Source organism: Heterodontus francisci, chromosome 2, assembly GCF_036365525.1.
Source record: "Heterodontus francisci isolate sHetFra1 chromosome 2, sHetFra1.hap1, whole genome shotgun sequence".
In the NCBI taxonomy this organism is placed as follows: domain Eukaryota; kingdom Metazoa; phylum Chordata; class Chondrichthyes; order Heterodontiformes; family Heterodontidae; genus Heterodontus; species Heterodontus francisci.
In genome coordinates, this window is record NC_090372.1 from 65,708,407 (window position 1) to 65,780,495 (window position 72,089).

Below are 72,089 nucleotides of genomic sequence, written 5' to 3' on the forward strand. Positions count from 1 at the left end.
GCTCTCGTAATGCAGCATTTCTAGCAGAGGGAGGGCCAAGAGGCACCTACACCTGCCCGTGCAGCTCCATGATGAGAGCAGCAGCAGGTGGTCTTGCCAGGAAAGGCCCTGCATCAGCAGAGAGTGTACCGAACTTGAATCAGCAACTTCCAAATATCCAAGTAGCATTGTCAGCGAAGACGATGCCTCTCCAGGGAGGCTGTCACCGATTTATGTGCACTGCTGCAGGACGAGTTGCAGTCTATGGGATTTGGACCCTGTGCCAGTGGCCCTGAAGATCATCATGGCACTAAACCTTTACGCTTCCATGAACCTCCAAGTGTGGCCAGGTGGTTTTTACAATACACTTGTGAGTATTCCTACAAGGTATTGTCCCAGTGACAGCAGCTGGGCTGCAGGCAGGCTGCTGATCAGGATGCCCCTTGGGCAGTGATGTCTTTGGCAGCTGTCCTTTGGCTGCCTGAGGGCTGGAAGGCCCTGGCTGTTTGAAGGTTTCCTGCAGGTCTCCCCTCATGCATCATGGCTGCTGGGGCTGGGCTCACTGGCAGAGGGTTAAGGAGCTGCTCTCTACCCTCAGAGCGCCCTGAGGGGAGCCCCCAGACTGGCCCAAGCCTCTCCTCCTCCCATTTAAGGCTCACTTGACCCTCCCTGATCGTCAAAGAAGGATGAGGAGCTGGAGAAGATTCCAGGCACCTGGTCCATTTCTCACCTTGGTCCTGCTGTATCGAGCTCATGGCCAAGGCGATAGTGCACAGGTTTGTATGCATCTGTGGAATCTGGTTCTCCATGAGTGTCACCAACCTCTCGATGGAGGAAGCCATTCTCTCACATACCAGAGACAAGGCAGCAGTCATGGCATGGATGGACTCCTCTATCATCCGCTCATGTCTGTGCATGACCGCTGGGATCTCCGCCGGATGTTGCTTTACCTCTCTCTGTAACTCCCCCATAACCTGTGCTGATGGCACCAGAGGCTGATCATCAGCCTGGGGTTCAGCTTGGGCCTGGCCACTGAAGGTCCTCCAACTCTCAGAGGCCTCGGTTGTCTCAGCTTCAGCCAGCTGCTCTTACCAGCTTGTGACCCTGATTCTAAAGCCAAGTAGTAACCCAGCAAGGTGAAAGTATCTGCGCTGGTGGAAAGTGCAGGAGAGTAATGGGATGGTGCATCGTCTGAGTGCTCCTCCTCCTCAGAGATGGACATCTGTGCCCCTGTAGCTGCGTCTCCTGCGTCCACTGACCTGCTTGAAAGAACACAAACATGTGTGGGTTAGGCTTTACTGATCTCATCATGCCAAACATACATGATGTGGGTCTCCAGAAGTGATCTGTATGGCGATGGAAGCCAATCCTCACTCTCTTGCACAGAGACTCCGGTCTCTCCATCTGATGTTGCGCCACCACCTTGGGTCCTTGCTAATTTCAAGACCTCTTCCTCGGCTGGGGTGAGAGGCTGCAGATCTGGAATGCCTCTGCCTGTCCGGCTTGTCTCCCCCCTGTTGTGGGCCCTCTTGTCCTGCAAGAGGAAGAATGTAGGTGGTAAGAATTTGCAGTGAAATCAACGTAACAGTTCTGTTAGTATCAGCCCCTTGTTCCCTACTGGGGGATCTGATATCTCTCATGCTGCCACACGCTGTCAGGGGAGTTAAGGCAGGTAAGTTATGAAGGAAGGTGGCTTGTTGCTGAGATGCAGCCATGCATCTGTCAGGAAGAGATGAAACCCTCACCATGCCCCACTTCATCCTGCATAGCCACTTGCACTCAGTAATGAGTGTTACGGAGCACACCTTAACCGAACACAGGAGGTTGTTGACCCCCTTTTGACACTGGGCCCAGTTCCAGTGGGTGACCCCACAGCTGCTGACCTCCTCAGTGACCTCCACCCAGGCTTGCTTAGTCAGGTGGGAGGACCTCCTCTTGCTATGGCTGGGGAAGAGAACCTTTCCCTTGGAGCCTGGAGGAGAATCTGCAGTGAGGCATCACTGAACTGTGAGGCCATTCTGTCTTGGCTCAGCCATCCTGTGGGGTCCCCTCGGAAGATTGAAGGGGGGTCCAGGATTCAGTCACACGTTTTTAGCAGCACATTGAAAGTTACAAATGACTCTTAAGACAGGAGTGAATGCAGGAGACTCCAGCCTCTGAGGAGGAACCAGCAGTCGAAGGATGCACCAACCCATGTGTCTCCTGCACCTTCCACCATCTGCTGAAGTTGAGACAGTGGAGGCCTCTGACAGTCGGAGGACTGTGGGTGGCCAGGCCTATGCTGAGCCCCAGACTGATGATGAACCTCTGCTGTCAACAGCACAGAACATGTTGGAGTTGCAGAGAGAGGTAAGGCAACATCTGGCATGCGCAGACATGAGCGGTTGATGGAAGAGTCCATCATGCCATGAGTGCTGCTATGTCTCAGGCATGTGAATGCATGGCTTCCTGCATCGAGAGGTCGGTGCCCCTCATGGAGAGCCTGATTCCAGAGATGTGTGCAGACCTGCACATTGCCTTGGCCATGAGCTCGACACAGCAGTGGCAAGGTGAGAGAAGGATGAGGTGCTGGAGTCTTCTCCCGCTCCTCATCCTTCTCTGGTGAGCAGGGAGGTTGAAGTAAGCCTTGAAAGGGAGGTGGAGAGGCTGACCTCCACATCGGAGGGCTCCCCTCAGGGAGCTCAGAGTATGGAGAAGGCTCCTCAGCCCCTCTGCCAGTGAGCCCAGCTCCAGCAGCCGTGCGCCTGAGTAGAGTCCTGCACCAGTGCAGGAAACCTTCAGGTACCGGGGCCTTCCAGGCCTCAGGCAGCCAGAGGACAGCCACCAAAGTTATCACAGGCCAACGGGCAGCCTGATCAACAGCCTGCCTCCAGCCCAGCTGCTATCACAGGGATCACACTGCATAGGAGCACTCACAAATGTTTTAAGAAAACCACCTTGCCACACCTGCGAAGTCACGCTCGTCTGACATCTGACATTGCAGATGTGTTAGGGATGGCACAGTGGTGCAGTGGTTAGCACCGCAGCCTCACAGCTCCAGCGACCCGGGTTTGGTTCTGGGTACTGCCTGTGTGGGGTTTGCAAGTTCTCCCTGTGACCGCATGGGTTTCCGCCAGGTGTTCTGGTTTCCTCCCACAGCCAAAGACTTGCAGGTTGATAGGTAAATTGGCCATTGTAAATTGCCCCTAGTGTAGGTAGATGGTGGGGATGTGGTAGGGAATATGGGATTAATGTAGGATTAGTATAAATGGGTGGTTGTTGGTCAGCACAGACTCGGTGGGCCGAAGGGCCTGTTTTAGTGCTGTATGACTCTATGTTATGATTTAGATGAAGTTCTTTTCTTCATTTAACTGATGATCACTGTGTAACAGTCATTATTCCATTATGCCTGATATGGTCAAGTTGGAAAGGGTTAAAGGGCTTCCCTCTTCTCCCTCTCCTTGTTAGACCACAACATGTTTAATTCTTTCTTAAAGTGGATGTACTGATCAACTCAGCAGGTGTTGATTACTTACTTGCTATGATCATAACAAGAACCAATCAGACAAGTTTTCTTGAGTTAACAAAGAAAGAGGTTAACTTTATTGTACCTAAACCAAACTAATAAAATAATAAACAACGTGTCAATTTTCACTCTCACACACACACTAGAGGTTTACACAGACACAAATAAGCGACAGAGTGAGGAAAGGGAGATTGGTTGAGTTAGAGTCCATAGAAAAAAGATATACAGTCTGTGGAGACTGGCGATTTGGCTGGCTTTTAGCTGAATTCAGTGGTTTTTAGTTTGAAGAGGTAGATGACTAGTTTGATGAGTCTCTTGGAGATAACGATGTGGATGATTTCCTCCAACGGGGTTTCTGATTGTAGCCAGAGTATGCAAAGGTGGTCAGTTAACAAGCAGGATTTGAAAGCTTTCAAGCTGGAATGGAGAGAGAGAAAGGGGCCCCCACTTAGGGTCTATTCATGTTAGAGTCCAGTTGCTTCTCCTCTGCTGCAGAGAAATTCACCAGCTTAAAAACACAGATGGGGAGGGCTTGTCACGTGACAGTCACTCAGTGTTTCAAACATAGCAGTTAGCAGTATTTCTCTGCTTGCTGAGAGAACAGGTAGTTACTTTAAACTTCCTGGGTCTAGGTTCTTACTGCGAAATTATCAGTAATTTCATCTCCCTCCTCACAGTCCTTTGCAATGTAAGATAGAGTGTAGCAAACTTGGTGATCATCTTAAGCTGAAAGGAGGACTTTGCTGGCAGCTTGTCTTTTTAAAATATCTTTTTTTTTTAAATCCAGTCAGTGGATTAAAGAAAATTATCATTCAACAAAACACAATGGCATAAAAATGCCCAAATTGTGCGCTGCTGACTCCCCCCTTCCCCCTTCATAGAATGCCAATGTAAGCACAGCCGTAATTAACATATGTTCTCCCATGGGCACTTGCGTGTCTTGCAGCTGGGCGCAAGTCATGGAATACAAATGGAGAGGGGACAACAGACTATGTGCATTGAGGTGAGTCTTTATTGGATTCACAGAGTGTACACTGTGCTACTCTCCTCACAGAGTGTACACTGGGTCATCTCCACACAGAGCGTGCACTGGGTCATCTCCACACAGAGCGTGCACTGGGTTACTTGCCCCACTGAGTGTGCACTGGGTTACTTGCCCCACTGAGTGTGCACTGGGTTACTTTCCACAGAGTGTGCACTGGGTTACTTTCCCGCAGTGCAGCTGTTGGGGCTCCTGGCACCAGCCCGCAAAGGCAGGGGAACCCCGCCTCGGCTTTTTCGAGCCCCGGAAACCCCCTCCCCCCAGCACAATCCTCCATTGTTCCAGAAGCAAAGTTTCTGATGCTGGGATCTCCTTCTCTTTAAAGACAGGGATCCAGCCTCCGAGCTGTCGGCTAATCACAGAACCGGCAGCTCGGCAGTATTGCAAGTGCCACTGGGAGCAGTGGCTACTGCCGGTACTGCAGAAGCCTTGGACTCAGTCCCAGCGCTGGTGACCCAGACCTCAGGTGTGAGACGGGGTCACCGAGACCAGTCTGGAAGGGGGCCCATGGAGGTGGAGGGTCTGCCAGTGGGGGTCCTCTGTGTACGACAGATAGTCCATAGAGGAAGGACCCACCCTAAACCCACAGAGGGTGCCCCTTGTATTACTGGGGGACCTCCTCCATGGCGGAGGCACCCCTTCGCCACTGGTTAAGTCCCAGAGGCAGGGGGAAGAGGCCCTTAAGTGACCATTAATAGGCAATTAGCCTTTGGTCGGGAAGGCCGTCATTGGCCTATCCTGCCCCCAGCAAAATCACTTGATGATGGGGCAGTGAAGGGCCCTCTGCAACCACCCCCCCCCAACCTCCCATTGTTTTTCTAAGGGCCTCCCGCCTCTGACTCCATCTCAGGGATGTCCATAAAATCCAACCCAGAATGTGTATTCTGGTACTCTCCCCACAGAGTGTGCACTGTGGTACTCTGTCCACTTGCACCAAGTGGTGAGTGGCCTAAACAGCAGTCCTACAAGGGACCGCTGGAAGTTTTTCTCAAAATGACCCAGGAAGTGTAAATTTAGTTTTGGCAGGACAGGAGAAACAGGGGTCACAGATGTGAAAGACTTGGGAGGTAATTTTAACTGCAAAAAATAGGTGAGCTGGGGTCAGGTGGGATGTTAAAAACTTAAAACTTTCCAATCAGACCCCAACCTGCCCATTTCCAGTTTTAACGGTGACAGGATGGGGGTAAGCAACTAACCTAGTCTCAGGACTTGGGTTATAAAGAGGTTGTGTGCCTCATATTTAATCTATCTTCCAAGTTTAACACTGACTGGCCGTGTTTTCCAGGCCTCAGGAAGCCCAGCAGCTAAAGACAGGCGAAGACGGTTCATGGAAAAGGTGTTTGTCCAACACTGCTTGTGGAACAGCGGCAGCAGGTGTACTTCCTCCTAGCCCACCCAGCTTCCCTGCCCACATCCGAACCAACCTGCTCTGTGATTAGACCCCTCCGCAATTCAAGATCGGACACCCCGCTGTGTTTGGTCAAACCCGCCGTCCCCACCCACGCTCCCACTAACCCAGCGGTCAACTCCCTACCTCCTTCTGCAGCTGTGGCCTCTTCCAGAGTGTTCCACACCTGGCAGGAACCCAAGCCTGTCAAACAGCTGGCTTCTGGGTGGGGAAGCAGATTAAAAAAACACAGTGTTCAACACAACTCCTTCCCCCTCCTCACAAGTCCTGCCCCAGAAAATATCAGGGCCTTAGTTTTTTGTTGCCTTTTCCATTTTCTTAAGCATGTTTCTATATATTGATGGAAAAATATTAAAGAAACTAAATGCACTCATATTTTATATCCAGACAGTAGATTGCTGTTTAACAAATATCCTAAACATAAGTGATTATATGTGATAAATTCTGCACAAAACACAATTACTCTTTTTAAATTTAGTGCTCATGGTCAATTTTCTCTGGATAGAGCACTAGGCACTAAGGAGACTCCGACGTGGCCAAGATGGAGTTTTGAGCTGCAATGCCCATTTAATCTGTGTTTGGCGCAAGGCACTATCTTTGAAAAAGAGTTGAAGCGCACACTAGGAATGACCATCTGGAGGATCTTTAACAAGCTGATTGCCTGCTAGTATTCATTAAAGTGACTGCATGGCATTTTGGTGGCTAGGACTTGCACTAACTGGCTTTCAGCTGAATAGGAGCAAACAAGTCATTGATGAGAATTTTGAGCACTACTCAAAGACATACTTACTTTTCATTGTTCACTTGCTGCTGGAGTTTGAAGAGGACTTTGAAAATACATCACAAGACTTTCTGGGACAGTTTCTTAAGACTTCAGCAACATTCTACCAACATTAATTCTAGACATTCTCTGAAGACTTTGCCTTAAAAGATTAAGTGCTGTGGTACTCTACCTTTTTGGACCAGGAGTCACCAGGAGAAAGAGGGTACTTGGTCATGGGCACTTTGCTCGGGTCCCTTGGTCCACAGGAGGAATGAGAGGAGGACATAAGGCCAAGCGGAGCAGCACCAGCTGTTAGAGGAGAGAAGGACAGGAAGGCGAGATCAACTCCATCCTCACTGCAGGTACAGAACATCCCTCCTCCTCTGGACCTCCACCACCAGCACATCCAATGCCATGTCTGTGAACCTGTGTGCCCTCTCCCTCGGAGCTATCCTAGATGGAGCACCAGGGGTCAGCCAACACACTTCTCACACTCAGTGGAAGTAAATGCCTGGAGCCCACATATATTGCTCCACAACAATTGCTTCTACTCAGTGCTTAAGTGCTAAACCTGCAGGTGTCTAATTTAGCATCTCTTGGCATGTTAACTTTATGGTAATCAGCAATTAGACTCAAAATTGTGTGCAAAAACCATAATTTCCAAACAGGCATATCTAATTAGCACAGCACCCATTTAGAGCCTGCTTTCACCCTTTCACCAACATGAGGTGAGAGTGACTGCCATTTACATCAAGGCAGCATTTGACCCAGTGTGGCATCAAGGAACCCAAGAAAAATAGAAGTCTATGGGAACAGGGGAAAACTCTCACTGGTTGGAGTCATACCTAGCACAAAGGAAGCTGGTTGTGGTTGTTGGAGGCCAATCGTCTCAACGCTGCAGGAGGCAGTGTCCTGGGCATAACCATCTTCAGCTGCTTCATCAATGACTTTACCTCCATCATAAAGTCAGAAGTGGTAATGTTCGCTGATGATTCCACAGTGTTGAGTCCCATTCCTATCTCTTCAGATACTGAAGCAGTCCATATCTGCATGCAGCAAGACCTGGACAACATTTAGGCTTGGGTTGATAAGTGGCAAGTAACATTCGGGGCAGACATGTGCCAGGAAATGACCATTTTCCATGAGACAAAATCTCACCATCTCCCCTTGACATTCAACAGAATTATCATCGCTGACCCCCCCGCCCCCCACTATCACCATCTTAGGGGCTACCATTGACCAGAAACTGAGCTGGACCAGCCACATAAATACAGTGGCTGTAAGAGCAGGCTAGAAATTCTGCAGTAAGTAACTCACCTTCTGACTTCCCAAAGCCTGTCCACCATCAAAAGGCACAAGTCAAGAATGAGATGGAACACTTGACTGGGTAGGTGCAACTCTAACAACACTCAGGAAGCTCAACACCATCCAGGACAAAGCAGCCCACTTAAATGACACCCAATCCACCACCTTAAACATTCACTCCCTCCACCACCAGAACACAGTGGCAGCAGTGTACACAATCTACAAGATTCAGTGCAACAATTCACCAAGGCTCCTATGACAGCATCTTCCACACCTGCAACCTCTACCACCTGGAAGAACAAGGACAGCAGACGCAAGGGAACACCACCATCTGCAAGCTCCTCTCCAAGCCACACACCATCTTGACTTGGAAATATATCGACATTCCTTCACTGTTGCTGAGTCACAATCCTAAATCTCAAAATCCTAAACCTAACAGCACTGTGAATGTACCCACACCACATGGACTGCAGCAGTTCGAGAAGGAGATTAATGGGGAAAAGAGTTGTTGCATTCTAATTACACATAGCAAACAAGGCAAGGGAATGGTAGGATACTAGGAAATGTAGATGAACAGAGGGACTGTGGAGTGTTTGTGCACAAATCCTTGAACGTAGCAGGAGACGTAGATAACGTGGTTAAGAAGTCAGATGGAATACTATCCTTTATTAGCCAAGACATAGAACATAAGAACAGGGAGGATGTTCTAGAACTGTATAGAACACTAGTTAGACTGCAGATAGAGTATTACATATAGTTCTGGTCACGTCACTAAAAGAAGGATGTGATTGTGCTAGAGAGGATACAAGGGAGATTTATGAGGATGTGCCAGGAATGGAGAATTTTAGCTATGAAGAAAGATTGGATAGATTGGAGTTGTTTTCTTTAAATTAGAGGAGGCTGAGGAGAGATTTATTTGAGGTGTATAAAATTTCTGAGGGGTCTAGCTAGAGTGGCTAGGAAGGGCCTATTTCCATTAGCAGTGAGGTTGTTAACCAGGGGGCATAGATTTAAAGAAGGATTAGAGAGGAGTTGAGGACAATTCTTTTTACCCAGGAGGTGGTGGGAAACTCACTACCTGAAAGGCTGGTAGAGGCAGAAACCCTCATCGCATTTACAAACTACTTGGATATGCACTTGAAGTATGTAATTTACAGAGATTAGGTAGCTCTTGTTCAGCTGGCACCGACATGATGGGCCGAATAGGTTCCTTCTGATTTTTTTTTTGTTTCCATGTTTGCAAATAGCAGCATTCTTTGAATGATGGAATGAAAATGATTATTACAAAATCCCTGCATTTGAATTTTCACATTTATTGTGGCATGTGAGATATATAAATTGCTGTGCATGGTAGAGCCAACTAATAAAGATGAAATGCTGCTGACTGACTGCCGAATGATCTTACAGAGCCTGATCATTAACGCATGCTTCACAGAGCAACAACAGAAAGACTCTGCTCCAACTACAAAGACAAGAGATACCTATCCCCTCTGAGTTGCATTGCATTACTGGTCAAAGAGGATATCACAGCTGTGCTGAAGGAGGGCACTATGGAGGACTCGAGCAGTGAGGCAATATGGGCAGAACTCAGAAATAGGAAGGGTGCGGTAACAATGTTGGGGCTGTACTACAGGCCTCCCAACAGCGAGCGTAAGATAGAGGTACAAATATGTAAACAGATTATGGAAAGATGTAGGAGCAACAGGGCAGTGGTGATAGGAGAATACAGCAGAATATAGATAGATTGGAGAGTTGGGCAGAGAAATGGCAGATGGAGTTCAATCCGGGCAAATGCGAGGTGATGCATTTTGGAAGATCCAATTCAAGAGTGAACTATACAGTAAATGGAAAAGTCCTGGGGAAAATTGATGTACAGAGAGATTTGGGTGTTCAGGTCCATTGTTCCCTGAAAGTGGCAACGCAGGTCAATAGAGTGGTCAAGAAGGCATACGGCATGCTTTCCTTCATCGGACGGGGTATTGAGTACAAGAGTTGGCAGGTCATGTTACAGTTGTATAAGACTTTGGTTCGGCCACATTTGGAATACTGCGTGCAGTTCTGGTCGCCACATTACCAAAAGGATGTAGATGCTTTGGAGAGGGTGCAGAGGAGGTTCACCAGGATGTTGCCTGGTATGGAGGGCGCTAGCTATGAAGAGAGGTTGAGTAGATTAGGATTATTTTCATTAGAAAGATGGAGGTTGAGGGGGGACCTGATTGAGGTGTACAAAATCATGAGAGGTATAGGCAGGGTGGATAGCAAGAAGCTTTTTCCCAGAGTGGGGGATTCAATTACTAGGGGTCACGAGTTCAAAGTGAGAGGGGAAAAGTTTAAGGGAGATATGCGTGGAAAGTTCTTTACGCAGAGGGTGGTGGGTGCCTGGAACGCGTTGCCAGCGGAGGTGGTAGACGCGGGCACGATAGCGTCTTTTAAGATGTATCTAGACAGATACATGAATGGGCAGGAAGCAAAGAGATACAGACCCTTAGAAAATAGGTGACAGGTTTAGATAGAGGATCTGGCTTGGAGGGCTGAAGGGCCTGTTCCTGTGCTGTAATTTTCTTTGTTCGTTGTTCTTTGAGTATGAGGAACTGGTGTTTGGGAGTATTGAAGATATAATAAATAAAATCATTGTCATGTTTAACTTAGCCATGCCAAGTGCATGGTTTTTGCTGTTGTGGGACAGGACTCATCTTATTCACATAATGCAGGTGTGTGCGCCTTTCTTACTGTCCATCCAGCATATAGAAGTGGCTTCAATACTAGACCCAGCCGTCATGCATGAGGCTTTAACGGTGGCAGTGGATTGTCCCTGGTTCAGAGACGGGCTATATTGTCAATGGTTACTAAAGCAATGTGTATAATTGATGTTGAAATGTTAATTGTCAATCAAAAGTAAATATTATCATAGATTAATGGAGGATGGAGTTGTTACTTTCTAATTACAAGTGGAGAAATGTACAAATTTGCTCACAGCATTAGTAAGTTTAGAGAGATACAGCACTGAAACAGGCCCTTCGGCCCACCGAGTCTGTGCCGACCATCAACCACCCATTTATACTAATCCTACACTAATCCCATATTCCTACCACATCCCCACCTGTCCCTATATTTCCCTACCACCTACCTATACTAGGGGCAATTTATAATGGCCAATTTACCTACCAACCTGCAAGTCTTTTGGCTTGTGGGAGGAAACCGGAGCACCCGGAGGAAACCCACGCAGACACAGGGAGAACTTGCAAACTCCACACAGGCAGTGCCCAGAATTGAACCCGGGTCGCTGGAGCTGTGAGGCGGCGGTGCTAACCACTGCGCCACTGTGCCACCCTGTAAGCATAGAAGATTTCCGAATACTGAATGATACCTAACAATAAAATAGCCCTTCTCAAGCAGTTAGAGTCCACTCTGCAACCGCTTTCTGTCTCTCCATTATATTATTTACTGATGTCATAGTGCTCTGGCTAAGCTCTCCTTCTCCCTTCCCTAAACCTGACAACTGTCATTGCTCGGCCCCAACCTGCCAAGAATGAGGCACATTAATTTTGTCATGAACATTGATTTTAAACTGTTACTGGAGTGAAGAAAGGACTTGTTAAACTGATCAGCCGTGGCTGGAAAATACATTTGCATATTAACAGACAGTGTTTGGAAGGACAAAGCAGCCATTCCCTGACACATTCAACCCACAATGGACTTTTGATCACCAGACGTTGAAGGTGGGGGAGCTCGCATTCCAGGTTGATTGCTGAATACACAAACGAACATGGGCAAACTAGCTAGTCACATCACTAACCTGCTGGGTAACCTGAGTTTTTTGAATTTGTACAAACAGTTTGGGCAGAAAGCAGAATGCTCCTGAACTGAGAAGATCTCTTCTGGCTGGCTTGCCACAGCCTCTCCTGTCTGCCTGCTCCCATCTTGTTTTCAAGCTTCTAAATCCACTGAAGACACATGAACCCCAAAACAGAAAAGTCTCCTCCAGTGAACAGGGTTTAAGAAAATACTGGGCCCCAACGAAAAGCAAGATCTACCTACAGTCAAGGACTCTTCAGTGAGCTCGAAGAACTGTAACAAAAACTCTTCAGATATTGTCTCAAACTTTTCCACTTTATTTTGGTTCTGCTCTTTTCTATCTCTATTTGCGTGTGTGTATTGCATATGTATGCTAGCGTGGGCATGGCGTGTATCCATAGGCGACAACCGCATTAGAGTTTAAGTTTAATAACTTTCAACTTTTCTTCTTTAAACCTAAGAAAGCCAGTTTATGCTGGTTTCTTTGCCTTATAATTGGAAAGCGGTGAACAAGCATTCACCAAGGGGGAGATAAAAATATGGTGTGTTTAAAATTAAACCCTGTTACGGTAAGACCAGGTGAAGACTGAGAGGGAACCCTAGACCCCTTTCTTACCTGGTCATAAACAAAATTTGGGGGCTACTATCCGAGATTTTACACACAGACAACTGAGAGAGATTGGAAGTGGGAAGCCAAATAGTTCTCAATCAAAAAAGAGCAAGATTTCAATACAGGTTTTCTTGTGGTTGTGTGTGCTTGAATACTAACATGTCTGCAACTGAAGCTAGTAGCTCTTCAAGCCAGGGTGAAGTAACTGGGATATGTTAAAAGCACTGTCTAAGGAGGAGTTGAGGAAAATGGCTGAGTAGTGTGGGATCACTGTATGTGGCAAGGCTGGAAAGTCTGAACTCCTAAGGCTAGTGGCCAACCATTTTCCCTTGAATCTGAAGAAGCAGAAACAGGGTTAGAAGCAGACTCTGACAGGGTATTGCTAGCAAAGGTACAATTGGAACAGAGGAAACTTGAATTTGAGGAGAGGGAGAGAGAAAGAATATTCCGGAAGGAATGCGAAGAGAGAGAGTTGAAGCAGCTTGAGTTAACTAGGGGGTGACAAAGTAAACCCAGTGAAAGCGTGGCCAATATGGAGGAGAATAATTCATGGCTGGGTAAAAAATTATTAAAACAAGCTCAACTAATCCCAAAATTCAATGAGGAGGATGTCGAAGCGTTTTTTGTGTCTTTTGAGAAACTGGCAAGGCAGCTAAAATGGTGAGCTGAGACCTGGCCTCTTTTATCACAAAGCAAGCTAACTTGGAAAAGTCTATGAGGTTTATTCACTGTTGCCAGATGAGAGTTTATCATATTATGAACTGACAAAAAATACTGTCCTCGGGGCATATGAATTAGTACCGGAAGCTTTAGCCAAAAGTTTAGAACTCTGAAGAAGCAAGCCAATCAAACTTATCTGGAGTTTGAAAGAAGTAAGCAGCTGATTTTTGATCAGTAGCTGAGGGCTCTTAAAGTACAGCTCAGCTATGTGATTCTCAGAGAAGTAATTCTGTTAGCGGAACTTAAACACTCTCTCCCACTCTCCATAAAGACCCATGTAGAGGAGCAGCAGGTTCAGGGAGCCCGGCAAGCAACCGTCCTGGCCGATGAGTTTGCTTTAATTTATAAGTCAGTTTCCCAGGGGAGAACCTTTCCTAGTCACCCCCACAAAACCGAAAGTGTCAAGGTGATAGGAGCCCAAGCAGTCCTAACAGAGAAAGGAAAACGGGAGACACAGGGGGCCCTTCTCCAGCCAAAAAGGAAGATGCTGTGAGCAAGAGTGAGACCCGGAGACCTGTGTGTTTCCATTGTAATAAAGCAGGGCATTTAAGAGCTGACTGCTGGAAACTAAAGGGAAAACCTGAAGGGTTCATCAGGGCACAACTGCTCAGTGAAGACAGGACCCTGATGGAAAGCACAGCACAGCAAGCTGTGGCTTTAACTGCAGTAAAAGTGAGACCCAGGAAGTCTCCCGCTGCAAGTGCAGGAAAGTTTAATAGGGTTCCTGAGGGTTATCAAGGTTTTGTGTCTGAAGGGAGAGTAACCCCATTCCCCTCGAGTGGGGCAAGCAAGTCTATCGTAATTTACAGGGACACAGGGGCCACTAGATCCCTTTTACTGGGAAAAGGCCTGACCTTTCCTCCGGAGAGTGCAGTAAATACCAGAATGGTGGTGAATGGCATTAGAGGGCGGTGTACGCCTGTCCCTTTACACTGGGGTGCACTTGGAGTGCAACCTAGTTTCGGGACCAGTGACCGTAGCGATTGTCCCTAGTTTTCCTGTGGATAGGGTTGACCTGCTCTTAGGTAACGATCTGGTGGGGGCCAAGGTGGTAGCTTCCCCATAGTGAAAGAAAGACCGCAGGATGTCAGAGAGACAGGGCAGTGGCAGGAGACGGACTCCTGCAGTTCCCCTGAATGTGTAGTGAATCAGGCCATGATCTAACCAGCTCCCCCCGAGGAGAATAAACTGGCACTGCAGGCAGATGAGCATGAGGTCTGTCTGTCTGATACTTTCTTTGGAAAGTTAGAGGACCCGGGAATGGATTAAATGAATCTTCCCAAGCTGAGGGTCAGCGAGCTGACCCAGTATTGAGAGAGTTAGCACAGGCTGCCCAGCCTGAAATTGAAGCAGGGGGAGACCCTGATTGCTGTTTTTTAAAGAATGGGGTACTGATGAGGAAGTGGACTTCTCCTCACAGACCTGAGCACAAGGAGTGGACGGTGGTTCACCAGTTAGTGGTGCCGCAGAGGTACCAGGGAGAAATATTAATAATAGCCCATGCGATTACCATGGCTGTACATGTCGGGATACGAAAAAACAAAGCCGGCATAAGTCAACAGTTTGACTGGCCAAAAGTCCACAAAGATGTGGTGGAGTATAGCAGGAGTTGCCACATGTGCCAGCATGAGGAGAAACACTAACCCACAGTGAAATCTGCACCCCGAATTCCTGTATCGGCTTTTGAAAAATCCTCCAGCACAAGGCTGGTGAATTGTAAGGGACCACGGCTGAGAACAAAAGGGGACAGACAGGCACAGGGCTGGCAAAAAGTTAGAGAGGAAAGGGGAAAAAGGGACAAAGGGACAGGTTAAAGGATATCCGAGAGGATTCCCAAATGGAAATGCCTACTGTCCGGTCAGCTAACCCTGAAATGTTTGAAAAATTAGACCCCACAAACTCCTTCGTAAATGCAGACACCAGAAGCACACCACCAGAGTTGCTAACAGCATTTACAGAAACCTGCATAGACAAAGAGAGTCCTCAAGAGGGCAGAAAAACTGTGAGGGTGATGCCTTACCTAGTCGAAGTGCCACAGGGGATTGCAGTAGAATCTGGACAAATACCTGTAAGCAGGAGTGTCCCAGAGGACAAAGAGAAGATTAGCAAAGAATCCACCATCACATTCAGGAGAAAAGGGAACCAACCATACCCTAAAGTGAAAAACCCTTGAATGATTCATCAAAGCACTGAAAGAGAGATCAGAGTGGATCCACCCACTGCTGACTCTCATGAGCAGAACTCCAAACCAGGGCTAATTAAATCTAACTCTCCCTCTGCAAACCTCAACAGGACCAAAGGCTCCTGAAGCAGTCATGGCAATATGAAAACTGCAAACCTCCCCAAAAAATACATGTCTATTGGGAGATGTTAATGCAGCATCGTCAGCAAAGAGAAGTTCCCCGATGAGGACTTTCCGTATTTTGGTCTTCGCTCTTAGGCGGGCAAGGTTGAACAACCTGCCACCAGATCTTGTGTGGAGGAGAATTCCTTCTTCTGAAGACTTGAACGCATGTGAGAATTAGAATTAGAACATTACAGCGCAGTACAGGCCCTTCGGCCCTCGATGCTGCGCCGACCTGTGAAACCACCTGACCTACACTATTCCATTTTCATCCATATGTCTATCCAATGACCACTTAAATGCCCTTAAAGTTGGCGAGTCTACTACTGTTGCAGGCAGGGCGTTCCACGCCCCTACTACTCTCTGAGTAAAGAAACTACCTCTAACATCTGTCCTATATCTATCACCCCTCAACTTAAAGCTATGTCCCCTCGTGTTTGCCATCACCATCCGAGGAAAAAGACTCTCACTATCCACCCTATCTAACCCTCTGATTATCTTATATGTCTCTATTAAGTCACCTCTCCTCCTCCTTTTCTCCAACGAAAACAACCTCAAGTCCCCCAGCCTTTCCTCGTAAGACCTTCCCTCCATACCAGGCAACATCCTAGTAAATCTCCTCTGCACCCTTTCCATAGCTTCCACATCCTTCCTATAATGCGGTGACCAGAACTGCACGCAATACTCCAGGTGCGGTCTCACCAGAGTTTTGTACAGTGCAGCATGACCTCGTGGCTCCGAAACTCGATCCCCCTACTAATAAAAGCTAACACACCATATGCCTTCTTAACAGCCCTATTAACCTGGGTAGGAACCTTCAGGGATTTATGCACCTGGACACCAAGATCTCTCAGCCCAGCTCTGCAGCCTATCTATGTCCCTTTGTGCCCTACAACATCCTTTGGCACTATCCACAACTCCACCGACCTTAGTGTCATCCGCAAATTTACTAACCCACCCTTCTACACCCTCTTCCAGGTCATTTATAAAAATGACAAACAGCAGTGGCCCCAAAACAGATCCTTGCGGTACACCACTAGTAACTAAACTCCAGGATGAACATTTGCCATCAACCATCACCCTCTGTCTTCTTTCAGCTAGCCAATTTCTGATCCAAAGCTCTAAATCACCTTCAACCCCATACTTCCGTATTTTCTGCAATAGCCTACCGTGGGGAACCTTATCAAACGCCTTACTGAAATCCATATACACCACATCCACTGCTTTACCCTCATCCACCTGTTTGGTCACCTTCTCGAAAAACTTAATAAGGTTTGTGAGGCACGACCTACCCGTCACAAAACCGTGCTGACTATCACTGATGAACTTATTCTTTTCAAGATGATTATCAATCCTGTCTCTTATAAACTTTTCCAACATTTTACCCACAACCGAAGTAAGGCTCACAGGTCTATAATTACCAGGGCTGTCTCTACTCCCCTTCTTGAACAAGGGGACAACATTTGCTATCCTCCAGTCTTCCGGCACTATTCCTGTCGACAATGACGACATAAAGATCAAGGAAAAAGGCTCTGCAATCTCCTCCCTAGCTTCCCAGAGAATCCTAGGATAAATCCCATCTGTCCCAGGGGACTTATCTATTTTCACACTTTCCAAAATTGCTAACACCTCCTCCTTGTGAACAAGGTGAGAGCAGCAGGGAGAAGAAGATCCCAAACAGTGTGGGTGCCAGAACACAGCCCTGTTTCACACCACTCAGGATAGGAAAGGGGTCTGATGAGGTGCCGCTATGCTAAATTGCGCCTTTCATTTTGTCATGGAATGAGGTGATGATACTTAGTAGCTTTGGTGGACATCCGATTTTTTCTAGTAGTCTGAAGAGACCACGTCTGCTGACGAGGTCAAAGGCTTTGGTGAGATCAATGAAAGCAACGTAGAGGGGCATCTGTTGTTCATGGCATTTCTCCTGTAGCTGGCAAAGGGAGAACAGCATGTCAATGGTGGATATCTCTGCTCGAAAGCCACACTGTGCCTCAGGGTAGATGCGCTCAGCCAGCTTCTGGAGCCTGTTTAAAGCAACTTGAGCGAAGACTTTCCCCACTATGCTGAGCAGGGAGATTCCACGGTAGTTGTTGCAGTCACTGTGGTCACCTTTGTTCTTATAGAGGGTGATGATTTTGGCATCACGCATGTCCTGTGGTACTGCTCCCTCGTCCCAGACATTGAATGTGTAAGAGCCAGCATTTCATGCCCCACTGAGAGTGTCTACTGAGCCTTAGGAGGAAATCCACAAACCTCGCCAAAGAGGTTGTTCCAAATAAGGAGCTAGTCACATGACTAACCTGCTGGCCAACTTGGAGTTAATTGAATTGTTTTGGAAAGAGATTGTAATTTGAAGAGAACAGAGAAGGAAGGTCTCACCCTGTTTCCCTCTCTCTCTCAAGCAAAGCTCCAGGGACCCACAAAAATAACTCAAGCCTCAAGACAGAAGACCAGCAAAGTAAGTTTGAAAGTGTGCACTGGGCCCCAATGAGAACTGCACGACTTAACTTCAATCAAAGACTTTATTTTTATTTAGATATACAGCACTGAAACAGGCCCTTCAGCCCACCGAGTCTGTGCCAACCAACAACCACCCATTTATACTAATCCTACATTAATCCCATATTCCCTACCACATCTCCACCTACACTAGGGGCAACTTACAATGGCCAATTTACCTATCAACCTGCAAGTCTTTTGGCTGTGGGAGGAAACCAGAGCACCCAGTGGAAACCCACATGGTCACAGGGAGAACTTGCAAACTCCGCACAGGCAGTACCCAGAACTGAACCCAGGTCACTGGAGCTATGAGGTTGTGGTGCTAACCACTGCGCCACTCAACATCAAACCAAAAGCTAGCAACTGAATTCCAGCTATTACTTCAAACCTTTCCCCATTTTTTTCTCCTCCTCTGTTTCTATTTGTGTGTGTGTTTATCACGTATGAATGCTAGCATGGTCATGTCATGTATTTTTAGTAGTTTTAACCGAATTAGAATTTTAAGGTTAATAAACTTACACCTTTCTTGTTTAAATCTGAGAAAATCTGTCTGGTTGATTTCTTTGCCATGACAATTAGAGAGCAGTGAGCAAGGACTCACTGAGAGGAAAGCTAAAACACGGTGTTTTAAAAATTAAACTCTGTTATGGCCAAACCAGGAACAGGCTGAGAGGGAACCCTTAGACCCCTTTCTCATCTGGTTGTATCACTGGGCTTTATTAATAGGGGCAAAGGGTACAAGAGCAAGGAAGTTATGTTGAACTTGTATAAGACACTAGTTCGGCCTCAGCTGGAGTATTGCGCCCAATTCTGGGTGCTGCACTTGAGGAAAGACGTGAGGGCATTGGAGAGAGAACAGAAAAGATTCACTAGAATGGTTTCAGGGATGAGGGATTTCAGTTATGAAGATAGATTGGAGAAGTTAGGACCTTTTTCCTTTAAGAAGGGAAGGTTGAGAGGTGATTTAATAGAGGTATTCAAAATCATGAGGGGCCTGGACAGAGTAGATAGAGAGAAACTGTTCCCACTCATAAAAGGATCGAGAACGAGAGGGCACAGATTTAAAGTATTTGGTAAGAGAAGCAAAAGTGACATGAGGAAAAACTTTTTCACGCAACGCTGCCTGAGAACGTGGTGGAGGCATGTTCAACTGAAGCATTCCAAAGGGAATTAGACAGTTATATGAGAAGGAAGAATGTGCTGGGTTACGGGGAGAAAGCAGGGGAATGGAACTGATGGAATTGCACTTTCAGAGAGCCGGTGCGGACATGATGGGCCAAATAGACTCCTTCTGCACTGTAACAATTCTGTGATTCTGTGAACTCGGTTAAGAATTACTAAAATGTGCGGCGCAACCACGCTGGCATGCACACAAGAGAAACACACACACAAATAGATACAGAGGGGAAGAAAGAATTAGGGGGTAGTTGAAGTACGGTTGGCAATAAATAGAATTTGGTTACTGGATGGTCATGTCCTTGAAACAATGTCCTCAATTGAAGTTACGGTCTTTGAGCACTCGTTGGAGCCCGGTGCAAAATTTCCGACTTGCTTCTCTGATACCAAAAGACTAAAGAGGTGTTCCATCTGGAGGCTTAAGCTGCTACTGTGGGTTCCTGGGATGTTGCTTGAGAGAGAGAGAGACTAAGAGAAATAGAGAGAGCAGAGACCTTCCTCCTTGGTTCTCAACTTGCAATCTGTGAGGCATAATTCAAACAGTCCCCAGTCTGGCCAGCAGGTAAGTCATGTGACCATCCCTTCATTTGAAATAGCAACGTCTCGGAGGGTTGCTGGACTTTAGAGTCTTCCATACACTTGTGGGGGTGGGAGGAGGAGGGGAGGTTTGTCTCTTACAAAGTCAATGGCTCTCAATGTCTTTTGATCATCACTACTGACAAAATATATCTCACTAACTGAATAAGGGAGCACTCCCATCGCCTCTCTATACAACTGGCTCTCAGAATGCAAATATGCAGCCATGTTTTCAGCTGGTTAGCGCTGTTTTTTTTTAAACAAGTTATATGCTATGTCCAGTAAAAAACGGTTCAAGTGGTGTTTCATATGATGAAACGAATACGTTTCCATTTGGCAGGTGTGGTTTCCATCACAGCTGCACTTCGATTAGTAACCACCCTAGATTTGTTTGCTATCTACTCAAATCATTTGCCTTGCATTAAAAAATTAAATTCCCAAGTTAAAAGTTATGTCTAGAAAATTAATACAAACCAGGGGCCGAATGGTCTACTCCTGCTCCTATTTCCTATGTTCCGATGTCATTAGATGATTGTAACAGGAATCAGTAAAACCAAGTTTTATTTACAGTGAGTAAATAGTGAAAGATTGGCCCTGATATTAATGGGGATATGGCGATTGTGCAGGGGGAGTCCAATAGGTGATGATGAGGAATGTGGAGGCACTGCTGATCTGAATGGCTTTGCCTCATTTGAATTATTTTGGTCCAAATTTCAGCAAGAATCAAATTAACTGCCTGTCCAGCAGGCAGGAGCAATAAGTAGCAGCAAGTGGCCACAGCCATGGATGGTGGAATGGTCTTCAGCGGTCAGCAGCGAGGCTGCTAGCTTCGGGCTGTGATCAGGAGCTGTCATTTCAAGTCACTTTCATTTGTTCTCAGAGGCTGTCAGGCAACCAATATTAACATAAAAGCAAAATACTGCAGATGCTGGAAATCTGAAATAAAAACTAGAAATGTTGGAAATACTCAGCAGGTCTGGCAGCATCTGTGGAGAGAGAAGCAGAGTTAACATTTCGGGTCAGTGACCCTTCATCAGAACTTCTGAAGAAGGGTCGCTGACCTGAAACGTTAACTCTGCTTCTCTCTCCACAGATGCTGCCAGACCTGTTGCGTATTTGCAGCATTTCTTGTTTATAACCAATATAACAATATCTAAGGATCTGGGGATAACCAAGGTGACCCACATGAAAAATATTCTGCATGATATTTGTTAAAGATATCAATCAAAATATAGTCAACTTCAAACTGTAGCAACCAGAAAAACCAGAGGATGAAACCGCCTGGAATGTTCCAAATTCTCTGAAGGGATGTGTTTTGTGTTGGTTTGCATTCTTTGTGCATAACTTACTTTACTTTGCTGCCCAGAGATCACTAGTAAAACTCAAGTATCTTTAAATATAAAACAGAAAGAAAATAAACTCCTGCCCCTGCGTATTCCTCACCAATGTTTGGGCACTGCATGGACAGGTGCATCTAGCAACTTCTATGACCTGTTGATAATGGCTGAAGGTGTCTCCATGGTTATTGAAGTGATTCTGGATCCAGAAGGGATCCCCATGGAGGAAAGGAAGCTTCCCACCACACCCCCCCCCCCCCCCCACCCGCAGCATCAGGTCATCGAACAAACAGTTAGCTGACTGAGCTAGTCTTTCTACAACTGAACTCAAAAAGTTGGAGCATCTCCGGAAGAAACCAGCTCTCATTCAGTGTCTTTGCCCCTGATTGGATCTGACCAAAAGGATTGGCTTTGCCTCCTACGAGAGGACAGTTTCATCATGGGCCCATGCCAAGTGATCCAAACAGATGGTGAGCAAAGTGATGGCTCTGTGACACAATCACAGCACTCTTGTTTAGAATTGTTGGGAAAGCAAAGGTTGCAAGTCCCAGGCTGCAAACAAAGCTAGGGAAGGTGAAGGCTTCCTTGTGAGGCCTAAGAGGAGCAGTCCTGCTGCTCCTGGGCCACAGGAAGTGCTAAAAGGAGCATTAAACAATGCATAACTTTTTCAAGGGGTTTTACAGCAAGAATAATAGTGTAAAAGGTGAAAGTTCACATCAAATCAAGTGATTTGCAAAGATTTCCATCTGTGATGGCTTCAACAGTGCACCCTATGGAGGAGCAGGGAATCACTGACAGAAACTTCCAGATTTCTGTGTTTAACTGTGCATGTGCGTACACCAGAAGTTGCTGTCAGTTTGACAGTTATAACAAAGGAAACCGCTAACAGCAGCAAAATCCATGCCAATATGAACATACCCGTCTAAAAAACAGTGTTTAGCCTTTGACCTCTGCATTTCTTAGGCATTGTCAGACAACCAGCTGCTTTCGTAATAAACCTCAGACTTATATTTTAAACAACTATATTCTACTCAACAGCACTTTATAATTTTTGTGCCAGTTCATGTTCCATAGAAAGCGAGGATCCTTTGTTATCATATTAACATTTTTATTTAAGCATTTTCTTTTCAAGACTTCAAAAGTTAATTATCATGGGTCAGGAGTGGTTCATGAGGGGAGGTGAAAGAAGGAAAACAAAAGAGTAATATGTAATCAACAGCTTGTAGAACAGAACAGTTTCTGATGTACAAATGTGAATTAGCAGGAAAAAATCACACATGGTTCCTAATGTAGTCTATATGTGTATTCAAGATAAAAGCTGCCTACCCAGTGGTCACTGGAGCAAGATATTATGCAGACCTACTTTTAGACTCTTGGGTATAAAACAACCTTAAGATAAGTTACCGGTTCATACTCAATACTAATCCATCACATTTAAGATTATGGGTGAATTTTGCAAATGCATGCTCCTGGCACAAGGTTTTCCCCACTGGGAGCACATATCAGGAAATCGCAGATGAACTCCCCAGGATTTTCCACAGAAGGAGCATTCAGAAAATTAAAACATCCACTCTTCACTGGAGTATGATTCCATAGGTATGACACACTTTCCAACTCAAGTGACCATTTTAATTTGTAAGCCTAGAGTGTGAGTCAGCAGTTAATTTTGCCTACGGCATTACAGCCATTCAGATCCTGCTCACACCCAATCTACACATACATGCATTTTCCAACAAGATCACTAGATAGGAATGGGAAACCTAGCAAATGTCTTTTCCCCATCTTGCCAACTGGAGCATCCCAATTACTGTTTTGTATCAGACCAGCACATTCAGCACAGAATGGAAATCATACTCTAATTTTTTTTTTGGATTGTATATATACATGGCATACAAGCCTTTGGGGAACTGCAATTGTTAAAGTTAAGCAGCTAATCATTCAAGACATAAGTCTAAAGATAGCCAGAGAATGAGAACTTGTCTGACTGCTGATGAGAAATTGTAAATGATATGAAGCTGGACCTCAGTATGTTCACCCAAAACAAATAGGCCAGGGCTTATTCAAATTACAAATTATACATCCTACTCTGTACACAAACTCTACAATTTTCACTCCTTCTATAGAAGGGGTTATAGTCAGAAGGGATCCACCTGCACATATTCTCTTCACACTCTAGGGGCTGGACTTTGTTCTCTCCCAGACATCAGGTTCCGTGGCAGGGGGGATTGGGGGGGGCCTGAAGATGGCTCCAGATGAGGCCATCCAGGGACCTCGAGAATGGGAGGACCCGGCCTGATCCTCCCGGCAGTGGTGAGACTCTGTGGCAGCTCCCCCGCCGCTGGGTGAAGTGACCACAATTTAAATATTTAAATGAGCAAAATTAATAAATTTACATGGACTTACCTGCGATCTTGAGGGCCCGCCACGATCTTCAGCGCGGGGCCAGCACTCACACGCCTTCAGATCCCCATTCCGGAAAATGCAGCGCCACACTGGTGGGAGGAGGTAAGTTTTTCAGTGCAGGGAGGGGGAACGGGGTCAAACGTACGTAATGGGTGTAGGGAATGGTGGGAAGAGTTGAACCTTAAACTTTGTGCAATTTGTGTGGGAAAGGTCAGATGTAAAAGGTAAGTGTTTTTTTTGGGAGAATATTTTAAAAAAATTTTTTTTAGAGATACAGCACTGAAACAGGCCCTTCGGCCCACCGAGTCTGTGCCGACCATCAACCACCCATTTATACTAATCCTACACTAATCCCATATTCCTACCACATCCCCACCTGTCCCGAGATTCCCCTACCACCTACCTATACTAGGGGCAATTTATAATGGCCAATTTACCTATCAACCTGCAAGTCTTTTGGTGGTGGGAGGAAACCGGAGCACCCGGCGAAAACCCACGCAGACACAGGGAGAACTTGCAAACTCCACACAGGCAGTACCCAGAATTGAACCCGGGTCGCTGGAGCTGTGAGACTGCGGTGCTATAGGGCAAATAGTTATTGTAATTGTTATGGGGGGAGGTGGTAAAGAGTAATTAGAAATGTATTTATTTAATTCTGGGGGATAGGACTTAAAAAATTAAAAATGGGCAGCAAGGCAGGCTGCCGTTTAAAAATGGCGCCAGCGCCTGCACACAGGCAGCTAACGCCATTGCCGGAGATGGACAGCCTGCCCCCTCCACAAGATTTGGGTTTAGCTGCCCTAGCTATTTAAATGAGCCACCGTGCTTGAGATTGCCAGATCAGTGGCGGGTTCTTAAAATCCAGCCCCAGATTCAACTAGTGGTTCAGCAGACCCCAGGACTGTGGCTCTAATCACTCAAAAGGCCTAATCAATTACTTGCTAAGCCTACAGGAGAGCAAGAGTCCTTCCTTCATCTTCCTTCCCCATTCTACTACTGAGCATGCAAGTTTTTACAGTTCTTGCTGCAATATTTGATAGAGTGCAGCCCACCCTCTACCACCACAAACATGTGGCTGAGGCATCTATGCGACATATTTCAATTTACATCAGTAATGTTTGGCCTGCACATGGAACTGAAGAAAGACTAGACAGTCTGAAGCCTGTACCTTGAGTTTCACTCAGCACAATCTAGCCCATCTCTTCCCCAAATAAACAAACAACTCCCAGGAGAGACAGCAGACCAACACAGGAATGCAAGCATAGGCAAGGATCATCAACCCAACCCACAAGAACATTAGTAAGCAGAACATTTGTGTTCACCAACCTATTTTCATTCCAGCAATCAAGACCAAACATATACTTAAAAAAGGAAGGAATTGCAGGGCTATGGAGGAAGAGCCGGCAAGTGGGACTAACTTCAAAGAGCTGGCACAGGCGTGATGAGGCACACAGCCTCCTTCTGTGCTGCGTGATTCTAGACAGGGAAATATTGGGCTCTTCAAAGCCCCTTTGGGTTCCAAAATGGCATTGGCAGTATACACACAAACATGAAGCGCGCCAGACACCATAATGGTATTGGTAAAGAGGTTAGTGTGTGCACACTTAAAGGCCACCAGAAATATGCAGAGCAGGCAGATCAAGACAGCAATTAATATGCAATGCTGATTTGATAGCAGCACAGCTTTTTTGGAGCTCCATGGCACACCCAACATCTCTTAACCTCACACATCTGAATATGATGTTTAGCAGCATAAGGGATTCCTCTCCCCAGTGCAACTTAAAGGGATGCTCATAGTCACCTCCTTGACTGTGCATTGTCCCATGGCCTTACTACTCCTATAGTATCAATCACAGTTTAGGCCATCGTTGATCACTTCCTTATATCACTCTCCACCCACATCCCCCTTCCAAATCCCAAACCTACCCGCTTATGTGTCCATTCCTTAAAACTGCACTTTCAAGATCCCAACTGTGTATCCTTAGTCCTCCATTGTCCATGGCATTTCTGCAGCTATTGCTGTAAATTCATTACTAATTGACTAATGAAATAAATATGGATAAATAAATAAGGTTAGGCAGACATGGCAGGGATGGTGATGTGCCGTGACTGCAACGTGTAGGAAATCTGTGGAATGCATTGCAGTCCCGGACAACTATATCTGTGATAAGCATCTGCAACTTGAGCAACTTTGGTTCCGAGTTGCAGACATTGTGGAAGATCAGGGAGGGGAATGTTACCTGGACACTTTATTCTGGGAGGCAGTAACACCACTTAGGTTAAGTAGAATGTTCGAGTTGCTCAATGATCAGGGACAGGAGGGTGTGACTGCGAGTCAGGTAGGTATGGGGATTCAGTATGTAGTGATGGAGGAGTCTCAGCCTCACTTTGAACAACAGGTACAAGGTGCTTGCTACATGTCAAGATGAGAACAAGGACCATAGGGGGATGAACAAACTGACCATACAAACGAACATACATACATAGGAACATATAAATTAGGAGCAGGAGTAGGCTACTCGGCCCCTCGAGCCTGCTATGCCATTCGATAAGATCATGGCTGATCGATTTGTAACCTCGACTCCGCTTTCCTGCCTACCTCCGATAACCTTTCACCCCTTTGCTTATCAAAAATCTATCTACCTCTGCCTTAAAAATATTTAAAGGTCTGCTTCCACTGCCTTTTGACGAAGAGAGTTCCAAAGACTCAACCCCTGAGAGAAAAAAATTCCCCTCATCTCTGTCTTAAATGGGCACCCCAACTAATTTTTAAATAGTGACACAGAGTTCTAGATTCGCCCACAAGGGAAACATCCTTTCCACATCCACCCTGTCAACACCCCTCAGGATCTTATATGTTTCAATCAAGTCGCCTCTTGTTCTTCTAAACTCCAGCGGACACAAGCCTAGCCTGTTCAACCTTTCCTCATAAGATTATCTGCCCATTCCAGGTATTAGTCTAGTAAACCTTCTCTGAACTGCTTCCAACACATTTACATCCTTCCTTAAATAAGGAGACCAATACTGAACACGATACTCCAGATGTGGTCTCACCAATGCCTTGTATAACTGAAGCATAACCTCCCTACTTTACTATTCAATTCCCCTCACAATAAACAATAATATTCTATTAGCTTTCCTAATTACTTGCTGAACCTGCATACTAAACTTTTGTGATTCATGCACTAGGACACCCAGATCCCTCTGCACCTCAGAGCTCTGCAATCTCTCACCAATTAGAAAATATGCTTCTTTTTTATTCTTCCTGCCAAAATGGACACTTTCACATTTTCCCACATTATACTCCATTTACCAGATATTTGCCCACTTACTTAACTGAACCTCCTTATGTCCTCTTCACAACTTACTTTCCTCCCTATCTTTGTGTCATCAGCAAATTTAGCAACTATACCTTTGGTCCCTTCATCTAAGTCATTTATATAAATTGTAAAAAGTTGGGGCCCAAGCAGTGAACCCTGTGGCACACCACTCGTTACATCTTGCCAATCAGAAAGTGACTCATTTAGCCTACTCTCTGTTTCCTGTTAGCTAGCTAATCTTCTACCCTTGCCAATATGTTACTCCCGACACCATGAGCTTTTGTTTTCTGCAAAAGCCTTTGATGTGGTACTTTATCAGATGCCTTCTCGAAATCCAAGTGTAGTACATCCACTGGTTCCTCTTTATCCACAGCACATGTTACTTCGTCAAAGAACTCCAAGTAAATTGGTTTAACGTGATATTCTTTTCACAAAACCATGTTGACTCTTTCTGATTACCTTGAATTTTTCAAAGTGCCCTGCCATAACATCTTTCATAATAGCTTCTAACATTTTCCCTAAGACAGACGTTAAGCCAATTGGCCGGTAGTTTCCTGCTTTCTCTCTCTCTCCTTTTGAATAAAGGAGTTACATTCACTATTTTACAACCTAATGGAACCTTCCCCAAATCTAGGGAATTTTGGAAAATTATAACCAACACATCAATTATCTCACTAGCCACTTCTTTTAGGGTCTTGGATGAAGTCCATCATGACCCAGGGACATGTCAGCCCACAGCTCCAAGTTGCTCAGTACCAGTTCCCTGGTGATTGTAATTTCCATTTCCTGATTTACAGCTATTTTTGGGATGTTACTAGTATCCTCTATAGTGAAGACTGATGCAAAATATCTGTTCAATTCATTTGCCATCTTCATATTTTCCCTTATTAACTCCCCAGACTCACTTTCTATAGGACCAAAACTCACTTTGTTAACTCTTTTCTTTTTAAATATCTATAGAAACTCTTACTATCTGTTTTTATATTTCTAGCTAGCTTTTCTAATTTTTTCCTCCTTAACAATCTTTTAGTCATTCTTTGCTGTTCTTTATATTCTGCCCAATCTTCTGACCTGCTACCCATCTTTGCACAATTATATGCTTTTTCTTTAAGTTTAATACTAACTTTAACTTTTTTAGTTAACCACGGATGGTGAGTCCTCCCATTGCAATTTTGCTTTCTCATTGGAATGTATCGATTCTGTGTATTCTGAAATATCCCTTAAATGTCTGCCACTGAATCTCTATTGGCCTATTCTTTAACCTAATTTGCCTGTTCAATTGAGCTCGCTCTGCTTTCATGCCCTCATAATTGCCCTTATTTAAATTTAAAATTCTAGTCTTGGACTCATTCTTCTCTCCCTCAAACTGAGTGTAAAAGTCAATCATATTATGATCACTACTACCTAAGGATGCCTTAACTACGAGGACATTAATTAATCCTATCTGGTTGCACAATACCACGTCTCGTACAGCCTGCTCTCTGGTTGGCTCCAGAACGTATTGTTCCAAGAAATTAACCCGAAAACATTCTATGCACCCCCATCTAGGCTACCTCTGTTCATCTGATTTTTCCAATCTATATGTAGGTTAAAATCCCTCATCATTATCGCTGTACCTTTATGACAAGCTGCCGTTATTTCTTCCTTTATACCCTGTCCTACAGTGTGGTTAATGTTAGGTGGTCTGTACACCACTCCCACAAGTGACTTCTTGCCTTGATGATTTCTCATCTCTACCCAAACTGCTTCTACATCCTGGTTTCCTGAACTTAATTCATCCGACTCTATTGCGCTAATACCATCCTTAATTAACAGAGCTACCCCTCCACTTTTTCCTAGCTTCCTGCCCTTCCTAAATGCCATGTACACTTAAATATTCGGGTCCCACCTATGTCATCCTGCAGCCATGTAATGGCTATCAGATCGTACTTATTTATTTCTATTTCCGCTCAGTTCATCTGTTTTGTTTCGAATGTTATGTGCATTCAGATACAGAGCATTTAGTTTTGTCCTTTTATTATTTTTGTAACCTCTAGCCTTATCTGTTGATTTACTCTTAGATTTGTATGCTCTATCCCTTCCTGACACAGTCTGTTTATCATTTCTCATATTAATACCTTTCTCTCTTGCCTTGTCTCTACTCCTCGATTTTCCATATCTTCCCAAACTTGATCCCTTGCCCCCACTATTCAGTTTATAACCTCTCTACTTCCCTAGTTATGAAGCTCACGGGAACTCCCAACAGTACAGCCTCAACTTTCCCAGTACTGGTGCCAGTGCCCCAAGAAGCAGAACCCACTTCGATCACACCAGTCTTTGAGACACACATTAATTTCTCTAATCTTATTTGCTCTGTGCCAATTTGCACATGACTCAGGTAATAATCTAGGAGATTATTATCTTTGAGGTGCTGCTTCTTAATTAGTGCCTAGTTCCTCATACTGACAATGCAGAACCTGGGGTCATGGGTTTGAATCCCACCACAGCAAAAGGTGGAATTTGAATTCAATAAATCTGGAATTAAAAGCTAGTCTAATGACAGCAATGAAAACATTGTCGATTGTTGTAAAAACCAATCTGGTTCACTAATGCCCTTTAGGGAAGGAAATCTGCTGTCCTTACCTGGTCTGGCCAACATTTGACTCCAGACCCACAGCAATGTGGTTGACTCTTAAATGCCCTCTGAAATGGCTTAGCAAGCCACTCAGTTGTAGCTAAACCGCTACAAAGTCAATAAGGAATGAAACCGGACAGACCACCCGGCATCAACCGAGGCACCGGAAATGACAACAGCAAACCCAGCCCTGTCGACCCTGCAAAGTCCTCCTTACTGCCATCTGGGGGCTTGTGCCAAAGTTGGGAGAGCTGTTCTACAGACTAGTCAAGCAATAGTCTGACATAGTCATACTCACAGAATCATACATTAAGGACAATTTCCCAGACACCGCCATCACCATACCCGGGTATGTCCTGTCCCACCAGCAGGACAGACCCAGCAGAGATGGTGGCACAGTGGTATACAGAGGGGAGGGAGTTGCCCTGGGAATCCTCAACATTGACTCCAGACCCCATAAAGTCTCATGGCATCAAGTCAAACATGGGCAAGGAAATCTCCTGCTGATTACAACCTACTGTGCCCCCAGCACACCCCCAACTGATGAATCAGTACTCCTCCATGTTGAACAGCGCTTGGAGGAAGCAATGAGTGTGGCAAGGGCACAGAATGTACTCTGGGTGGGGTCTTCAAAGTCCATCACCAAGAGTGGCTCCGTAGCACCACCACTGACCGACCTGGCCGAATCCTAAAGGACATAGCTGCTAGACTGGGTCTGTGACAGGTGTTGAGGGAACCAACAAGAGGGAAAAACCTACTTGACCTTGTCCTCACCAATCTGCCTGCCGCAAATGCATCTGACCATGACAATGTTGGTAGAAGTGACCACAGCACAGACTTTGTGGAGAGAAAGTCTCGTCTTCACATTGAGGATACTGTTATGACCAGGTGAGAAAGAGGTCTAGGGTTCTCTTTCAGCCTTCACCTGATCTATCTGTAACAGGGTTTTATTTTAAACACAGTGTGTTTTTAGCTCCCCCTTGGTGAATCCTTGTTCACTGCTTTCCAATTATAAGGCAAAGAAACCAGTACAAACAGGCTTTCTTAGGTTTAAAGAAGAAAAGTTGAAATTTATTAAACTTAAATTTAAACTCGAATTCGGTTAATGCCTACAGATACATGACACACCCCACTCTAGCATGCATACGCGTTACACATATGCAAATAGAGACAGAAAAGAGCAGAAGATAAACAAAATGGAAAAGTGTGAGGTAATATTCGAAGAATTGTGTTACGGTTCTTCAAGCTCACTGTAGAGTCCTTGATTGTAGGTAGGTCTTGCTTTTCGTTGGGGCCCTGTATTCTTCTTATACCTTGTTCACTGCAGGAGACTTTTCTCTCTTGGGGTTCATGTGTCCTCAGTTGATTCAGAGGCTTGTGAGAAAGAAATGGAGCAGACAGACAGGAGAGATCTTCTCAGTCCAGGAACAAACAGCTTTCTGCCCAAACTGTTTGTAAAAATTTGTAAACTCAGGTTGTCCAGCAAGTTAGTCATGTGACTAGCTGGTTTGACCATGTCCATTTGTGTACTCAGCCATCTTAGCAGTCAAACTGGAATGCGAGCTCCCCCACCTTCAACATCCGGTGATCAAAAGTCCATTGCGGATTGATTGTCAGGGAATGGCTGCTTTGTCCTTCCAAACCCTTTCTGTTAATATGCAACTGTCATTTGCAGCCATGGCTTATCTGTTCAACAAGTCCCCCCCTCACTCCAGTAATAGTTTAAAATCAATGTTCATTACAAAATTAATGTGCCTCATTCTTGCCAGTTGGGGGCCTTGCATGACAATACCCTCCATCATGTTATGTGGCACGACCACTGTGCGAAATGGGATAGATTTTGAACAAATCTAGCAATGGAAAACTGGGCATCCATGAGGTGCTGTGACCATCAGCACAGTAGAATTGTACTCAACCACAATCTGTAACCTTATGGCCCATCATATCCCCCACTTTACCATTACCATCAAGCTGGGGGATCAACCCTGGTTCAATGAAGAGTGCAGGAGGGCATGCCAGGGGCAGCACCAGGCATACCTCAAAATCAGGTGTCAACCTGGTGAAGCTACAAGCCAGGACTACTTGCCTGCCAAACAGCGGAAGCAGCATGCAATAGAAAGAGCTAAGCGATCCCATAACCAACGGAACAGTTCTAAGCTCTGCAGTCCTGCCACATCCAGTCGTGAATGGTGGTGGACAATTGAACAACTAACTGGAGGAGGTAGCTCCACAAATATCCCCATCCTCAATGATGGGGGAACCCAGCACTTCAGTGCAAAAGATAAGGCTCAAGCATTTGCAACAATGTTGAGCCAGAAGTGCCGAGTTGATGATCCATCTCGGCCTCCTCCTGAAGCCCCTAGCATCACAGATACCAGTCTTCAGCCAATTCGATTCGCTCCACGTGAAATCAAGAAATGGCTGAAGACACTGGATACTGCAAAGGCTATGGGCCTTGACAATATTCCGGCAATAGTACTGAAGACCTGTGCTCCAGAACTTGCCACATCCCTAGCCAAGCTATTGTACAGCTACAACACTGGCATCTATCCGACAATGTGGAAAATTGCCCAGGTATGTCCTGTATACAAAAAGCAGGACAACTCTAATCCAGCCAATTACCTCCCCATCAGTCTACTCTCAATCATCAGTAAAGTGATGGAAGGTGTCATTGACAGTGCTATCAAGCAGCAGCTGCTTAACAATAACCTCCTCAGTGACGCTCAATTTGGATTCCGCCAGGGCCATTCAGCTCCTGACCTCATTGATTCAAACATGGACAAAAGAGCTGAACTCAAGAGGTGATGTGAGAGTGACTGCCCTTGACATCAAGGTAGCATTTGACCAAGTAGGGCATCAAGGAACCCGAGCAAAATCGGAGTCAATGGGAATCAGGGGAAAACTCTCTGCCGGTTGCAGTCATACCAGGTGCAAAGGAAGATGGTTGTGGTTGTTGGAGGTCAATCATCTCAGCTCCAGGACATCATTGTAGGAATTCCTCAGGTTAGTGTCCTAGGCCCAACCATCTTCAGCTGCTTCATCAATGACCTTCCTTCAATCATAAGGTCAGAAGTGGGGATGTTCACTGATGATTGCACAATGTTCAGCACCATTCGTGACTCCTCAGATACTGAAGCAGTCCATGTAGAAATGCAGCAAGACCTGGACAATATCCAGGCTTGGGCTGATAAGTGGCAAGTAACATTCGCGCCACACAAGTGCCAGGCAATGACCATTTCCAACAAGAGAAAATCTAACCATCTCCCCTTGACATTCAACAGCATTACCATCGCTGAATCCCCCACTATCAACATCCTAGGAATTACCATTGACCAGAACCTGAACTGGAGTAGCCATATAAATACCATGGCTATAAGAGCAGGTCAGAGGCGAGGAATCCTGCAGCGATTAACTCACCTCCTGACTCCCCAAAGTCTGTCTGCCATCTACAAGGCACAAGTCAGGAGTGTGATGGAATTCTGTTATCTTGCCTGGATGGATGCAACTCCAACAACATTCAGGAAGCTCGACGCCATCCAGGACAAAGCAGCCCGCTTGATTGGCTCCCCATCTACAAACATTCACTCCCTCCAGCACCGACGCACAGTGAAGCAGTGTGTACCATATACAAGATGCTCTGGAGCAATTCACCAAGACTCCTTCGACAACACCTTCCAAACCCCCGACCTCTACCACCTTGAAGGACAAGGGCAGCGGATGCATGTGAACACCACCACCTGCAAGTTCCCTTCCAAACCATACACCATCCTGACTTGGAACTATATCGGGGTTCCTTCACTATCACTGGGTCAAAATCCTGGAACTCCCTTCCTAACAGCACTGTGGGTGTACCTACCCCACATGGACTGCAGCGGTTCAAGAAGGCAGCTCACCATCAATTAGGGATGGGCAATAATTGCTGGCCTAGCCAGCGATGCCCACATCCCATGAAAGAATTTTTAAAAAAGCTGAGCCCCAGGTACAGAAAAAACACTTTAAACTAGTTTTGTTAATTCACTAACTACGACTGCTCCCCAGTAGATGGCTTGTATATCCCTGCTTAGACCCCAGGATGAAATATAGAATTCAAACAGTAAGTTTCAGTGAAATGTTAGATGTTACATCCAAACAAAATTAGATTTTTAGGAAGAGATTTCGATTCCCTCAACTCACCGAACTCCCAGCACTTTGTCCAAGTCACACAATGACACATGGTGCAGGAAGCTATTCAAGTGGGGGGAGAGAAAAGGAATGTGGCAGTGATAGGGAACATTATAGTCAAAGGGATAGATACTGTTCGCTGCAGCCATGACCGGGAGCTCCGAAGGTTGTCTTGCCTGTCTGGTGCCAGGGTTAAACACATCTCCTCGTGGCTTGCGTGGGAGGGGGTGGATCCAGTTGTTGTGGTACACATGGGAACCAACGACATAGGTAGAACTAGGAATGATGTTCTGCTGAGAGAGTTTGAGGAGTTAGGGTCTGAATTAAAACTTAGAACATCTCTGGATTGTTATTTGAACCACGCACCAATTGGAATAGGGTCAAGCAGATCAGAGAATTAAAGATGTGGCTCAAAGTGTTGTGGGAAGAAGAGGTTTTGATTCATGGGACACTGGTACCAATACTCAGGAGAGGGAGAGCTGTTCCATTGGGATGAGTTCCACTTATACCGGGCTAGGACGGCTGCCTGGTGAATCATATAACTAGGGCAAATGGATAGGGTCTTAAACTAACAGGCAGTGGCGGGCGGGGAGTGGGGGGTGGGGGCAGTGGTGGTGGTGAGGGGGTTTGCTTGAAGGGAGATTTAGAAATCCAAAGATAAATGTCAAGGCAATAAAACAGTCTAGCAATATGGGTAAAGAGAAGCAGAGTGAGACAGGAATGGACAGAGAGTTTAACAGTAATTGTGCACCAGCGAGAAAGGTCCATGCAGGGAATAGCAGTAAAAAACACAATAAAGATTCTTTATTTAATGCATGAAACATCCACAATAAAGTAAATGAACTAGTGGAACAAATAGAGATAAATGGTTTAGATCTGATCGCCATTATAGAAACATGGTTGCAAGGTGACCAAGGTTGGGAAATAAATATTTCAGGGTACACAACATCTCAAAAAGTCAGACAGAATGGCAAAGGAGGTGAGGTAGCCATGATAGTGAAGGATGACATAAGGGCATTCGTGAGAAAGGACCTTGTCTCAGAAGATCAGGAAGTAGAATCAATATGTGTGGAGACTAGGAATAGCAAGAGCCAGAAAACGCTGGTGCGAATAGCTTATAGGTCCCCTAACCAGAGATAAACCATTGAACACAGCATTAAACAAGAAATCATGGGAGTTTGTAACAAAGACAATGTACTAATTGTGAGGGACTTTAAACTCCATATAGACTGGACCAATCAAATTGGCAAGGGTGGTCTGGAAGATGAGTTTGTGGAATGTTTTCACGACAATTTCCTGGGGTAGTACATTATGGAACCAACTAGGGATAAAGCTACTTTAGATCTAGTACTGTGTAATGAGGCAGGGTCATTGTAAAAGATAGCTAGGAAATAATGATCTTTATACAATTGAATTCCATATTAAACTTGAAAACGATATACACCAATCACAAACAAAATCTTAAACTTAAACAAAACCAATTACATAGGTATGAGGAGAGAGCTGGCTGTGGTTGATTGAGTAAATAGACTAAAAGGTATGGCAGTAAATAAACGGTGGGAAAATTTAAAGTAACAATTCAAAATATTCAACAAAATACATTCCATTGCAAAATGAAAAGTCAGCAAGAAAGATCCATGTGTGGCTTTCTCAGGAAATTAAGGATAGTATTAGATTCCAAGAGACTAAAGAATAGTAGCAAGCCTGAGGATTGGGAATGTTTTAGAAACCAGAAAAGGGCTACCAACAAATTGATAAAAGGGGAAAAAATAGAATACAAGAGTAAACTAGCTAGGAATATTAAAACAGATTGTAAGAGACTTTACAAGTACATAAAAAGAAAAAGAATAGCTAAAGTAAATTTTGGTCCTTTAGAGGTAGAGACAGGAGGAATTATTATGGGAATGAGGAAATGGCAGAGACTTTGAACAAGTATTTTGTGTCCGTCTTCACAATAGGAGACACAAGTTGCAAACCAGAAATAGAGGGTAACCTAGGGACTAAAAAGAGTGAGGAAATTAAGATAATTAATATCAGCAGAGAAAAAATATTGGAGAAACTTCAGAGACTAAAATACAACAAATCGGCAGGACCTGTTGGCTTACATCATGTGGGTTTCAAACGAGATAGCTGCAGAGGTAATAGATGCACTGCATGTGATTTTCTGAAATTCCCTGGATGCTGGAATGGTCCCAACAGATTTGAAGTTAGAAAATGTAAGACCCTATTCAACCAAGAAGGGAAAAAAAAATAGGGGAACTACAAGCCAGTTAGCCTGATATCAGTCATCAAGAAAGTACTGGAAACTATTATAAAGGAAGTCTTAACAATGCACTTAGAAAATCATAGTATAATCAGGCAAAGTCAACATGGTTTTACAGAAGGAAAATGGTGTTTGACAAATTTATTGAGTTTTTAAGGATGTAATTAGTCCGGTACATAAAGGGGAACCAGCAGATGTAACATACCTGGATTTCCAAAAGGCATTTTATAAGGTGCCACACAAAAGGTTATTAGGCAAGAAAAGTGCTCATGGAGTTGGGGGTAATATATTAGCATGGATACAGGATGGGCTGAAGGACAGGAAGCAAAGAGTAGGCATAAATGGGGCATTTTCATGTTGGCAGGCTGTGACAAGTGGAGTGCTGCAAGGATCTGTGATCGGGCCTCAGCTATTTACAAACACATTAATGACTTAGATGAAGAGACAGAGAGCAATGTATCCAAGTTTGCTGATGATAAAAAAGGTAGGTGGAAATGCAAGCTGTGAAGAAGACAATGAGAGGCTGCAAAAAGATATAGACAGGTTAAATGAATGGGCAAAAAGGTGGCAAATCGAGTATAATGCGGGAAAGTGTGAGATTATTCACTTTGATTTTCAGAGTAAAGAACAGAATATTTTTTAAAAGGTGTGATACTTGTAAATATTGACAGAGAGACTTGGGTGTGATCTTACAACAAACACAAATTGAGCATGCAGGTACAGCAAACAATTCGGAAGGCAAATGGCATGCTGGCCTTTATTGCAAGGGGATTGGAGTACAGGAATAAAGATATCTTGCTACAATTGTACAGGGCTTTGGTGAGATCACACCTGGAATACTGGGCAGAATTTATTGCAGCCATTTAAGGCGGGACTGATGGCAAAGTGGGATGGAGAATCGCATCGGAACCGTCTGCCTGGAAATCTGGCATTGTGATGTTAGTTCCGGTTTTTGTCGGCAGCAGGAAAGCACCGTGGAGACATTGCCACCCCAACACGACAGGAAGCTGAAGAGCTTTTAAAATGCACTTAAATCTAATTATTCTTGATTTGATGACTGACTCTTGATTTAGTGGATGGCGGGTAGCACTCACGTGCCTTCAGTTTCACGACCGTTAAAACTCGGCAGCACCAAGGTAAAAGGCGTCAGTGCCATGACAGGGAGGCAGCCCTGAGCATTGTTGCATAGGAGAAGAGGGGGATTCGGAGGTCATTGTCGGACTGTGTTGCTATGTGCGCTGCAAGGGAGTTCAGGGGCTCTGCAAAGGTTTGTGTGGGTTTGGGGGGTGGTGGTTGTATTGGGTGACCAAACTGCTGTGTGATATGTTTGGTTGTTCATACTGCAGGTGTGTGCTTTCTTTCCGGGAAGCAGCCATGATGCCTACATACTTTAACAGTCCCCGGTGCCACAGCTTTTCAGACCCCCCAAGCTGGAAGAGAGGGTTGGCTATCTGCAATGTTGGGCTCTGAGAGCCATCAGGGACTTGGCTGAGAGAATTGTCAAAGGCTCAGTTGTCAAGGCAGGCTCATCTCTACATCAACAGCGATCCACAGGTCCACAGGCCACCTGGCATGGGCTTCATTCACCATGTAGTGATGGATCCCTATAGCGTGATGCGGCACCTCTGACAGAGGGAGGGTCAAGAGGCTAACGCGAAGCTCCACGATGAAAGCAACAGCAGCCTTCCAAGCCAAGAAAGGCGCACATATGCCAGAGAGTGTACCAGACTCATAACAGCTACCTCTGAATGTCCAAGCGCCATTGTCAGCAAAGACTACAGCTTTGCAGGGAGGCCATCACCAACTTATGCACCTTGCTGCAGGACAAGTTGTGACTTCTTGGATTTGGGAGTCACCCTACGCCACTGGCCCTGAAGATCACAGTGGCACTAAACTTTTACGCGTCTGGATCTTACCAGGGATATGTATAGCTTTTCCAGGTAGAAGCCCACCACTGCATCAAGGATGTACCAACCCCCTGTTCAAGAGGGCCGGCAACTATGTGCATTACCTGACCGGCAGAGACAGCCATCAGCTTGGGGGCCATCGCTGGATTTCCCCGGGTGCAAGGTGTGATAGACTGCAAGCATGTGACCATCAAGGCTCCAATGGACCAGACAGCCATCTTCAACAGGAAGGACTTCCATTCAATCAACGTCCAACTGGTCTGCAACCACCGAAAGTGTTTCCTGCAGGTGTGTGCCTGCTTTCCAGGAAGCATCCAATATGCCTACATACTTCAACAGTCCCGGTGCCACAGCTTTTCAGACCCCCCGCTCACCTTCAGGGATGGGTTTTTGGAGACAAGGGCTACTCATTGAAGATTTGGCTTCTTACACCTATGAGGAACTCTCGCAATGCAGCAGAGCAGAGGTATAACAACTGCCGCTGCTCCACTGGAGCGACCATTAAGCATGCCTGTGAACTACTGAGATTTCAGAGCCTCAATCGATCTGGTGGAGCCTGCAGTATGCCCCAGCGAGTGTCTGATGTATCACTGCAGAGGGGGGAAGGCTGTACATCATGATGAGATGCCTGAGCAACACTCCTCCACCAACGAGGAGGGAATGGGGCATGCAGCAATGAATGGTGAAGACCTTGCGCCGGAGGCAGGCAGATTGAGCAACATGCCAAGGAAGCAAGAGGCAATGTCATAATCAGCCACTTCCAGCCACCTTGATGTTCACTCACTGAGAATCCAATAAAGACTAACCTTGCTGCAAATAAGCTACTGCCTCCTTCCTATTTGTGTTCCCTGACTTAAATTCAGCCGACTATGCGGAGTTTTGGTCTCCATATTTAAGGAAGGAGATACTAGCATTGGAGGTGGTATGGTGAAGGTTCACTAGATTGCTTCCTGGGATGAGAGGGTTGTCCTATGATGAGAGGCTGAGTAAATTGGGCCTATATTCTCTGGAGTTTAGAAGAGTGAGAGATGATCTCATTGAAATTACAAGATTCTAAGGTGGCTTGACAGTGTAAGACACTGACAGGTTGGTTTCTGGTTGCTAGGAAATCTAAAATACAGGGACAGTCTCAGGATAAGTGGGAGAATGACCATTTAGGACTGAGATGAGGAGAAATTAATGAGAGGACTAGTTTATTGACTTACTTTCTCATCACTCTGTTGGACACTGATTTAGTGAGATACCTTGCTTTTTGTTTTGCTTGCACAAGTAGTCAATGTCTGCCCGCACACTTGTAGCGCTGCAGAGCATTCCGGATAGATGTCCATCTGTCAGGAGTGATCTTGATCGCACTCTCTTCCTCCTCTCTCTCTCTCTGTCTCTCTCCCTCCCACTCTGTGTTACCCGTCTCTGTGTTGCCCCCCTTTCTCTGTGTCATCCCTCACTCTTGTCATTCTTCCCCATTTTATTCTCCTCCTCTCTGTGTCATTTCCCCAATTTCATCCACCCTCTTTGTTGTCCCCCATTCTCTGTGTCATGTCCCCTCTGTGTCCCCCTCTCTCTCTCTGGTCCCCCTTTCTCTCTGAACCACCTTTCTCTCTCTCTGTCCCTTCTCTGTCTCTCTGTTCCCCTGTTCACTCTTTCTGTCCTCTCACTCTATCCGCTCTCTCTGTGTCTGTTCCCCATTTTCTCTCTCTCTGTCCTCCTCTCTCTCTGCCCCTCTCTCTATGTTCTCTCTCTCTCTCTCTGTCCGACTCCTCTCTCTGCCCTTCTCCCTGTCCGCCTCCTTCTCTCTATCTGTCCCCTTCACATTTTCTGTCCCCTCTCTCTCTTTTTCTGCCCCCTCTCTCTCTTCCCCCCCTCTTTCTCTGACCCACTCTCTCTCTGCCTCTCTGTCTCTCTGCCCCACCCCTCTCTCTCTCTCTCTGACCATTGCTGGGAGCGGGAACAGCCGTTTCCATACTTTGGACAGGTTTGGGGTTTTCGAGCAAGTTCCGGCTTTATTTAAGCCTGCCAGAAATCCCCAAATCTATCTGAAGTTCAGAAACCACCATTGCCGCTCTCAGCAGCTGTGAGCTGTGAATATGGAAAGGTATTTTAATGAGCATGAGACAAAGATCTGAGGTTAGAAATTCCAATTCAGCTGTGAAACTGACTGTGGGACTTTAAAAATTTTTTTTATTAAGTCTGGTCAGAAAGAAGTCAATGGGAAATTTCTCATCCCTGAAATTACCAGTCCCAGACCTCAGAATTTTTTTACCATGGATACTGGTGTCCATGTTCAGACATGTTGCCGACCCCTGCTGCGTGCACATTGCTTTGCATGCACCTCATGTTCGCACGATCATGTATCAGAACCAAAGGGGATTCCACTCCCTCAATGTGGAGCTCATGTGCAACCATCCGCAGCACATGATGCAGGTCAATGACTGGCATCCTGGAAGCATTCATGATGCATTCATTCTGTGGCAGTCCTTTGTGCTCGCTGCATTTCAGCCACTATGACAAACCAAAGTGTGGCAATTGGGTGACAAGGTTTATCCACTGACAACATGACTCACGACGTGGGTTCACAGCTCATGCACACTTGTGCAGAATATATACAGTGAAAGTCATTCTGCCTCAACAAATCTGATAAAGCAGACCATAGCCCTGCTGAAGCAATGATTCCGCTGCATGGATCACTCTGGACAAGCTCTGGACAGTACTCATCTGAGTGGGTATCAAGATTTCTGATGACATGCTGCAGGCTGCACAAGTTTGTCCTCATGATGGAACAGGGAGAAATTGAGGAGCATGAGGTGGTGGAGGAGAGTAAGGAAGCAGAGGAGGCAGAAAAGGAGGAAAAGGAAGGGAAGCTGCAACTTAGAGAGTGCTTGTCTGTCTGGGTGTACATGAAAAACTAATTTAAGTGATCTTGAGCTTCATAAGTAGAGGCATTTGAGTACAAAAACAACAAATTATGCTGAACCTTTATGCCAAAACATTGTATGTCTTCGAGAAGGAGTTAGATATAGCTCTTGGGTCTAAAGGGATCAATGGATATGGGGCAAAAGCAGGAACAGGTTACTGAGTTGGATGATCAGCCATGATCATAATGAATGGTGGAGCAGGCTTGAAGGGCCGAATGGCCTACTCCTGCTCCTATTTTCTATGTTTCTATGTTTAGAAATCACTGGCTAGGCACAACAAGGGTATTGTGTCTAGTTCTGGTCATCACACTTTAGGAAGGATGTGAGGGTCCTTGATAGGGTACAGAGGAGATTTACCAGAATGGTTCCAGGGATAAGGGATTTTTAGCTACAAAGTTAGGTTACAGAAGCTGCTGTTCTCCTTGGAGCAAGGGAGATTGAAGGAGATTTGACAGAAGTGTACAAGATTATGACAGGTTTAGATAAGGTTGACAAAGAAAAGCTGTTCCCATTAGCTGATGGTACAAGGACTAGGGGACATAGATTTAAGGTTTTGGGCAAGGAATACAGGGGGGGATGCGAAGTAGAACTGATAAGGACTGGAACTCACTGCCTACGAGGGTGGTGGAAGCAGAGACGATCAATGATTTCAAAAGGAAATTGGATGGACATTGGAAGGAAGTAACCTTGTGGGGCTATGGGGATAGAGGCAGGGAATGAGATTGATGGATTGTTCGACAGAGAGCTAGCATTGACTCGATAAGCTGAATGGCCTCCTCCTGTGCCGTAATGACTCTATGACTGAATTTTACCAAAGGCATCAAGAGCCTAATGTCACAGTGAAAAGCGAGTTCTGATCCCACATTTGCCAGCAACAGAACCGGCTCAGCAATTTCCCCACAGACAGCCTCCTAATTGGCTCCCTGCAGGCCCACCATCCAATTAAGGACGGCAGGCAGGCTCGATGCTGGTGGCCCAATTAGAGGGCCAGCAGCTCTCAAGCCTCAGCAGCGCCACTAGGAGAGGTGGTCATTGCTGAGACAGGCAGGAGACCTTGGGAGAACAGCCAGGTAAGTGAAAAAAAGAAAAATGCACAGGGCCAAGAGTCAGAGGGGAAACCTCTCTAGGGGAATCATTGGGGCCATGCGGGCTACCTTCCATGCATGTGGCCCCCTCCTTGTGCCTTTGAGCCTCTGGCTCCAATGGTCCCCCAGGCTGGCACAGGAAGACCTCCTCCATTAAGGTGATGGCCTCCAAACTCAGCAGGAGGGTTGCCCTGCTTTTGGCAAAATGCTGATGGCTCCATAAAATAACCCATAATTAGACATTTAAGAAAGTAAATCAGCTGTCTGCATCCTTGGAGCGGGCAGCTGATCTACATCACAGCCCACCACTGAGGAAATGCTCCAGCGGCGGGACTGCGATGGGGAACCATCTTGACATGGCTTCCTGCTGATTTACTGGCCCCCACCACGCCCCCCCCCACAACCCCCCCAACACCCCTCACCATCGCTAGCTCCAGGGGCTGGTAAAATTCTGCCCTATGGCTCTAAGTATGATACCAGTAATCAGAACACCAATTTCCCGTTCACCAATAGCACCACACTTCTTACCTTTGCTCTTTCACTGTCCATCATTTTGTCCACATGCAAAAATAAAAGCCAACACAAAATACACATTCCAAACCAAATTTATAAATTAAATCATGCCATTATTACACACAAAATTAAACTACTCACCCATATGTGCCTGTTTTCCATGTGACTTTGCCTGTCCTAGTGCTCATAAGCAGTGACTGCAACATCGCTGGTGTAAGTCTGCTGACTTACAGCAAGAGAAACTGTAGATGGTTTTGCAGGATGCCCTCAAGCAGCTTTGGGCCTAAAATGCTCAGCTTCGGACTGCACCACCTCAGCATGGACAGCAGCAGTCTGGACTGGCTGTCTGACAGGTAGCAACAAGGGGACTGGCAGAGTGGTAAGGGTGGGAGCATGTATGTTGTCATCCTGAGAGAGGACAGCAAGTTTGTGTTCATTGGAGCCACCGCCACTCCTGAGGGTGGTGCTTTAGCAATCCTAGTAATCTGATGGAGGAGCCCCCTTTCAGCCATGATGGTAGCATTCTGCAGCTTTCACTGCAGCACTCAGATGTCAGATGCTGCAATTGAAGCTGCAGCATCAGCCATCAGACACAGTATTATTGTTGGTTCCACAACTGTGTTGATGGAGTTGGCCACCATCCTGCTGAAAAGGATGGGATCCAAGCTCTGCATAAAGACCTGTGCCAAGTTGGTGCTGGACTCCTCCATGCTCCTTGACATTGCATGCATCCTTTCTATCAGGATTGCCAATGCACCAAGCATTTCAGTATGTGGACTGATCGGCTTGTTTCTGCAGCAGGGGCCATCAAAGTTCTTTGCAGCAGAACCCATGTGTGACCTCATCCTCCAGCAAGCTGGCATCTGCGTTATCCTTGCCACCTGCCCTGGCTGCAAAGTACTTGTGCCCAGTGTCTCACCACATGCAGATCCTGTCTCTATCCTATCCTTCAAGATATGAATAGCATCAGTAAGTGAGCTGGTGGCTGCAAAGATAAAATCAAGTGACTGTGTTTCGTTAGCATCAATGTCTCCTTGGTCTTCCAACACTGCCTGAGGAGGTTGCTGTTCTTGGGTATCTGAAAGGAAAAAGGGACAAGGGTTGCTTTGTAGTGAGGGGAAAGGAGAACGTTAAGAATTGCATGCTTATACCATCTGCAACTTGCAAGTCAGAAGAAATTGTAGGATATGGGGTGAGTGGGATAAGATAAAAAAGGACAAGGTATGAGGATACCATCATCTTTAATGGATTCAGCTCTTCCGGAGGCCATGGTCTCAGCAATGGCCCTACCCATAATGCTCAGCATTATTGTCTCCTCCATGAAGGTCAGAACATGCAAATGCACCTCTTCCCCTCCACTTAGTTCCTGCAGCCTCCGCTTCTGTGCCATTTTCTTCTGCAAGAGAGCTAAATGTGTCAGTGAGTGTCGTGCAATTTGTTTGTTTGATGCAGCTGTTATGGGTGAATAAATGGCAGTGTGTGTAAGCTGTGAAATGTGGGTCTGAGGCTTGCAACAGTGCTATGTGTGTGAGGGTGAGGTGAAGCATGTACATGTTAGGTATGAGCCCTGATTGATAGAGATTGTTGGTAGGTGAGTGATGAGGGTGTGGTGAACTGAGCAGTGTCTTCGGCTATTGGTGCAGTTAGTAGGATGCATTCACTGACCTTGACCACTGTGTGAGATCATTAAACTTCTTGCGGCACTGTATCCAGGTCCTCAGGACTAATTTCCTGGCATTGACCTCCGGAACTATCTATTCCCACTGCCTTCGCATCACATCTCTGGAGGGCCTCCTGCCGCACTGAGCATACAGGACATCTCTCCTCCTTTCCACATCCTCCATTAAGACCTCCAGTGCAGTATCTGAAAACCTTGGTACACACTCTCTCCCATGGCCAGCCGTTGTGGTTGCGCAGCCCACCGTTCCCAATGTACCCCCTGCAAATGCAATAACAGAAACAGTCGCATTGTGGTAATGTTACTGGATTAGGAATCCAAAGCCCTGGACTAATGCTCCAGAGACATGAATTCAAACCTCATACTGGCAGCTGAGGAAATTTAAATTCAATTAATTAAATAAATCTGGTTCACTATGTCCTTGAGGGAAGGAAATTCAATTTCCTTACCCAGTTTTGTCTACTTGTGACTGCAGACCCACAGCAACTTGGTTAACTCTTAACTGCCCTCTGAAATGCCCTAGCAAGCCATTCAGTTATACCAAACTGCCACAGAAAAGTTGAATAAGAATAAAATCAACTTGGCACTGGACATAACAATGGCACAACCTGAAAAGTTCTCCTCATTAACATCTGGGGGCTTATGCCAAAATTGGGAGAGCTGCCCCACAGACTAGTATAACAACAGCCTGACATAGTCATAATAACTGAATCATACCTTACAGCCAATGTTCTAGACCCCTCCATCTCCACCCTGGCTATATTCTGTCCCATGGGCAGGATAGACCTACCAGAAATGGCAGCACAGTGGTGTACAGTCAGGAAGGAGTTGCATGAGTCCTCAACATTGACTCTGGACCCCATGAAGATTCATGGCATCAAGTCAAACATGGGCAAGAAAACCTCCTGCTGATTACCACCTACTGCACTTTCTCAGCTGATGAATCAGTACTCCTCCATGTTGAACATTCCTTGGAAAAGACACAGAGGGCAGTAAGGGCACAGAATATACTGTGGGTGCGGGACTACAATGCCCATCACGAGGAGTGACTCAGTAGCACCACTACGGACGAGCTGGCCAAGTCTTGAAGGACATATTTGCCAGACTGGGACTGTGACAGATGGTGAGAGAACCAACAAGAGGGAAACATCTACTTGACCTTTTCCTCTACCTATCACAGATGCACCTGTCCATGACAGCAGTGATAGGAATGATCCTTGAAGAAACAAAGACCTTCATACTGAAGACACATTCCATCGTGTTGTGTGGCACTACCACCATGCTAAATGATATAGATTCAGAACAGATCTAGCAACTTAAAACTGGGCATCCATGTGGGCCATCAGCAGCAGAATAGTATTCCACCACAATCTGTAATATTATGGTCCAGCATATACCTCACTTTACCATTACCATTAAGACCAATCATCACAGTTCAATGACATTGCTGCAGGAGTTCCTGAGAGTGGTGTCCGAGGCCCAACCATCTTCAGCAGGCTCATCAATGAACTTCCCTCCATCATAAGGTCAAAAGTGGGGATGTTCACTGATGATTACACAGTGTTCGGTATCATTCGCAACTCCTCTGACACTGAAGCAGTCAGTGTCTGCATGTAGAAAGACCTGGACAACATGCAGACTTGAGCTGATAAGTGGCAAGTAACATTCACAACACATAGCGTTATACAGCACAGAAACAGGCCCTTCAGCCCATTGTGTCTGTTCCGGACAGCAAGCACCTAACTATTCTTATCCCATTTTCCAGCACTTGGCCCATAGCCTTGTATGCTATGGCGTTTCAAGTGCTCATCTAAATACTTCTTAAATGTTGTGAGGGTTCCTGCATCTACCACCTCTTCAGGCAGTGCGTTCCAGATTCCAACCACCCTCTGAGTGAAAAATGTTTTCCTCAAATCCCCTTTAAACCTCCTGCCCCTTAGCTTAAATTTATGCCCCCTGGTTATTGACCCCTCCGCCAAGGGAAAATGATTCTTCCTATCTAACCTGTCAATGCCCCTCATAATTTTGTATACCTCTATCATGTCGCCCCTCAGCCTTCTCTACTCGAAGGAAAACAACCCTAGCCTTTTCAGTCTCACTTCATAGCTGAAATGCTCCAGCCCAGGCAACATCCTGGTGAATCTCCTCTGCACCCTCTCCAGTGCAATCACATCCTTCCTATAATGTGCTGCCCAGAACTGTACACAGTACTCCAGCTGTGGCCTAACTAGCATTTTATACAGCTCCATCCTCCCTGCTCTTATATTCTATGCCTCGGCTAATAAAGGCAAGTATCCCATATGCCTTCCTAACCAACTTATCTACCTGTGCTGCTGCCTTCAGTGATCTATGGACAAGTGCACCAAGGTTACTCTGACCCTCTGAACTTCCTCGGGTCCTACCATCCATTGTATATTCCCTTGCCTTGTTAGTCCTCCCAAAATGCATCACCTCTCACTTCTCAGGATTAAATTCCATTTGCCACTGCTCCGCCCATCTTACCAGCCCATCTATATCATCCTGTAATCTAAGGCTTTCCTCCTCACTATTTAAGACACCACCAATTTTCATTTCATCTGCGAACTTACTTATCATACCTCCTATATTCACATCTAATTCATTAATGTACACAACAAACAGCAAGGGTCCCAGCACCGATCCCTGTGGGACACCACTGGTCACAGGCTTCCACTCACAAAAACAACCCTCTGCCTATCACCCTCTGCCTCCTACCATTAAGCCAATTTTGGATCCAATTTGCCAAATTGTCCTGGATCCCATGGGCTCTTACCTTCTTAACCAATCTCCCATGCGGGACCTTATCAAAAGCTTTACTGAAGTCCATGTAGACTACAGCAACTGCTTTACCCTCATCTACATATCTAGTCACTGCCTTGAAAAATTCAATCAAGTTACTTAGACATGAGCTCCCCTGACAACGCCTTGCTGACTATCTCTGATTAATCCCTACCTCTCCAAGTGGAGATTAATCCTGTCCCTCAGAATTTTTTCCAATAGTTTCCCTACCACTGATGCTAGACTCACCGGCCTGTAATTACTTGGTTTATCCCTGCTACCCTTCTTGAATAATGGTACCACGTCCGCTGTCCTCCAGTCCTCTGGCACCTCTCCTGTCACCAGAAAGGAGTTGAAAATTTGTGTCAGAGCCCCTGCTATCTCCTCCCTTGCCTCACATAACAGCCTGGGATACATCTCATCTGGGCCTGGGGATTTATCCACTTTTAAGCCCGCTAAAACATCGAATACTTCCTCCCTTTCAATGGTAATATGTTCAAGTATATCACATTCCCCCTCCCTGATCTCTACACCTACATCGTCCTTCTCCATAGTGAACACAGATGAAAAGTAATCATTTAAAACCTCACCTATGTCCTCCGGCTCCATACACAGATTGCCACTTTGGTCCCTAATGGGCCCTACTCTTTTCCTGGTTATCGTCTTGCCCTTAATATACTTATAAAATGCCATGGGATTTTCCTTTATCTTGCCCGCCAATGTATATTCATGTCCCCTCTTCGCTCTCCTAATTACTTTTTTAGGTACCCCCCCTCCCCCCCCCACTACACTTGCTATACTCCTCTAGTGCCTCCGTTGTTTTCAGCGCTCTGAATCTGCCATAAGCCTCCTTTTCCCTGATCCAATCCTCTATGTCCCTTGACATTCACAGTTCCGTGGACTTGTTGATCCTACCCTTCACCTTACATGTTGGCTCTGAACTCTCACTATTTCCTCTTTGAATGACTTCTACTGGTCTGATGTAGACTTTCCCACAAGTAGCTGTTCCCAGTCCACTTTGGCCAGATCCTGTTTTCTCATATTGATATCGGCCTTCCCCCAATTCAGTACCTTTATTTCCAGTCCATCTTTGTCCTTTTCCATAACAACCTTAAATCTTACAGAGTTATGGTCACTATCCCCAAAATACTATCCCCAAAATGCTCCCCCACTGATATTTCTACCACTTGTCCTGCTTCATTCCCTAGGATTAGTTCCAGTCTGCCCCTTCTCTTGGAGGACTTTCTACGTACTGATTCAAAAAGCTCACCTGTATGCATTTTCAGAATTCCGCCCCCTTTAACCCTTTTGCACTAAGACTATCCCAGTTGATATTGAGGAAGTTGAAAACCCCAATTATTACCCAATTATTTTACACCTCTCTGAGATTTGCATACATATCTGCTCCTCTATCTCTCTCTGACTGTTTGGAGGCCTGTAGTACACTCCCAGCCAAGTGATTGCTCCCTTTTTGTTTTTACGTTCTACCCATATGGCCTCATTTGAGGAACCTTCTAAGATATCATCCCTCCTTACTGCAGTAATTGACTCCTTGATCAACAGTGCAATGCAACCTCCTCTTTTACCCCCTCTCCTGTCTCGCCTGAAGATTCTATATCCTGGAATATTGAGCTGCCAGTCCTGCCTCTCCCTCAACCATGTCTCTGTGATAGCAATAATATCATAATCCTATGTGCTAATCAATGCCCTCAATTCATCTGCCTTACTAGTAAGACTCCTTGCATTAAAATAGATGCAATCCAGCCTTGCATTTTTCACTTGTGCCTTAACAGGTCTATATGTGCTCTGCCTTCCAGACTGACTCAGTTCCTCTTCTATATTTGACTGTGAATCACCCCCTACTGTACCTCCACTCTGTATCCCATCCCCCTGCCAAATTAGTTTAAAACCCCCCTAACAGCACTGGCAAACCTCCCAGCAAGGATGCTGGTCCCGTTCTGATTCATGTGCAACCCATCCAACATAAGTGCCAGGCAATAACAGCCTCCAACAAGAGAGAGTCTAGAAATCTCCCCTTGACATTAAATGGCATTACCATCACTGAATTGCTCTACATGCAGATCACCATTGACCAGAAACTTAACTGGAGCAGCCACATAAATACTGTGACTACAAGAGCAGGTTAGAGGCTGGGAATGATGTGATGAGTAACATGATTCCCCAAAGCCATTCCACCATCTACAATGCACACGTTAGGAGTGTGATGGAATACTCCTCATTTGCCTGGATGAGTGCAGCTCCAACAACACTTAAGAAGCTTGGCACCATCCAGGACAAAAGCAGCCCACTTGGTTGGCAGCCCATCCACCACCTTCAACATTCACTCCCTCCACCACTGACACATATTGGCAGCAGTGTATACCATTTACAAGATGCACTGCAGCAACTTGCCAAGCCTTCCTCAACAGGATCTTCCAAACCCGCGACCTCTACCACCTAGAAGGACAAGGGTTGCAGGCACATAGGAACACCACCACTTGCAAGTTCCTCTCCAAGCCACACACTATCCTGGCTTGGAAATATATCGCTGTTCCTTCACTGTCACTAGTTCAAAATCCTAGAACTCCTTCCCAGCAGCACTGTGGATGTACCTACACAAAATGGACTGCAGTGGTTCAAGAAGGCAGCTTACCACCACTTTCTCAAGGGGAATTAGGGATGGACAATAAATACTGGCCTTGCTGATGACAGTCACATCCCATGAATGAATAATAAAAAAAAAATACACCTTTTCTTTAAGAGATGGAGGCTAGGTTTAAGTAGTGCTAGGAAATAACCATATTGATTCCCTTGCTAATGCATGCAGCCAATGAACAGCACGGTTAGCGCTGGCTGCATGCAGAAATCATTATAATGTGCAGGCAGCACAAAGTTGGTGTGCATTACACTTATAAAGAGTGGAGTAATTGCACATTATGATCCCAACACTAATTTTCGGGGCTATCCAATTTAATCCCCTATGATTCTGTGATAAGCAAAATGCCATATCGGTCTTCATGGCATGACTCAATCACTGTAACTGGTTAGAAGAAACATCTTTATTATCTTTAAATCAAAAGGTCACACGTTCAATTTCCAATCCAAACCTTCAATGTATTGTATAGGTTGACACTTCAATGTAGTACAGTTGGAGTTGCCATCTTTCTTTCAGTTGTTGATCTGATGTCCTGTCCACACTATTCAAGAAAGAGCAAAGGAGCAAAAGAATCTCTGGTCACCATGGTTGATAACATTATGTAGAATGGCTGGCCAGGAAATCAGTTATATCCACAGTGCCAAAGTTTTACTACTGCTATCAAAAGGGTCCTGGTAAATAATTTTTTCTGTTTTTGAACAGATTTGTACAATTTAGGAATTTTATTACATTTATAATTGGTGATAGTTAAACTTTGCAGATCAGGGAGTACCCTTATAGTCCCCATTGGTTTTAGATTTAGCAACCACTACCAGACTCTCTTCATTTGACATCTTTTACATTCACTACTTTACATAAAATAATCCGAACTCCGAGCCAGAGGGCTGAGATACTGAATAAGGAAAATCATGTTCGAGTCCAGTAACATCTTTAGGTCTTGATTTACAAAATCTCAGGAAAAGATATTTTAACAAGCACATTATTGAATCCAATAATTTAATTACAATCCGACCACAGAATATAATTTGTAAGCATTAATTTGGGCTTCCTATGGCGGGATGGCTACCCGGCATCTCAAGCGATAGTGAATATGCCCTATTCATTCTACAGGAGCACAGCGCGCAGGTGCAGTACTGGCCTGTATTTCGACCATGCGAGTGTCGGTGTGATCAGAGCCGTGCGAGTTGTCCGGGAGAAGCATTTGCAGCGGGTAAGAGTTGGCGGGCAGGCTTCAAACACCTGGTGTAGGCCTGAAGCCCCGAATAAGAAACTCCAGTTCCAGCATGTGCGGCTCTGGGGTTGCCCAGGTTAACGGCTGCCACCTCTGTAAAGGAAGCCGGGAGGGTTTCTTGCTGATCTCTACCCATTGAACATGGTATATCATCTCTTCATAGTCTTTTAGACTTACCTAAACTGTTGTCACTTCAAATGGGTAAGATCCTTATTTTAACATGGATCTCAATGGTAATGAATTTTGCTCGTGGGATTCCGCAGTTTTGTCACGTGACTTTGCATTGTGACTTATAATGTTAAGGAGTTTACATCGTCCTGGAGAATATTGGTATCATACATAAATGTATTCATTAAAATAGTGGAGTGCTTGGAGAGATTTCATGTTAACAGATTCATTTATTACTATTCTCACACACAGCAATCCCAAGGTGTTTTAAAGCCACTTTAAAGTTTGGAGCATGCAGCATTGGGTCACATATTTGGATCTAACTTCCCAATAATTAGCTGAACTTGTGTTTTCTGTTCACTTTTGGGAACCATTTAGCCCCATGTGAAAGATATGGCAGAATCTGCAGAGTGGCATGTGTACCACTCAAAGGGAACTTAAGCTTGCTGTAATATTCTGATAACTACTAAGGCTTAGTACAGAATATATAAGAGTCTGATGGTTAAAGTTACAGGAGTTTATTTACACACATCTTGCAACTAAGTCTTCTACTACAATTCTCCACGAGGTTCTGCAGAGATTACATTACATAATTTCCTGTGATGAGGCTCACACTTTATTTACATATTTTGCCCAGTAACAACACTATATTACACTACCCTACACTAGTATGTGAAAGACTCAGTACAGAGGTGTAAAAGAATTAATTTGATTATTTAGCTTCGCATTACCATCGATTGAACACTATCAGTAGGTGAACAGTGCAGGCCAGTGTTATCATGGTAGACTCCTTGTTGTTCAAGTATGCCCAAGCTGCAAATGCATTCATCATCTTCTGTGGGTCCTCTCATGACTGAAGAGTCCAACGTGGGCTTGACATGCACACCCACAAAACTGGCAGCCCATTTTGGCGAGGTTGGTGCTTAGCGGAACTTCTGCACCTAAGCCACCTTTGGCCTTCCTCTGGGCACATCAGATGTTGCAAGCTTGGTGTAGCTGGTCCTCGAAACATGCTGAACCAAAGTTCAGTGCTTGCCTCCACATGGTCCTGTGAGCTGTAGTGTTTTCCCAAGAAAGGTGGTCCTCAATGCAGAAGTTTGTAAGGCTCTTTTTTAGAGTGTTCTTACATCATTTGTACTGATCATCTTGATGTTGTTTGCCCTGAGACAGTTCCCCATTGAAGGTCTGTTTGAAGATTCTGTAACCATCTATGTGGGAGACATGGCCTGCCCATCTAAGTTGAATTTTCTGGAGGGTGGTCTCCATGCTGTTGAGCCCAGCATGATGCTGAACCTCGTTGTTTATGATTTTGTCCTGCTTTCGAATTCTCTTGTTGGACCTCAGCTGTCTTTTGTGGAAGTGTTCCAGCACTTTGATGTGGCCTCCATAGCAGACCCAGGATTCTGTGCCATACAGCAGGCCAGTAAGGACAATGACCTGGTAGAATTTGATTTTAGTCTTCAGCTTAATGCCACGCTGCTTCCAGACACGATCATGGGGTTGGCCAGAGGCAGAACTTGCTTTTTTGATGTGTGCATGGATATCTTCATCAATAGTGGCATCCTTAGAGAGCGCACTCTCAAGGTATGAGAATTTTTCTGCAGCCTTGAGACTGGTGCCATCAACGGTTATGTCCGGTGTTGGCTGAAACATATCCTTGGTCTTGGAGACACTGATTTGAAGACCAAAGTTTTTGGCAGCACTCGATAATTTGTTTACCATAGTCTGGATGTCTTCCTGTTATGGGCAGCCAGGGCACTATCATCTGATTACTCCCTCTGTGACTATGATGGAGGCACACATACTGGAGAGACTGATATCCCCTATGCATGTCAGGAAAGAAATGACAAACATTCAGCGTTGTCCTCTAGCAATCTGTCAGTGATGAAAAACTCACTGGGTGGGAAGCCATATTTGTCAATTCTTCCATTTTCATGTACAGGGATAAAAATTGGTACGCATTGTCCCATTTTTCAGGCACAAATTGGATGCATCCATGACAAATTTAGCAATGGGCTCCCAGTCTGCATAAGTGCTCAAGCCACTGCAATATTCATCGGGCCCATTTTTAGGTATTCCCAACAGCTGCATTGGGCCTCTTGCATATGTTAATGATATGCCTACTAACTGTTTAAGGTCCCCTCTGTGCAACTAGTCTCCAATGAGCGAGGCAAGCGCTGGGCCTGTGCCACTGAAGATTCTTCAGTGGCCATTGTGGCCTAAACAACAGCTGCCAGAAACAGGTGAGTCTTTTTTTTTAAAATTAAATGTTGCTGTGGTGCTAGGAGGCACATAAATGCCCCGCCAAATCCACAATGTCCCAATAACTCCCCCTTCCATCGTCACACCACACGAAGCCCCCCCCCCCCCCAAACGCCCCGTTGCCAGTACTCACATTTGAGCCTCTGCTAGCAAAACCATCAGATCAATACTTTTTCTGTTCAAATATATGAGTTGCTTGTGGAGGCGCGACAGACATCAGTAGTCCATCCAATTAATGAGACCTAATTCCCCGCTGACCTTGGGCATCCAGAAACTCGGCACCAATGATTCTCTAAACCCCTCTTCCTTGGCATACTTACCAAACTAAACTATGTTATAATTATTACTTTTCAACATTTTCAGTAATGCTATTAAATAAATAAAAGAACAGCTGTCCTGTTCCTCTTATTCTGGCTCTCAAGATACAGTTCATAAATCTATAGATGTAGCAACATCTCCATTTGCTAAAATATTACATATATGACAACCATAAATTCACATTAGAAAATTAAGTGGAAATTAAAGCCAGGACTCTGGGCTTTACAAAGGCACCATAGAAAGTCAAAATAGAGTGAAGGTACAGAAATATACAGTGATTACAAAACAAGTCAACCACCAACAAGTAGTCACTGATCATCACGACTGTATGAAATGATAATTACCTAGTTGTTTCCCAGCTGTTCATTCAGGCTAAATCTGATGGTAATGCCACCACAGTCCTAAAAGAGGTAGCTGAGCTTGCGACAGTTGGTGAGAGAATCACATGTAGATATAACTGACTTGACCTTGTCCTCACTCATCTACCTTTCACAGATGTATCTGTCCATGACAATATTGATAGATGGGATCACCTCACAGTCCTCTGGAAATGAAGTCCCATCTTTACACTGAAGGCATTCTCCATCATGTAGTGTGGTACCACCACCATGCTAAATGGGACAGAACAGATTTAACAGCCCAAAACTGGGCATCCATATAGCAATATGGGCCATTATCAGCAGGATTGTATTCCACCACCATCTGTAACCTCATGGTATGGTATATCCCTTACTCCTTTATCACTGTCAAGTCATATGCCAAAGACTGGTTCAATGAAAAGTATAGAAGAGCATGTCAGGAACAGTACAAGGTGTACTGAAAATGAGGTTGCAATCTGGTGTGCTTTAGTCCTACTACATCCAATAATGAATGGTGGAGAACAATGAAACAACTAATTGGAGTAATAAGCTCCATGAACATGTCCATCCTCAATAATAGAATAGCACAACATTTAGGTAGGTGAATCCACACCTCCCCTCTTATACTCTTAACTCTAAAGTACGACTTGAACCCATCCAGATGGAGAAAATGGTCAAGTCTGATGACTCAGTACCCTCAGTATTTTTTTAAGAGCTTATTGCACCACTAATAACTTACAAACAGCAGTACCCTGCTCCCTTCAAGTTAAATCAATACTCAAATTCTGTCCCTTAATTTCCAAACTGCACTCACCCTGTCGATCACTCAGAGGAGTACGCTCCCATCTGCGCGGATGATCAATCCCGCCCATGGTTATCCTTGAAAGTTGCTACTCTTGTCCCTAAGCATACGTTTCTTATTGTACAAAAATCACACCCGTGGCAATGATTGATGCAAAGCCCTCCCGTTTTTAATTGTAACTTTTTAAATCTTGCAACAATTCTACATCTTGGGTTCGTGATTAGCCTATTAACATATGAAGGTTTTTCGATTGGGAAGATTCTGGCTTATTAGCATCATCAGATTGGTGAATGAGTTTCGCCCAACTGAAAGTTTTGGGGATTAGCATTTCCAAGGGATGCTAGTGTCCACCCAGACATACTGGAACCCACAGCTCGTTAGCTTGAAAGTTCTATTTACAATTTGGCTACAGAAGTTCCATGGTCGAGATAAGTCACAAATCTGGATAGATGCATATCATTGGGTGGTCTGATTGCATCAGCTGTCTCTTGACTGGTATACTCATGAAGTCATTCCATTGTGTCTGTGTCTCTGTATGAATAATTTCATTTCAACTCCCAGTTTGTCTTAGAGTTCAGTTAAAAGTCCTGTTGCTTCCTGGGATACACAACTTGGCCCATTTCTGGTGATTGTCAATTTACAAACTGCCTTTACAGTACAGTCACTTGATCTTGAAATGTTGGCTTTCTTTATGTTGAATATATTCTTGCTGAAGGACCAACTACAACATGTGAATGAAAAAGAGAGAAATCTGAAGAGTATTCAACCATCCTCAGCCAGAAGGGCCGAGAAGATAATCTTTCTTGGCCTCTGCCTGAAATCCCCACATCACAGAGACTGGGCTTGAGCAATTTGATTCAGTCCACCAGACAGTGAAAAATTGATACGTGCAATTTGCACATCAAAGGCTATGGGCCCCGATAACATCTTGGTTGTGCGAAAGATCTGTGCTTGAGAATGCATCATGCCCTTTGTTAAGTTGTTTCAGTACAGCTGCAATGCTGGCATCTATCCAGCAGTTGGAAAAATTAACAGCTAATTCCTGCTCATATAAAGGGCAAATCCAGCTTGGCTAAATGCGCCCTATCAGCCTGCACCCAATTATTAGCAAAGTGATGGAGGGAGTGATCAACAGTGGTATCAAGTTGCCACTTACTGTTAAATTACAGTAAGCTTGTTGTTGAAGGATGCTGCTAGAACCAACCGTTACTCAGTGTTACATTTATTGTACAGATTAAAAGGATTACAAATATGTAACTGCTTCCTCAAAACCTTCACCGGTCTCAATAAGTATCTCCTTATAAGTGCTCAAGTAAGACCCCAGTTAATACCCTCCAGCTGCATATAATTAAACAACTGATACACAATTAACAGATTCCCTTCTTTGTCTTAGAATAAAGCTTAGAGTTTAACATGCTCAAATATTTCAAAATAAATAAACAATCAGATAGCTATTGACATGCATCTATCCGTTTAAGTGTGGAGATTTCCTTTCTCTCCAGCATTTGTTTCAATCCAGCAAGATCAGTCCGCAGTCTTTTGAAACCAGCTGCACTAAAATACCCATCAGGAAGATTAGCTCGTGAAGCATCGCTGAAAATGATTAGCTTCATATTCTTTGGGTCACCTAATGATGGGAATGTAAGTACACATTTCTCCAGATTTAATGTTTTTAATATTTTATTTGCTCTTAAAACATTCTCAACTTTCAGGTGTTTTATCATAGTTATTAACTTCAGTACATCAAAACTAGCATGCATCAGGTATAGTCTGAGTGCACAATCAGTTTAGTTGACCAATCAAGCTTTGCAATTGCTCTGCCTCCTTTAGATATATCATCATCTTTCTGTGATGACCTGGCACAACTAAGCGGGATGGGAGTAACACGCTCTAAATAGGATTTTTGATTTAAAGTTATTCCAGACCTACACTGTTTAATATTTAAACCGATATATTTAAAGGTCTCACAAACCTGACTCCCAATCTTAAATGCTACTCTAATCTTATTAATATCACGTTTCTCAAATCCCGCAGTACCACCATAAGAAATCATCAACATTCATCATGAAGATGCCTGAAAGTTTCTCTGTATGATACCAATAAAACATTGCAGGATCTGCTTTTAGTTGAACACAATCAATTTTCAGTAAAACAGATCTACTGAGAAATACCACACCCGGGAAGCATCATTAAGGTTATAGATTCATTTCTTCAGTTTCCTTATTTTCCTCTCTATGTGCTGCCTCTTCAGGCAGCTTCAGAAACACATCTCTCTGAAGAGTATCACCCTGCAGAAATGCAGCTTTTATGTTAATTGATCTACGCTCCCAAGAATATGTAGCCAAAAGAGCTAAAAACATTTTCAAAATTACTTTTTCAGCTGTGGGAGAGTCCACTCTAACATCAATATCACCCAGTCTCTCTTCAAAATCCCTAGCAACTAACCCTGCATTAGCCATATAAGTCCCATCTGGAAGACTTTTTCAGTAGAAATCCATCTATGTGACAAGGCTGGCTGTCCCTTATCTGGTACCTCAGGATAAACACCAAACTCTCTGCAACTCTCTAAATCCATTTGTTTTCACTCTTTTAGTTTACCTTCAAGTTTATTGGCAGTCACCAAAACTCCACGGTCATGAGAACATCTTCTTCTAGTTCTATTGTGAGACTGTTCTTTTACCTTAATTTCATTGTGTAATCTGTTCAAACTACGGCCTCTACTAGCACTTTGATGTCTTTTGCTTCTACTGCTGTAAGAGCATCCAGTATCTGGAACATTTCGATACCTGGCAATCAGTCCATTATTTGTATCACAGCAGAAATTCCTGTTTGTTCTACCAAGGCTGCAGGAAATTATTGTTTCCCCAGGAATTTATTTAAGGCAACAGACATCTGATCTAACACAGAGTCTTTTTTTTCCGAGAACCGAACCCCAGTTAGAACCAGGAACATATCCATATGCAAAACCCTAGAACTATCTTGGAATTTAAATGCTAGCACTGAACCAGGGATTTCCAGGTTGAATTTCCTCAATCTTCTATGCAGTCGGATAAAGTCCATGATATATTCCTCCATTGAATAATTATCTGTTTTTTGAACACTATCAAAGTTTGACCATATCTCATATGCATTTAATAGGTCATTTCTCTTGTAAATGTCATCCAAGAATTATAACAGAATATCCAAACCTTCATCAGTATGCAAATGATGAGCATCCATCTCAAAATATTTCACTTCTGATTTTACTGATAGAAAGTGACGATGCCAAGGCCGTACCTTGTTTCCTCTTTGGTAGGGACATAACCCATGTCCATATATCCACTTCATTCTTCCACTCGTCATATGGTTCAGACTCAGAGAACATCAGAGGGTAATCATACCCTGACAATTTACATTTACTTTCTGCCATTTTTCCAAAGTAGCCACTGGGAATTTAGTTTACTATGTAAAAGAAAATATCTTAGTTTCCAACCTTCATTTTTAGGCAACTATCCTTTGCTACCATGTTATACTCCTGAAAGCCTGTTGGTGAAGGATGATTCTGGAGCCAATCTTTACACAGTGTTACACTTATTGTACAGAGAAAAAGAATTAAAATCATGTAGCTCGTTACTCAAAACCTCTACCAGTCTCAGTAAGTGTCTCCTTATATGTGCTCCATTAAGACCCCAATTAACACCATCCACCTATAATTAAACAATTGATACACAATTAACAGTTACTCACCAATAACCTGCTCACTGATGTCCAGTTTGGGTCCCCCAGGACTGCTGTCTGAAGGAGCCAGAGCAGACTCGATTGGCCAAGTGGACTCCTTCTGTACTATTCTGTGATTCTATGATTACCTCTCTTCAGATTTGCAAATTTTCCAAAAAGCTAATGCTTGTATTGGAGAATAGTGCTTAGAAGCAGACAAATTGTTATATTTAGAGCCCATTCTTGAGAAAATGGTCAACTATAATCTAATATTATTTGGTGATTGTGCTGAAAGGATTAGGAAAAGAAAAAAAATGAATGAACTATTTCAGACACATATATACAGAGATATGGGATTCTGATCCAGTCTATTATGGGTACCATGTTTTTGGGAGTTCCTATTAAAATGACAGAAATTCCTGCACATAAACATGTGGGAGGGGACAGCTTCAAATGGTGATGCCCAAGGACTCCACTGTAATTGTTCTACTAATGATCCTCTGAACAGTTTCAGAAATGCTGCCTACTTTGCATGACTCATAATGGTCAAAATGCATTTATTGTTTACAGTGTACTTATTACCACTGCCATTTTTGAGATGATCTTTTCTTTGCCAATACAAAAATAAAAAACAATTATCCCAGCCTGTATATCAAGGAATGCCTGTTCATTCTTATAGAAACATTTGATGACACAGGACTCACAAACATTAACAAGAATGTCTCCCTTGTTTTTTCAGAGGTTGCCAATTCCCAGATGGAGTGAAGTGCACCTGTTATAACGGCAATGCTAATGATGTGGTTCTTCACTGGGAAGGGTACCTCAAACCTCTTGATCTTTTCTTTCTTAGTTTCTGGGCTGCAGCAGCAGAGTCATGATAACATTCGACACAGTCTGTCACAGGCAATTTGAAATTCACTGCATTCAGAGACTCAGGATCACAAAATGTTTCTAAAAGAAGTTCCGAGATTTTCTTCGCAAAAGTAAAAGCTGCAAAATGCATTCAAAATCTTAAGTTATAAGCAAATGAAATAATAATAATATTGAAGTCAAGAAAGTGTAAAATGCTAAAGCTACAAAGACACCGCTTAGGATCTGATTAATATCATATCATGAGTGGGCTCTCCAAATAACTCAGAATTGAGTAGGCACAAGTCTAGTGCATCAATGCAAATGAGGTAGGGGGTGTTCCCAGGATCCTGCATCATTTATTTGGTGGAGTGCCCACTGAGTGACCCTGCTCAAGTGAATCAAAGAAACATGGTACTGTGGCTCCCCTGCGCAACCAGCAATGGGAGGAGTTTGCTTTGGAAGCACCACTGAGCTATGGTAAAGGATGAAAACTTGGATGCTGCTGAACCTGCACTTGGGTGTGCTGATCCTTTCCAACCCCAGGGCAGGGAAATTGTCTTTTGTATGTTCAATGGAGCCTTGCAAATCAGTGACGTCTTATCCAAATATACATCCATGTGTTTAACCAAATATGACTCTCAGTGCTGAATTTTCCTCTATTTTACACCCAAAATTGTGAAATATAATACTAGAAAATCAAAGGAAATTGGACGGACGAGGCTTATTACCATGCTGAATTTGTCTTTCCCTGCCTCAGCAGGGAAGGTGGTTGACACTCCCTTCACTGCTCCATTACATTTAAATGACTATCAGGAGGTAGGGCCCTGAAACCCACCCAATTTCCCTGTCTTCTACTGTCACTGCTCCTGACTCTAGGGGCTGAATTTTCCTGGTTAAGTCACAATCCCAGCGCTGGCCACAATTCTGGATCAGTAACCCACAAGTGGCCATGGCAGGATGCTGGTCATGATCTTCCTGGAAAACGGCCAATTATAAAGCCACCTCCAGGAGCACCATCCAATTAAGGAGAGCAGGCAGACCAGGAAAGAGGAAGGCCCTATAGAAGGGCCTGCAGTGATGTCCAGCCAGCAGCCGCACCAAGAGAGGTGGGAGCTGCTGAAACAAGCAAGAGATCATGAGGGCACCTCAAAATGGAGGCACTCTTTGCAGCATTGGGAAAAATTAAAAGACATGCATAGCCACAGCTGTCAGGCCATCAGTGTGGAGGGGGAGCCTCTCCAAGGAAGGTTTGCAACCGCAGCTGCAGACGTGATCCCAGCTGGTCCATGCTGGGTTGAGAGAGAGAGAGGAGGCATTGCTGGTCCACTGGTATACCACCTGGATGCAGCCTCCAGCTAAATGCTGGGCTTCAGCCTCAGCAAGGGGACCCGTCCACCGTTGGAAAGATCACGGCAGTGCCACCAATGTTCCCCTATTTGGCCCTTTAATGAGCCTAATTGGCTACCAAATTATCAGTTCATTATCAGTTGCCACAAGTCTCACAAGTCCTTTGCGAAGCTTTTCAGCTAAATGGTGCCAAACAGTCCCAAAGTCTTTCAGGTCTCTGAACATTTCAAGCAGATCTCCAGATCTTGTCTCCCCACGATGCAAACACTGGCTTCCACTCGATGGCAGTTTCTTTGAAATCCAAACCCCCATCGATACCTTCTCCACCAAAACTGCACACCCTTCTGAAACTTGCATAGTTTTTCTCACAACAGTCCTGGAGGTGTAGCTTCACTGGTCCCACCTTAGATAACTCTTTAAGTCACCGGAAACAATAGTAGCACCTTGTATTTTCCAAACCGTAGCTCCCAGAAAATTGGTTCAGTTCATCAGCCCTGGGAAACTTTTTAAAACAACACCCAGCTGTGCAGCTTTTGTAGTTCTCTTTAAACAATCACTCTCCGAAGTCTTCTTTTTGAAAAACACACACAGCCCTTCAGTTGGCTTCCACCTTGTTCAAAAACCTTCTGGTCAAACTGAAACATAAGCCCCCACATGTCCTTGGTAAAAAAAAACTGTTTGTTTGTTCTCAGCCACAGGTTTGTTTGTTTGTCTAACCTGGGTTTGACTTTCCAGAACCTCAAAGCACTTTAGTTTCAATTTCAAAATTTTAAATTAGGGACTGTCTCAAACAAAACAAACATAAGCTGTATAGAACTTAGCCTACATACGAAAACTTCATCACAATCATATCTGAATGTTCAACGGATGTGCTGTGTCTCTTGCTCTGCAGGTTGAAAACAGGCCTGATTCTTTTCTACTGCAATCAGTATTTTCTTCCCAGCTCTTTCTATTGAATCTTTGTTATGGGCCATATTTTCCATTGATCACCCAGTTTGTGATCATTGAAGTGTTTGTAGAAGTGCAATCCTCTTCATTTGAGGGTCCATTCTTGGGTCAATTTACACCCAGAATTTTAATGCCCAGGAGATGAAGGAACATTCTCTTGAATTGAAAAATGGTTGAAAATGATGCAACCCAAGGGTCAGTACTAACGTCTCTTCTGTTCTTAGTCTAAATAGATAACTTTGACCAGGACATAGGGCGCACTAGATCAAAATATGCTGATGATATAATGGTAGAGAGTTTGGCATACAGCAAGGGGAACTGAAAAAGATTTCCAGAAGACAGGTGGGTTAGAGGAAGAACCAGACAAGTGGCTATTACAATTTAATGCGTTAAGTGTGTGGTAGTGCATTTTGTGAGGAAAAGCAAGGAATGAGAATACACAATCAAGGAATCAACGCTGAATGTTGTGATTGAAGAGACATAGAGATTCAAATACATAATTTCCTGAAAGTTTGAGTGATGGTAGATAAAGCCATTAAAAAAAGGTCAGGAGCATTTGGTATTTTAATAAATAGGGACCTGGAGTACAACAGTAAGGGGAGAAATATTTAGAGACTAATTCTTACACGTAGGGTCGTTGGAGCATGGAGTGCTATGCCACAAGAAATGGTTGAGGCAATGACCATTACACCTTTTATTTAAAACATGAATAAATATTTGAAGCAGAGGAACAATCAGAGCTGGCACAGACGCGATCGTCATAATTTTACCAGGCCACTTAAAATGAGTTTAGAGGCCAGGGGCAACCATAAAATGGGCACAGAACACATTTGGTCAGAGGCCCGATGTCTTCACGTTGCTTCTGGATTTTACCAACGGCAGTGTGGTGTTCTTGGGACTAAAGTAAGATTCATCTAGAATTAGTGAGACACATGATACTGCATTCTGTTGGAAACAATGGATTCTTCTTGATTCTTCTACTTTCATTTTCCAGCTCCCTCTGCTAGCATCTGTGTGTATGGTTGCCTCAAGTGGACAAAATGCACGATACAATTTTCAAAACACTATATCCCTCCCTTTCTTAGTAAATGAGAGACATAGCATGTTTCAATGGGTTTGTTTCCAAAAGTGTAAACAATAAACTTAAACATAAATAGTTCACTTTGTAATATAGTCACTTTAGTATGGTGAACAGTTTATTTCACGAGTAGGATATCGTCTGACATCAGGTGGAGTCTTATTTGACTCATGTTCTTTATCTGAGATGTCAATGTCAGAATCAGATTCAATGCTTATAAATGGTGTTTTCAGTGCCTTGAAGAATAATGCATTTTGTGTGATGATTTGTGAAATGCGTTTAGCAGTGATCATTAATCCTTTTGTGTTGGTCACAACAAATGGTTGGATGTCAGACGAGGTTGTTTGCTTTCCAATGTCACCATCACGTTTCATAAATACTTTATTACCTCAGTTTAGCGGTGTAGCTCTCGACTTCTCCATAAGCTCTTGGCCAATGGGATGTAATTTTACGATAAGTGAACCCTAGGTATTTCGCGAATTTGCAGAACTCATCACTGTTGAATGGGGGTCCATTTTCACTTACCGTTTGAGGGATTCCAAACCAAGATAAGCTCCGGTTAAGCTTTGGGATAACTGCTGTTGTTGAAGTTGACATAACTAATTCCAAGATTGGGAATCTACTGTTGTCATCAGTGACAACAAGCAGGTGTTCACCTGTGGGAAAATCTGCAAAGTCAAAGCTAACTTCAATCCATGGTCCTGGAGATAGTTCAGACATCTTGAGAGAATCACAAGGATTTGACATGGCAAATACTGGTTAATTTTGTGGTCTACCATGTGGTTAATTCATGGGAACCATACATTTTCCCTAAGAAATTGTTTGGTTTTGACAATTCTCTGGTGTTTTTCAGGTGCTATATCAACAACACATTCCCTCAATGAGTGTGGAATGACGATACAGTTACTGTGTAACAGGAGATCAGATGTGGTTGTAACATTTCAAACATTGTGAACGCCTTGTAGTATATGAGCGATTTCACTTGTAGACACTCTCTCAATCATGTCTTTCCAGTTTCATGATTCCATAGCCTTCATGCATAATTGCAAAATCTCATCTTATTCTGTTGCTGTTTTGATGTCAGCTAGTTTTAGCAACTTTGACACTGCAATTATGCTTACATAGTTAAAATGTTGTTCGGCAACCTTTTCCTCAGGACTAGCAGAACTGACTGTTGGCAATGGATGTCATGAAAGGTAATCCGCTGGGATAAGCTTGCCTGGCTGATACTCAACATGGAACTCGAACTCTTGTAATTTGAGAATCCAATGCTCTATTCGAGTGGGTGGTTTGTTATGTGGATTGTTGAACAAGCTCACTAGTGGTCTATGATTGGTTATTACTTTAAACTTGCTTCCATATAAGTAGAGATGAAAGATACCCATGTGATTGAGAGTGCTTCTCTCTCTCTGTTTGCAAATAACATTGGTCTACGGGTATTAGTGATCTGCTTACCATTACAATGATCGATGAGTAACTTGTCTTGTCTTTCTGCACCTAAGCCAACCAGGCTTGCATCCACGATTAGCTGGATGGTCTTGTCAGGGTCGAAATCTGGTGTACTGCCCATTTGTGTGACTTAGCGCATTCCCACTTGGTGATCTCTTTTTTTAGATCACCTGGTGGGGCTGATAGCATAGTGAGGTCAGGAATGAAATGGCTACAGTATGTGATGAGTCCTAGCAGACTCCGGACTTCCTGCACATTTGTAGGATCCGCAGTGTATGCAATGGCTTCAACGTTCTGTGGATCAGGTTGTCATGCTAGGCCCCCACCTGCCAAGAAAGAGGCACATTAATTTTGTCATGAACATTGATTTTAAACTGTTACTGGAGTAAAGAAAGCACTTGTTAAACAGATCAGCCATGGCTGGAAAATATATTTGCATATTAACAGACAGTGCTTGGAATAACAAGGGACCATTCCCTGACGCATTCAAACCACAATGGAACTTAATCACCAGGTATTGTGTGTAAGAGGAGCATTCCAGAGATTGCTAAAGCGATATAATCCAAGATGTGGTCAGACAAGTTAGTCACATGACCAACCTGCTTGGCAACTTGGGTTTTTCTGAATTGTGCACACAATTTCAACTCAGAGTGTCTTTTTGCTCCTGGACTGAGAAGATCTCTCCTGTCTGCTCCCATCTCTTTCTCACAAGCCTCTGAATCCCCTGAAGACGCATGAACCCCAAGAGAGAAAAGTCTTCTACAGCGAACAAGGTGTTACGACCATGTGAGAAAGAGGTCTAGGTTTCCCTTTCAGCCTTCACCTGGTCTTACTGTAACAGGGTTTAATTTTAAACACACTGTTTTTTTTTAGCTCCCCCTTGGTGAATCCTTGTTCACCACTTTCCACCTCAAACCAGCACAAACAGGCTTTCTTAGGTTCAAAGAAGAAAAGTTGAAATTTATTAAGCTTAAACTTCGGTTAACGCTTACGGATACACGACGCGCCCACGCTAGCATGCATATGTGATACACACATGCAAATAGAGACAGAAAAGAGCAGAAGAAAAATAAAGTGGAAAGGTTTGAGGCAATAGCTGAAGAGTTGTTGTTACAGTTCTTCAAGCTCATTGTAGAGTACTGGATTGTAGGTAGATCTTGCTTTTCATTGGGGCCCAGTATTCTTCTTAAACCTTGTTTGCTGTAGGAGACTTTTCTCTCTTGGGGTTCATGTGTCTTCAGTGGATTCAGAGGCTTGTGGGAAAGAGATGGGAGCACACATGAGAGACTTTGGCGAGCAAGCCAGGAGAGGTCTTTTCAATCCAGGAGCAAACAGCTTTCTGCTCAAACTCAAATTCAAAAAACTCCAGTTGCTCAGCAAGTTAGTCATGTGACTAGCTAGCTGGTTTGACCATGTCCGTTTGTGTATTCGGCCATCATAGCAAACAACCTGGAATGCGAGCTCCCCCACCTTCAACATCTGGTGACCAAAAGTCCATTGTGGGTTGAATGTCAGGGAATGGCTGCTTTGTCCTTCCAAACACTATCTGTTAATATGCAAATGTTTTTTCCAGCCACGGCTGATCTGTTTAACAAGTGTTTTCTGAACTCCAGTAACAGTTTAACATCAATGTTCATGACAAATTTAATGTGCCTCTTCCTTGGCAGGTGGGGGCCTAGCATGACAAAGGTTTAAGAAGAATACTGGGCCCCAACAAAAAGCAAGAACTACTACAATCAAGGACTCTACAGTGAGCTCGAAGAACTTTAACAAAAACTTTTCAGATATTGCCTCAAACTTTTGACATTTTTTTTTTCTGCTCTTTTCTGTCTCTATTTGCATGTGTGTTCACATATGCAGGCTAGCGTGGGCGTGTCATATATCCATAGGCATCAACTGAATTAGAGTTTAAGTTTAATAAATTTCCATCTTTCTTCTTTAAACCTAAGAAAACCTATTTGTGCTAGTTTATTTGACTTATAATTGGAAAGCGGTGAACAAGGATTCACCAAAGGGGAGCTAAAAATACAGTGTGTTTAAAAATAAAACCCTGTTATGGTAAGACCAGGTGGAAGCTGAGAGCGACCCCCTAGACACCTTTCTCACCTGGTCGTAACAAAGTGATACTCCTCCACCACAGAACACATGACCGAAGAATTCGATTCTGCTTTCATTGAATGGGCACCTGTCTTTGTTCAAGGTGAAGTTACATTCTCTGAGATGTTGTAGGCATGCATGTAGGCGTGTTTTGAGTTCCCTTTCAGTGTGACTGTGGTTGAGAATGTCATCACTGATGTTCAGTGTGCCTTCAAGTCCTTAAAGTGCAGACTGAATCATGTGCTGAAATACTCAGCTGCTGAGTTGACTCCAAAGTTGAGCCTCTTGTCTCGGAAAAGTCTGATGTAGGTGGAGAATACAGTAAGATATCTCGATTCTTCAGCAAGCTCAATTTGATGGTAGGCCGCATTGAGGTTCAGTAAAGTGTTTAGCACAAAGAACAAGAACAAAGAACAGGACAGCACAGGAACAGGCCATTCGGCCCTCCAAGCCTGCGCCGATCTTGATGCCTGTCTAAACTAAAACCTTCTGCAGGTCCAGGGACCATATCCCTCTATTCCCATCCTATTCATGTATTTGTCAAGATGCCTCTTAAACATCGCTATCGTACCTGCTTCCACCACCTCCCCCAGCAGCAAGTTCCAGGCGCTCACCACCCTCTGTATAAAGAATTGCCTTGCACATCCCCTCTAAACTTTGCCCCTCGCACCTTAAACCTATGTCCCCTAGTAACTGACTCTTCTACCCTGGGAAAAAGCTTCTGACTATCCACTCTGTCCATGCCACTCATAACTTTGTAAACCTCTATCATGTCGCCCCTCCACCTCCGTCGTTCCAGTGAAAACAATCCAAGTTTATCCAACCTCTCCTCATAGCTAATGCCCTCCAGACCAGGCAACATCCTGATAAACCTCTTTTGTACCCTCTCCAAAGCCTCCACGTCCTTTTGGTAGTGTGGCGACCAGAATTGCATGCAATATTCTAAGTGTGGCCTAACTAAAGTTCTGTACAGCTGCAGCATGACATTCCAATTTTTATACTCTATGCCCCGACCGATGAAGGCAGGCATGCCGTATGCCTTCTTGACTACCTTATCCACCTGCGTTGCCACTTTCAGTGACCTGTGGACCTGTACGCCCAGATCTCTCTGCCTGTCAATACTCCTAAGGGTTCTGCCATTTACTGTATACCTCCCACCTGTATTTGATCTTCCAAAATGCATTACCTCACATTTGTCCGGATTAAACTCCATCTGCCATTTCTCCGCCCAAGTCTCCAACCGATCTATATCCTGCTGTATCCTTTGACAATCCTCATCACTATCTGCAACTCCACCAACCTTTGTGTCGTCCACAAATTTACTAATCAGACCAGCTACATTTTCCTCCAAATCATTTATATATAATACAAACAGCAAAGGTCCCAGCACTGATCCCTGCGGAAAGCCACTAGTCACAGCCCTCCATTCAGAAAAGCACCCTTCCACTGCTACCCTTCTATGACCGAGCCAGTTCTGAAACCATCTTGCCAACTCACCTCTGATCCCGTGTGACTTCACCTTTTGTACCAGTCTGCCATGAGGGACCTTGTCAAAGGCTTTACTGAAGTCCATATAGACAACATCCACTGCCCTTCCTTCATCAATCATCTTCGTCACTTCCTCAAAAAACGCAATCAAGTTAGTGAGACACGACCTCCCCTTCACAAAACCATGCTGCCTCTCACTAATAAATTCATTTGTTTCCAAATGGGAGTAAATCCTGTCCCGAAGAATCCTCTCTGATAATTTCCCTACCGCTGACGTAAGGCTCACCGGCCTAGAATTTCCTGGATTATCCCGGCTACCCTTCTTAAACAAAGGAACAACATTGGCCATTCTCCAGTCCTCTGGGACCTCACCTGTGGCCAATGAGGATACAAAGATTTCTGTCAAGGCCCCAGCAATTTCTTCCCTTGCCTCCCTCAGTATTCTAGGGTAGATCCCATCAGGCCCTGGGGACTTATCTACCTTAATGCTTTGCAAGACGCCCAACACCTCCTTTTTGATAACGACATGACCCAGACTACCTACACTCCCTTCCCTAGACTCATCATCCACCATGTCCTTCTCTTTCGTGAATACTGATGCAAAGTATTCATTTAGTACCTCACCCATTTCCTCTACCTCCACACATAGATTCCCTCCTCTGTCCTTGAGTGGGCCAACCCTTTCCCTGGTTACCCTCTTGCTCTTTATATATGTATAGAAAGCCTTAGGATTCTCCTTAATCCTGTTTGCCAATGACTTTTCATGACCCCTTTTAGCCCTCCTGACTCCTTGCTTAAGTTCCTTCCTACTGTCTTTATATTCCTCAAGGGCTTCGGCTGTTCCCAGCCTTCTAGCCCTTACGAATGCTTCCTTTTTCTTTTTGACGATGCTCACAATATCCCTCGTTATCCAAGGTTCCCGAAATTTGCCAAACTTATCCTTCTTCCTCACAGGAATATGCCAGTCCTGGATTCTAATCAACTGATGTTTGAAAGACTCCCACATGTCAGATGTTGATTTACCCTCAAACAGCTGCCCCCAATCTAAATTCTTCAGTTCCTGCCTAATATTGTTATAATTAGCCTTCCCCCAATTTAGCACCATCACCCGAGGACTACTCTTATCCTTATCCACAAGTACCTTGAAACTTACGGAATTATGGTCACTGTTCCCGAAATGCTCCCCTACTGAAACTTGAACCACCTGGCCGGGCTCATTCCCCAATACCAGGTCCAGTACTGCCCCATCCCTAGTTGGATTATCTACATATTGTTTCAAGAAGCCCTCCCGGATGCTCCTTACAAATTCTGCCCCATCCAAGCCCCGAGCACTAAGTGAGTCCCAGTCAATATAGGGGAAGTTAAAATCACCCACCACTACAACCCTGTTACCTCTACATCTTTCCAAAATCTGTCTACATATCTGCTCCTCTACCTCCCGCTGGCTGTTGGGAGGCCTGTAGTAAACCCCCAACATCGTGACTGCACCCTTCCTATTCTTGAGCTCCACCCATATTGCCTCGCTGCATGACCCCTCTGAGGTGTCCTCCCGCAGTACAGCTGTGATATTCTCCTTAACCAGCAACTCCCCCACCCCTTTTACATCCCCCTCTATCCCGCCTGAAGCTTCTAAATCCCGGAACATGTAGCTGTCAATCCTGTCCTTCCCTCAACCAAGTCTCTGTAATAGCAACAACATCATAGTTCCAAGTACTAATCCAAGCTCTAAGTTCATCTGCCTTACCTGTTATACTTCTCGCATTGAAACAAATGCACTTCAGACCACCAGTCCCGCTGTGCTCAACAACATCTCCCTGCCTGCTCTTCCTCTTAGTCTTACTGGCCTTATTTACTTGTTCCCCCTCATTTATTTCACCTGCTGTAAATGAACAATTCACTTTCTCTATGATATCATCGATTGTCGGTGTCAAGTGTCTTTCTCGTTTATGGCTTGGTTTGGTGATCGCATATCAATGCAGATTCCAATCCGGTTCTCACTCTTGGGTTTCTTGATGACTTGTATGGGTGAGACCCAAGGGCTAGGCTCATCCCTAACATTGTCAATAATTCAAGGTCAAGGATGCATTGAAGTTCCTTCTCTGTCTTCTTCCTGACATGAAATGGTATTCGTTAATGCACTACTGGGGGCACATTAGGATCTACATGCAGCTTGCATGTAACACCTTTCAGTTTGCCGATACCAGTGAAGCAGTCAGCATACAGTTTACGAATATTATTGTTATGCATAGGAATTGTGTATGTGCCTGCAATCCTGTGCATATCTGTTGCTGCATGAAAGCTGATAAGTGTGTCACATTCTCCAGATAAGATATAGAATAGAGCATATGATCTGGTGTCTTTGAATGAGACTGGTGTTTCAAATGTCCCAGGAATTTTCAGCAGTTTGGCACTGTTGTAAGGGAAAGTTTTCATATTCCCTGGTTTGCAGAGAATGGGGCAATTCCGAAGGTGCTTGAACGTTTTGTCTCCCATGACATTGACAGATGCTCCTGTATCAATGAGAGCATCTATGTCTGAGCAGCCAATGGTCACTGTCACATGTGGCTGTTTATTGTGCCTGAAAGAGAGCTCAAAAGTATGTCCAGGGCCATCCTCCTCTACATTGGCTAAATTCTCTCGCCTTTTTGCTGTGGTGTGCATACATGGCACCTTTTTGTTTGTAATGGGCTTAGTGATTTTGCTGATGAGCGACAAACACAAGCAAAGTCACTGGGTTTTCCACAAGCTTTGCACTGTTTACCAGTGCAGGTAAGCACCACCACAGTGGAAACATTCTTTAGATAGGTTGCAGCTCTGTTTGTGAGACAGCTGTTATTGCTTTGCAGGTAATTTCCTGGCATGTGAGCGATGAACAGTGTTCACAGGAGTTGAAATTGGAGTGTGGTAATTGCTGTTAGCAGTCTCAACTTCAGTAGCTCTGGAGTCTCAACTTCAGTAGCTTTGGACTCAGAGCAATAATGATCTTCCTAACTCTAACAGCTCTGACAGCTTTCTGTCTTGAGTGCTTTTTGGCAAAGTTGACTAGACAGACAACCTTCAATTATTTGTATTTTGGTTTCCCATTTGACATGTTCAATATCACGAAAGTCACATTTGGTTGCTAGTTGCCTCAATTGCATGCAACATTGGTCAATTGTTTCATTTCCTTCTTGTTCAGTGTGTCCAAAGACAATGGTTTCATCTATTATATTTTTCTTCAGTGTAAAGTAGGTTGTCAGCACATTTTTTGCTGAGTTGTAGTCATTTTGCTCAGACATAAGTGTCTGAAAGATATTTTCTAATTCTTCACCTCTATAGTGGAGAAGAATGGGCTTTTTTCCTTCTGTCATCTGTGATTGCAAAATCTTCCACTGCATCTTCAAAGCATCGCCACTATTGGCAAGATGGGAATACAGATGATGTCTCGGAATGTACATCAAAAGGTGGTAGATTGGGCATAGACAATGCCATACTGATCAGCAATGCAGTGCTAATGCGTGATCTAAGATCCGGGATTGAGTTCTTTTCAGAGAAAACTTCTCTGCGATGATCCAAGATTAAAGCTTTTTGATTGGATGGTTATTTTGTAGAGATCAGTGTGTATGCATACGCTGTGCAAGCTTTCTGTGTGTGTCTAACACAGCCTCCAATTTAAAATACTGTCTGCAGAAAGTAAACAAATACTTTGGGGGGGGGTGGGTGGGGGCGGAGATTTCCGTGGGGCGCCGGCGGCGAGAAACGGCCCGCCCGCTGCCACGGGGATTTTGTGGATGGCTGGCGGGCAGCTGAGGCCTTAGAAAAGCTGCCGGATAAAACTAGGCAGCCTTCTGGCGGCCTTGGGGGTGGGGTGGCCTCCTGATCGGGCCCCCTCTTCCCCTCGGAGGGCCACCACCCCAAAGCACCAACTGCCCCCAGTGCCCAACATGTTCGCCGCCTCCCTTACCTCGCCAGGGCCCAACCGATTGCCTCCGGTGAGGCCCCAAAAACGTACCTCTTTTCCGGTACTCTCCATCATCTTCATCTTGAAGCTGGTTTGCAGTCCCAGGAGTGGCTACTGCTCCCGGTGGCACTGCTGGGACTAAGAGCTGCTGGTCCGCTGATTGGCTGGCAGCTCCATTAAGCGGGACTTCCTGCCTCAACAGGTGGAAGTCCTGCCCAAGATCATTTATGGGGCTGGGGACTGTAAAATCCGGTCTGGATCCCCAGGCCCAGCGGAAGTGGGATCACCACCAACCTTTCGGCCGGTGGACAGCTCCCACCCTGCCCACCATAAAATCCAGCACCTCGTCACCATTGTGGTGTTCTTAGGAGTAAAGTAAGATTCAGCCATAATTAGTGGGACACATGAGACTGCATGCTGTTTGAAACAATCAATCCTTCTTTATTTTTCTACTTTCATTTTCCAGCTCTCTCTGCTGGCCTCTGTGTGTATGGTTGCCTCAAGTGAACAAAACACACAATGCAATTTTCAAAAGCTACAGGGGGCAACCATGGAGGGAGGACTTTGCACATCGATGCAGGGGGACAACAATTAAGCTATTTAAAAGGTAAATTAACGTAAATTTTACTGCACATTTTGGATTTTACTGATGGAGCATGGGAATTATGGGACTTCCGAGCCTCA